Raw genomic sequence first — 72,089 nt, 5'->3', positions numbered from 1 at the left:
TAACCATTTCAAGGATTTAGGGATTTAACTCTGCTAAAAAAAAAAAAAAAAAACAAAAGCAAAAACAAAAAGAAAAGAAAAAAAAAAAAAGCTCTTTTTGTTAGTTTATGCAAAGTTAAATCCCGAAAGTCCTTGAAAACATTTCATACATTGCATTGCATCGCATAACAGGTATTCTAAAGGATCAGTGTTCTCACGATTTTCCTAGCAAACAGATTCCAACAGATTCCAGCAGATTCAAACAGATTGAACAATGGCTCTCGAACAAACTGTCAAAGATCTCCAGGCCCAGAATGCTCAATTCCAGGAAATGATGCTGAGCTTATCTAAGGGGCAGGAAGAACTGAAAGCTCTTTTGATGGAGAAGAAGAAGGACCAGAAACCTGTGGGTTACATCAACCCGGGGAGAAGGCTTAAGGGACAGGTTACAGGAGTCAAGATTAGAATTCCGAAGGATTCAGAAGAAGAGACCGAGAATGATTCGGAAGATGAGAATCCTAATCTCGTCAATTCTGAGGACGACGATGAAGATTATGAACATGAACAGTACTCTCCGAAGGATGATAAGTACAAGTTGCTGGAAGAACGTATGCTAGCTATGGAGGGGCAGAAAGTGCCCGGTCTGGATTTCGAAAACTTGGGTCTGGTCTCTGATGTGGTCATTCCCCGCAAATTCAAGGTTCCCATTTTCACTAAGTATGATGGTGCCTCTTGTCCTCAGATGCATCTAAGGGCTTATGTGAGAAAGATTCAGCCGCACACTACTGATAAGAAACTGTGGATCCATTTCTTCCAAGAGAGTCTGTCTGGCACACAGTTAGAGTGGTATTATCAGCTTGAGAGCTCTAACATCCGCACATGGACTGATTTAGCAACAGCTTTCTACAAGCACTACCAGTATAATTCTGAGTTAGCGCCTACTCGGCTACAGCTACAAAATATGACTATGGGCTCTAAAGAAAGTTTCAAAGAATATGCTCAAAAGTGGAGAGATTTGGCTGGCAGAGTCAAACCCCCTATGACTGATCGAGAGTTAGTGGACATGTTCATGGGTACACTGACTGGCCCATTCTACAGCCATCTACTGGGAAGTTCCTCGTCAGGTTTCACTGAACTTATCTTGACAGGTGAACGGGTTGAAAGCGGCATTCGAAGTGGAAAGATACAGGCAGCTACTTCTGCAAGCACCAAAAAGTCCTATCAGGGAAAGAATGAATCAAATGCTGTGTACAGTGAGAGGAAGCATAACAAGAAGAATCGTGACCATACTGTTGGGGCAGTTACAATTGCCGCACCGCCATCTCAGAACTTCCAACACAGACAAGACAGGTCGAGAAGACAGTTTACCAAGATCAATATGACTTTAACCCAAGCACTGCAGAGTATGTTAAAGGCCAATTTGATTACCCTCAGAGGCCCTCCTGCAAATCCCAACACTACTTCTCCTCGTTATAATCCCAACGCCAGGTGTGCCTATCACTCCGATAGCCCCGGGCATGATACGAATGATTGCTGGTTGTTGAAGAACAAGATTCAGGATATGATCGACGCTGGAGAAATTGAATTTGATCCTCCGGCGACCCCCAATGTCATCACAGCACCTATGCCTAATCATGACCAGAATGTTAATGTTGTGGACGACAATTCTCACGTTACTGACGTTGCTGATTTAGCATCTCCTCTCCTGATCGTTAAGAAGAATTTATTGCAAGCTGGTTTATTTCCAGGTTGTGCTGAAGATTGCGATCTCTGTGTACTCCGACCCAATGATTGTTTGAAGTTGAAGAACGGCATTCAACGGCTGATGGATGATCGTACAATTCTATTTGAAAGGGTTCCTAAGGTGGACAACTCTATTGAAGAGGTATCTGTGATTGCTAGGTCCAAAGCTCCAGTGAAGATTACCGCTACTAGAGTGCCTGTGAAGATTACCGCTGAGCCCAAAGTGGCTCCCCTGATTATTACCGCACCTGGCCCCGTGCCATATTCCTCCAGCAAAGCTATTCCGTGGAACTATGGAGGCGACGTTTACATCCATGGCATAAAGCAGTTGGTAGTTCTGCTAATCCTAATGATATTGTGGGGACTAGTAAAGTTACTCGAAGTGGAAGGATCTACTCCCCAGAAATCTCACCTCCCGCTCCCGAAATTCGAGGAAAAAGACCAGTCAATCCTCCTCAGTCAGAGACATCGGTCGAAGTTACTTCTGAAGATGTTGCCAAACAGGAAATGGAAGAGATGCTGAAAATCATCCGTAAGAGCGATTTTGATGTAGTGGAACAATTGGGGCATACTCCGTCTAAAATCTCAATGTTGTCCTTGTTATTATCCTCTGAATCCCATGCCAATGCATTGATGAAATTCTTGAAGACCGCTCATGTGCCTCAAGAAACATCCGTCGATCAATTCGAACATTATGTTGCTAATTTGACTGTTGACAATGGCCTAGGCTTTTCCGATGCTGACCTGACGCCAGCAGGAAAGAATCACAATAAAGCTCTGCATATCTCCATCGAGTGTGAGGGGATCACCCTGGCTCACGTGTTGATCGACAACGGCTCTTCCTTGAATGTGCTCCCGAAAGCTGTACTCGATAAATTTGACTACAAAGGCATTGAACTGAAACCTAGTGATGTTGTGGTGCGTGCTTACGATGGTGCGAAGAGTGTTGTCTATGGTGAAGTGGTTCTCCCTATCAAGATAGGACCTCAAGTCTTCAACACTACCTTTCACGTGATGGACATTCGTCCCGCCTACTCCTGCTTGTTGGGGCGCCCTTGGATCCATGGGGCAGGTGCGGTAGCTTCGTCGCTTCATCAAAAGCTGAAGTATCCAATAGCAGGCATGGTTGTCACTGTATGTGGAGAAGAAGAGTATATTGTCAGTAGTGTGCAAGCCTTCAAATACGTCGAGATGGATGGTGAATTCTTTGAGACTCCTTCTCAGTCATTTGAAGTGGTTCCTCCACCCAGTCCTGTCCTTAAGCCAACTCCCCTTGTGCCCAAGGTTGTTCGTGCTCCCCCTGTCATGATCTCTCTGAAAGATGCTCAAGCCGCGATTGAAAATGGTGATCGTGCTGGTTGGGGTCAACTGATCAATGTACCGTACAAGTCTGATAAAGCTGGCCTGGGGTTTAACTCTGGAAAGATAGTCAAAAATCAGATTAATGCTATGGAAGATGCTGATAGTGATTGCGACTTGGATAGCTGGATTTTCCCAACAATTGGTGACGGACTCAACAATTGGAAGACTGAAGACATTATCCCGATTTCCTTTAGTCAGGAGTAATTGTTATTGTTTATTCTAGAATTGCAAATTTTAATTTTCTTTTACAATCAAACTTCTTAAAGCATTGTGTCTATGCCCGAGGCACAATGGCTAATTTGTTAGGGGTTTGTCATTTTCATAAGCATATTCATATTCAATAGATCAATGGACTTTTTGCATTCAAATATTGCGCTCTTTATCTTTCCTGTCATTTTTCAAACAAGCTATGTTTCTTGCACACACTCACGTAACAATTTGCCGATCCATATCCACTCTGGATCCTGTTGGTAATGACTCTGCTACTGTTCATTATGACTTTGAAAATCCGATCTACCAAGCCGAGGATGGAAGCGAGGAAGATTGTGAAGTCCCTGGAGAACTTGCCCGACTACTGCGAGAAGAAAAGACTATACAGCCGCATGAGGAATCAATTGAAATTGTAAATCTGGGTACTGAAATAAACAAGAAAGAAGTCAGAGGTTTCTTGGGGCACTCGAATTACATTGCCCGATTCATTCCACACTTGACTGCTACCTGCAAACCCATCTTCAAATTACTGAGACAAAATCAAGAGATGGTATGGAATGATGAATGCCAAGAAGCTTATGACAAAATCAGGAAATATCGCCAAGAACCTCCAGTTCCGATGCCACCAGTTGAAGGAAGACCTTTAATTACGTATTTGACCGTGTTAGAAAATTCAATGAGGTGTGTTGGGGCAACATGACGAGTCTGGTCGAAAAGAGCATGCCATATACTGCCTTAGCAAAAGGTACCGACTGTGAAACAAGATACTCACAACCCGAGAAAGCTTGCTGTGCTTTGGCCTGGGCTGCTCGCCGACTAAGACAGTATATGTTGAATCATACCACCTTATTGACTTCTAAGATGGATTCTATCAAATACCTATTTGAGAAACCTGCTGTCTCCTGAAAGAGTTATCACTGACAATGGTACTAATTTGAACAACAAGATGATTACTGAACTCTGCACGCAGTTCAAAATAAAACACCATAACTCTTCTCCGTACCGGCCAAAGATGAACGGCGCCGTGGGGACTGCTAACAATATCAAGAAGGTCATGCAAGAAATGACAGTAACATACAAAGACTGGCATGAGATGTTACCCTTTACTCTTTACGGTTATCGCACTTCAGTGCGCACTACGACAGGGGCAACTCCGTTCTCTTTAGTCTATGGAATGGAAGCCATCTTACTAGTGGAAGTTCAGATTCCCTCTCTAAGAATCATGAAAGAGGCGGGCTTAGATGAAGATGAATGGATTCAGACTCGACTCGATCAGATAAATCTGATTGATGAGAAGAGACTTGCGGCTGTTTGTCATGGGCAGATATATCAGAAATGCATGACCCAGGCATTTAACAAAAGAGTTAAGAGACAGGTGTACCAACTTGGCGACTTGGTGATCAAGCGTATCATTCTACCACAAGGTGATCCCAGAGGCAAATGGACTCCCACATACGAAGGGCCATTTGTGGTTAAGAAGGTATTCTCTGGTGAAGCCATGATACTCGCTACTATGGATGGTGAAGACTTCCCACATCCCGTGAACGCGGACATAGTTAAAAAATACTACGCATAAAAGAGACCCGCTAGATCGACGTATCTAGGCAAAAGTAAGGGCATCCCGGCGAACCAAAAGGGTTCGGGCAAAAATTAGGGATATATAAAAAAAAAATGTACACCCGGCAAGTCGAAAACCTGAAAAGGCGGCTTGGGCAAAAAAGGGTATCCTGGTGGACTGAAAACCTGAAAAGGCGGTCCAGGCAAAAATTAGGGATTAAAGCGTATGACTATGTCCCGTTCTCAGTCAACTTTCATCCAAGTTCGAGGGACTGACCAAGCCAATCACTTCTATCCGACAGCAAGGGATGAGATGCTCGAAGACATAATGACAGTAGTAGGCTTAAAATCAATAGGACTTCTTCCACATAGCTTTCTCTTTGTTTTCGACAATTTCCTCTTACTAGGATTTCTGTCTCCTTGTACACAAATTGCCTGTTTATAGGCCTCCTTTCAAAATCAATACAACCCTCTTTCAAAAAAAAGATGCTTTTGTTTTTACTTTTCTGTTTTGGTTGCGTAAATGTCCATTGATTTAATTTGAATTAATATGTGCATTTGAATATGATAAATGTTTACCAAAATATATGCGTAGAATAGCAATAGCAATTACTACCCGACTTCAGGATCGAGGAGAAGGTCTAACCATGCTTCCAATGAATCCGCTACCAATTCTATTCCCCCAGCAAGTCTGTTATTCCTCAGAAGAAATTAGCAGTATTCCCCGGCACAGCCAGTTACTCCCCAACAGAGGTCGGCATCATCAGACAGATTGATCATCTCATCCATCCTCAGCCAAGATCTGTGGAATATTTCTACCATCAGACAGAAATCAAGCATCCCCAGCCGAGAAAGGGTCATCGACACAAATGTCTCAAATCAGTAGATGGGGATTTATTTTCCCCAGTAGAGTCCCCAAGCAGAACTTCTCATACGCATAACTCATTCATTACATCCTTTCACAGCATACGCATGCATACAACATTCACATTTATTTTAGCATAACACGAAACATCTCATGCATCATGACATAGCATGAAGCTAACTTTTTCTTTGCAGGTTAATTATCCTCCTGATATAGTCAAAGTAGAAGGTTCATTCAGACAGACACCTTTATCAATCACATTCAAGATTCAGATACATATTTCAAATACAGTTCATGGGAACATTCATTCTGACAACACTTCGATATCCTCCTAACGATGGCATCTCTAAGCCCATCCCAGACATTTATTGCAAGTACAACATATACAGGTTATCAGATACAGCCTAACGTACGGTTCATTCTGATTCAGCCCAACATATGACTTCTTCAGCAACTCCAATGCGGTCTAACGTACGACCCATTTGGACCTTCAAATCCTCAGATGCTGCCTAGCGTACGGTACATTCAGGGGTGTAGTCTAGCGTACGACTACTTTCTTTTTCAGATGCAGCCTAACGGACGACTCATTCTACAACTCGGATACGATCTAACGTACGATCCATTCTGAACTTCAACAACCCCAACGCGGTCTAACGTACGACCCGTTTGGATCTTACAACCCTCAGATGCTACCTAACGTACGGTACATTTCTGAAGTGTAGTCTGGCGTACGACTACCGCTTTCATCATCAGATGCGGCCTAACAGACGACTCATTCTGCGACGGTCTAACGTACGACCCGTTCGGATGTCCATCCCCTCAGATGCTACCTAACATACGGTACATTTCTGAAGTGTAGTCTAACGTACGACTACCCCTTTCGTCATCAGATTCAGCCTAACGTACGGCTCATTCTGCAACTCAGATACGATCTAGCGTATGGTCCATTCTGATCCTTTATCCCCAACAGCATATGACACACTCCGACTCCCCAGCGAAGTCGGCAGCCTAATGGATGACTCATTATACGGTCTAACGTACGACCCAGTGTGGCACCCATGTCTTCAAATTGGCCTAATATACGGCGCGATCTGAAGCTTTCGTCATCAAACCTCCCGGATGGCATCTTTAAGCCCATCTCCATCAAGACCAACTGTCGATTCTCAAGTGCAAATTTTTGGGGCATTCTAGTGTTCAATAATCTTCCACCTCCAGACCACGAATGGCATACACGCCATCCTAACTCTCTCGGTTCAAGAATATTGAACAGGGGCAGCTGTCATACCCCAAAAATTACCCATCATTTTTTCTAAAAAAAAAAAAAAAAAAAAAAAAAAAAAAAAAAAAAAAAAAAAAAAAAAAAAAAAATTTAATTAATTAATTAATTAATTAATTAAATAATTAAAATAAATAAATAAATAAAATATAACAAATTATTTTGGACTTGGGTCTCCCTCATTCCAAGCCCATTACCCACGAAATTAGTCTATAAATACTGAAGTTTCAGTAGGGGAGTGACACTTGGAGTTTACACTTGGAGTTACACTTTGGAGTTACACTGGGAGATTCACTGGAGAAAGAAGGAAGAGAAGCAAAACACTCTGAGGTTTCCTTGGAACAAAACCTTGAGGAAAAAGAAAGAGAGAGAACAAAGAAGGACGAATAGAAACTTTGGCATAGGAACCCTGCCTACCCGGAGAATTCAGAGTAAAGAAACCCTGAAGGCAGCCCATCTGCACCGAAGCCATCGCCGTCCAATTCCCGCTGCCTAACTTATTCCGATACTACAAGTGGTCAATCCCTTCAACCTTGAATTGGCAAACAGGTTTGCGTATCTCTATTGTTTATACTTTCAATTGGCCATATCTACATATATAATGTATCATGATTAAATGTTGATATATAATTTGCTTTCGTATGGGAATCTAAATATGCCTGAATACCCTGAATGTTTGATCATGTTATTCCTGTGATAAAATGCCATAAAATTCAAAGTTCCTAACGTGGGGCTGTTTTCAAATTCAAAATCCGTGGCCTATTCTGTTTTTTTTATGTTTTTATCATAGCCATGCATTATTCATCCTATCCTATTTATTGTTGTGATATTTCTCCGGTGTAATCTTCGATTGCACCCTGATTTGGTGTTCTGACATGTTTCTTTTTTTGAGTTTCGTAAAGGTTCACATATCCCAGGAAAAGGTTATTGGCTAGGTATTCCACTTTATTTGTGGGATACCCTTGTGGAGTTTCACCCTAAATTAATTTTTAATGTATTAATTTCTAATGTATTAATTTTTTAATATATTATTTTTAATAATTTTAATGTGGAGTTTCATCCTAATTATATAATTAATTGTAACACTTTGCCTTTGAATAAGTGATCTTGGACCTCTCTTTGTTGCCTTACGATTACGATATTACGGTCATGTCCCGCGAACGTGGGGATACCCTTAGCAAAGACCCTTCGGTTAAATCATCATAAAATAAATTATAGTCCCTCGGATGTTGCCTTCGAATATACAACTTTGTCCCTCGATGACCCTCCGATGTTGCCTACGGTTAAAAGATGATAGTCCCTTCGAATGCTAAGATATCCTCGTAACTGTTGCCTTCAATGACCTATCGATGACCCTACGATGACCCTTTTACATCCAAAGGATAAAACTACTTATTTCTCAATAATAAGGACAGTTTTACCCTCATAAGGATAGGAAATACTCATAAAGACCTTGGGTCGGTATAACTCTTAATTGCTGGCTCACAACCTAAAACATTTTTTCACACCTCACACCTTTCAAAATACCTTCAGAAAATCACCACTTGGTATACATTCATACTAGAATCATTACCGAGTTATATTTTTCTAAACAATTTTCAAAACTAAACGAGATAATCACTTTGTATACATTCATACAAGAATCATTACAAAGTTAAATTCTCTTTTCAAAACAATTTTTCTAAACAATTCACAAACACTTTTTTTTTAGACAAAAATAATATAAGTGATCAGCAATTAAGAGCCCATGGATAACCATGGATACAAAGGGTGCTAACACCTTCCCTTTGTATAATGTACCTCCCGAACCCAAAATCTAAATTAAGGTTTTTCCTGTTCTTTTCCACCTTTCCTTATTGGATAAAAGAAAAGTCGGTGGCGACTCTTGCTAACCGCGACATTGCGATTAAAACCACAAAAAAGTCCAGTTCACCGTATGACAACAGATACTACATAATCTTATCATTTTATCTGTGGAATCCATCTTTGTTCTTATACGTGTGATGTTTGGCCTTCCTTTCTTCTTTCTACGCATCTCGTCATTGTGGCAAACAATATCACCTTCATATGGAGGCCAATAATCCTCCATTGGTAGTACTGAGAAGCTTTGAGTATATACATTCATGATGGTGTTGGCCTTGTACACATCAGAAAATGGTTGTAAGCGTCTTGACGAGTATAAGCGCATGCTGCTATGACATGGGAGCAAGGTATGCGGAAGGCCTGGAATTTTCCACAATTGCACCAATTTCTGTTTAGTCTAACATCGTAGGCTAAATTTGGTCTCCCCTCGTTGTGGCCCATTGTTTCCTGGACGCTGAAATTTTGTCTATGACGGTCAAAGACTGTTACAGCATGTGTGCTAGCTTTGATGCTCTCCTCTTTCATGACCTTCATGCAACACTCACTGAATACTTTCCCGGACAATAACACTGTGTCATACCCCAAAATTTGCCCATTAATCGCGCAAAACATTTCTCGAAGCACTCCAACTTATTCTGCAAGGCACTGACCTTAAAGGAACAAAAGTCCAGCTCACAACAGACCCAATCCAGAAAAAGGCCCAAACTGGCATGCTCGCTAGGCGAGCAAATCCTTCGCTACAACGCTCGCCTAGCGAAGCTTGCGATATATCAGAATTTTCGGGCTTCATTCTGAGCCCATTAGGTCACCACAATCACTATAAATACCGACACTTCAGTCACGAAAATGGACAGAGGAAGACGGACCGAAACCCTGGCACAGAAACCCTGGCATAGAAACCCTGGAGACCAACTCAGAGAATTCTGAGTAAAGAAACCCTGAAGACCGCTCATCCGCACCAAGGTTGCCTCCGCCCAATTCGACCCGATTTGCCGATCCAAAGCTGCAATTCCATTGCAAACAGGTTTGCGCATCTCTACTGTTTTATGCTTTTAATCGGTAATCGCTACATACATAAGGCATCATGATTAAATTTTCGGATATGTAATTTGATTTCACATGTGAATTTAAATAAGCCTGAATATCCTGAATGTTTGTCCATGCTATTCCTGTAAATAAATGCCATAAAGTTCAGGGTGCCGGAATCATGCTGCTATCAAACTCAAAACCCGTAGCAGCTCGCTAGCATATCGCTAAGCGAGCCTGTAGCGAGCACCCGCTAAGCCTTCGCTAGGCGAAGCAGGAGCGAACGGGACAGTGGCTGTTTTGTTTCTTTTCTGTTCTGCCTTATGTTTATCTAATCAAGATTTATTATAATTCTGCATCATTTGGCCTGACTTTATGACTGTTGTTTTTATGTTGTGGTGCAATTTTCAATTGTACTTTATCTCGATGTTCTAACCCGTGTGCTGAATTGTGTAAAGGCTTACATATTCCCGAGGAAACGGCCGGCTAGGTATTCCACTTTATGTGTGGGATACCCTTATGGAGATGGATTCTGAATTACTTAATTTTAATGTGGAGATTCATCCTAAATTACCTAGCGGATTTTTAATGTATTGATTTCATCGATTTTAATGTGGACCTAATTACTTAATCGATTACGGCTATCTAATTGTAAAATACGGCTTATGAATATGTGATCTTGGACCTCTCTTTGTTGCTTTACGGTATTACGGTATTATGGTCATGTCCCGCGAATGTGGGGATACACTTAGCCAAGACCCTTCAATTAAATCATCATGTCCCTCTAAAATAAATCATAGCCCCTCGGATGTTGCCTTCGAATATATGATTTTGTCCCTCGATGACCCTTCGGTGTAGCCTACGGTTAAATGATGATAGTCCCTTCGAATGCTAAGGTATCCTTACAACCGTTGCTTTCAATGACCAATCGATGACCCTACGATGACCCTTTTACATCCAAAGGATAAAACTACTTATTTCTCAATAATAAGGACGGTTTTACCCTCACAAGGATAGGAAATGCCCATCAAGACCTTGGGTAGGTATAACTCTTAATTGCTTACTCACAATTTAAAAATACTTTTCACACTTCACAAATACTAGAAAATCACCACTTGGTATACATTCATACTAGAATCATTACTGAGTTATATTTTTCTAAACCATTTTCAAAACTAAACGAGATAACCACTTTGTATACATTCATACGAGAATCATTACAAAGTTAAATTCTCTTTTTCAAAACATTTTCTAAACAATTCACGAACACTTTTTCAGACAAGAAAAAATAATATAAGTGATCAAGCAATTAAGAGCCCATGGATAACCATGGATACAAAGGGTGCTAACACCTTCCCTTTGTATAATGTACCTCCCGAACCCAAAATCTAATTAAGGTCTTTCCTGTTCTTTTCCACCTTTCCTTATTGGATAAAAGAAAAGTCGGTGGCGACTCTTGCTATCCGCGACATTGCGATTAAAAGCAAAACACCCCAAGTCAGTTCACCGTATGACAGAACTGGCGACTCTGCTGGGGATCTTAAAGAGAGGTTACCTTAAAAACAAGATCACTTATTTAAATTGTCTGATTTACTTTTAAGGGATCGCTTGGGTATTTTATGCTTGAGTGAAAGATCTTACACCCGGATCTAGTGTACCTTAGGTAAGTAGCAATAGATCATCGCGACTATCCGGCGTATACTGGAATGGTTAAAATGATGGCTACGGTTAATGTGACACTTTGGATGTCCTGATGTTCCTCATGTTTACTTGAGGAAAAATTTGGCTTCCGCGTGGTGCCATCAAAACATTAACCAGACCTTTAGAACCCTAATTGACTCATCCTAGCCATTAGAAAGTAGTGAGATAACTGACTTCGGTTCCGACTGGGGTTGGTTGATACTCGATACTACACTCTTTGAGATTGGACTTTAGGGAAGCTTTGGTCAACCACTTGGTGTTGCACTGAAGTGGACTTAAAGGAAGGTCGATGATTTGAGATCCTTCTAGAACCCGGTTACTATTCCAGGACAGGTTGAACCAACCAAACTTCAGTGGGGAGGGTACTTACCTATGGAACTCACGCAAGCCTTAAAACCTAGGAATGATTGTTGTGTGACTTGCTTGTGCTTGTTGTTTACATAACATCATAACATCATAACATCATAACATCATAACATCATGACATTGTACTAACCATTTCAAGGACTTAGGGATTTAGCTTTGCTCTGTTAAACAGGTTATGGCTTCCAGGAAGACCATCCGGATCAATCTTGTAGCGATCTCTCCTCAACTCAAGGATTTAGTGTCAGAACTTCCTGATCAGACTCAGTTCATCAAGAAACATGGTTCTCTCCTCAATTTGGTTACCACTGGTTTCAGAGAGGATATGATGAGGGTCCTATTCCAGTTCTTCGATCCTAAACATCATTGCTTCACATTCCCAGATTATCAGTTGGTACCCACATTAGAAGAATTTTCCAGGCTGCTTGGGATACCTATTCTTGATCAAACACCTTTCAGTAGTTTAGAAAAGATTCCAAAGTCTGAAGAAGTTGCCGCAGCTTTGCACATGACAAAGTTAGACATCGAAACCAATTGGGTAACGAGAAGTGGAGTTAAGGGTTTACTTGCCAAGTTTCTGATAAATAAGGCCCGAGAATTCTTAAAGGTTATAAATGTCCATGCTTTCGAAGACGTTCTAGCATTACTGATCTATGGTTTGGTGTTATTTCCTAATCCAGACCAATTCGTAGATATGAATGCTATTAAGATATTCCTCACTCATAACCCTGTGCCTACCTTGCTGGGAGACATTTTGCATTCCCTTCACACTCGTACTATGAAAAGGCAGGGGACTCTCATGTGCTGCATACCTTTATTGTCTAGGTGGTTTATTTCACACCTTCCTCAATCAGTCTTGAAGAATGAGCAAAATCTGAAATGGTCTCAAAGGATAATGTCGCTCTCCCATTCAGACATCCGTTGGTGTCCTCATCTCAAAGAAAATGTTATCATCATTGACCGTTGTGGAGAATTCCCTAACGTACCACTCCTGGGGATGAGAGGAGGTATTACTTATAACCCAGCTTTAGCCCTACGCCAGTTTGGTTATGCTCGAAGAGACGGTCCACATGAAAGAATTATTCAAGGTACTGTGTTTGACTATGACACCGATTCCCAAGGCCTCCGTCAGAGATTTGTACGAGCCTGGGGCATGGTGAAAAGAAGCACTCTAGGACAGAAAAATTCTATTCCTATGGAACCTTATCTCAGATGGGTACGCGCCAGAGCTCGTGAGCTTGTCATGCCATATCTTGCAGTCGGACCACTAATTGTTGAACCAGAAGTTGAGGGAGGTACTCCTCAGATCATTCCTTATCCAGATATGCCTACCGATGTTGAAGAACTGAAGAGATCCTGGATCCAGTTGAGAGAGGAAAGGGATACTTTTGAGACTCAGTTCGTTGCAGAAAGGAAGAAAGTGTTAGAACTTACCAGTCAGCTTAATGAGGAACGAAGACTCAATGCATATCTTCGCCCAAAAAGAAGTCGCCCCTGGGAGACTTGAGCTTTCATTGTATTTTTATTATTTCCTTTTGTAATGAACATTGATTAAAAAAAATTATTAATAAAGGTTTCCCTCCTTTTGGTGGTTTACGCAAAGCTAAATTCCAGTAGTCCTTGAAAACATTTCATACATTGCATAGCATGACATAACATTGCATAACAGGTATCCCAAAAGATCAATATTCTCACGATCTTCCCTCTGAACAGAAAAATGGACCTTGAACAAAGTGTCAGAGATCTCCAAGCCCAGAATGCTCAATTCCAGGAGATGATGCTGAGCTTATCCAAAGGGCAGGAGGAACTGAAGGCTCTTTTGCTCGAAAAGAAGAAAGACAAGAAAGCTGTGAGTTACATTAACACGGGAAGAAGGCTTAAAAGACAGGCCGCGGGAGTCAAGTTTGGAATTCCGAATGGTCCAGAAGAGGAGACGGAGAATGATTCAGAGGAGGAGAATGTTGATTTCTCCAACCCTGAGGATGACGATGAAGATTATGAAGGTGAACAGTACTCTCCAAGAGATGATAAGTACAAGTTGCTGGAAGAACGTATGCTAGCCATGGAGGGTCAGAAGGCGCCCGACCTGGATTTCGAAAGTTTGGGTCTGGTCTCCGATGTGACCATTCCTCGCAAATTCAAGATCCCCACTTTCACTAAGTACAATGGTGCGTCTTGTCCTCAGATGCATCTGAGAGCTTATGTGAGAAAGATTCAGCCGCATACCACTGATAGGAAGTTATGGATCCATTTCTTCCAAGAGAGTCTGTCTGGCACACAGTTGGAATGGTATTATCAGCTCGAGAGCTCTGACATCCGCACCTGGACCGATTTAGCAACAGCCTTCTATAAACAGTACCAGTATAACTCTGAACTAGCGCCTACTCGGCTACAGTTGCAGAATATGACTATGGGATCCAAAGAAAGCTTTAAAGAATATGCTCAGAAATGGAGAGATTTGGCTGGCAGAGTCAAACCCCCTATGACTGACCAAGAATTAGTGGACATGTTCATGGGCACACTGACTGGCCCATTCTACAGCCTTCTACTGGGAAGTTCTTCATCAGGTTTCACTGAACTTATATTGACAGGTGAGCGTGTTGAAAGCGGCATCCGAAGTGGAAAGATACAGGCGGCTACCTCTGCAAGCACCAAAAGGTCCTATCAGGGGAGGAATGAATCAAATGCTGTGTACGGTCAAAAGGGTCGTAACAAGAAAAATCGTGACCATACCATTGGAGCGGTTACGATTGCAGCACCGCCATCTCAAAACTTCCAGCCCAAACAAGACAAGCCAAGAAGGCAGTTTACCAGGATCAATATGACCTCGGCACAGGCACTGCAGGGAATGCTAAAGGCAAATCTGATCACCCTCAGAGATCCTCCTACGAAACCCAACACTACTTCTTCTCGTTATAATCCCAATGCCAGGTGTGCATATCACTCCGATAGCCCCGGGCATGATACAAACGATTGTTGGTCGTTGAAGAACAAAATCCAGGATATGATCGACGCTGGGGAAATTGAATTTGAGCCTCCGGAGACTCATAATGTCATCACAGCGCCTATGCCTAATCATGACGAGGCTGTTAATGCTGTGGATGACAATTCTCACGTTTCTAATGTAGCTGACTTAGCATCTCCCCTCCTGATCATCAAGAAGAATTTATTGCAAGCTGGTTTATTTCCAGGTTGTGCTGAAAATTGCGATCGCTGTGTACTCCGACCCAACGAGTGCTTGAAGTTGAGGAATGGTATTCAACAGCTGATGGATGATCGCACAATTCTCTTCGAAAAGGTTCCTAAGGTGGAAAACCCTACTGAAGAAATAGCTGTGATTGCTAGGTCCAAAGTCCCAGTGAAGATTACCGCTACCAGAGCACCTGTGAAGATTACTACTGAGCCCAAGGTAGCTCCCCTAATCATCACTGCACCTGGCCCAGTACCGTATTCCTCCAGCAAAGCCATTCCGTGGAATTATGGAGGTGATGTTTATATCCATGGTGTAAAGCAAGTTGGTAATTCTGCTAATCCTAATGACATTGCTGGGACTAGTAAAGTTACTCGAAGTGGAAGGATCTTCTCTCCAGAAATCTCACCTCCCGCCCCTGAAACTCGAGGAAAGGAACCAGCGATCAACCCTGCCCAATCAAAGACACCGGTCGAAGTTACTGCTGAAGATGTTGCCAAGCAGGAAGTGGAGGAAATGCTGAAAATCATCCGTAAGAGTGATTTTGATGTGGTAGAACAGCTGGGGCATACCCCGTCTAAAATTTCGATGTTATCCTTGTTGTTATCGTCTGAATCTCATGACAATGCATTGATCAAATTCTTGAAGACCGCTCATGTACCTCAGGAGACGTCTGTCGATCAGTTCGAAAACTATGTTGCTAACTTGGCTGTTGACAATGGCTTAGGCTTTTCCGATGCTGATCTGACACCAGCAGGAAAGAATCATAACAAAGCTCTGCACATCTCCATTGAGTGTAAGGGGATCACCTTGGCTCATGTGTTGATTGATAATGGCTCTTCTTTGAATGTGCTACCGAAAGCTGTACTCGATAAGCTTGACTGTAAGAGCATCGAATTGAAACCTAGTGATACTGTGGTGCGCGCGTACGACGGTGCAAAAAGTGTTGTCCATGGTGAAGTGGTTCTCCCTATCAAGATAGGACCTCAAGTCTTCAACACTACCTTTCACGTGATGAACATCCGTCCTGCCTATTCATGCTTGCTGGGACGCCCTTGGATTCATGAGGCAAGTGCCGTAGCTTCATCTCTCCATCAAAAGCTGAAGTATCCAATGGAGGGTAAGATTGTCACGGTGTGTGGAGAAGAAGAGTACATTGTCAGTAGTGTGCAGGCCTTCAGATATGTTGAGATGGATGGCGAATTCTTTGAGACTCCTTCTCAGTCATTTGAAGTAGTTCCTCCGACTAATCCTGTCCTTAAGCCGACTTCCTGTGTGCCCAAGGTTATCCGTGCTCCTCCTGCCATGATTTCTCTGAAGGACGCTCAAGCCGTGGTTGAAAATGGTGGTCGTACTGGTTGGGGTCAACTGATCAACGTACCATACAAGTCTGACAAGTCTGGTCTGGGATTTAACCCTGAAAAGATGGTCAGAGATCAAATTAATGCTGTAGGAGATGCTGATAGCGATTGCGATCTGGATAGCTGGATTTTCCCAACAATTGGTGACGGACTCAATAATTGGAAGGCTGAAGACACTATCCCGATTTCCTTTAGTCAGGAGTAATTGTTATTGTCTGTTTTAGTGTTGCAATTTTTTTAATTTTTACAATTGAACTTCTTAAAGCATTGTGTCTATGCCCGGGGCACAATAGCTAATTTGTTAAGGGTTTTGTCATTTTCATAAGCATATTCACATTCAATAAATCAATGGACTTTTTGCATTCAAATGTTGCGCTCTTTATCTTTCCTGTCATCTTTCAAATAAGCTATGTTTTCTTACACACACTCACGTAACAATTTGCCGATCCATATCCACTCTGGATCTTGTTGGTAATAACTCTTCTACTGTTCATTATGACTTCGAAAATCCGATCTACCGAACCGACGATGGAAGTGAGGAAGATTGTGAAGTACCTGGAGAGCTTGCCAGACTACTGCAAGAAGAAAAGACTATTCAGCCGCATGGGGCATCGATCGAAATCGTAAATCTGGACCACGTCGCCCGATTTAGCTCCCATTTGACCGCTACTTGCAAATCCATCTCCAAATTACCTCCAGGAACCCCCGATCCTGATGCCACCAGTTGAAGGAAGACCTCTAATCATGTATTTGACCGTGTTAGAAAATTCAATAGGGTGTGTGTTGGGGCAGCATGACGAGTCTGGTCGAAAAGAGCATGCCATATACTACCTTAGCAAAAAGTTTACCGACTGTGAAACAAGGTACTCACTGCTCGAGAAAACTTGTTGTGCTTTGGCCTGGGCTGCTCGCCGACTAAGACAGTATATGTTGAATCATACCACTTTGTTGATTTCTAAGATGGATCCCATCAAATACATATTTGAGAAACCTGCCCTCTCCGGAAGAATAGCGAGATGGCAGATGATTTTAACAGAGTATGATATCCAGTATACTACCCAGAAAGCAATCAAAGGAAGCGTGCTAGCTGATCATTTGGCTCATCAAGCAGTGGATGATTACCAATCTATGAATTTTGAGTTCCCAGATGAGGATGTCATGCTTGTTACTGATTACGAAAAACCTGGACCAGATGAAGGACCCGAACTAGGATCCCGATGGACTATGGTTTTTGATGGATCTTCCAATGCGTTGGGTAATGGTGTTGGTGTTGTAATTATTTCTCCCAAGGGTTGCCATACGCCTTTCACTGCTAGACTATGTTTCGATTGTACCAATAATACGGCTGAGTATGAAGCGTGTATTTTGGGACTCAGAGCTGCTATAGACCTGCGAATCAAGTTTTTGAGCGTGTACGGAGACTCAGCTTTGGTAATCAGTCAGATCAAAGGAGAATGGGACACAAAACATCCGAATCTCGTCCCTTATCGAGAGCGGGTGTTGACATTAATCCCATACTTTGAAGAGATTACATTCGAACATATTCCACGAGAAGAGAATCAGTTGGCAGATGCATTGGCTACCATGTCATCTATGTTCAGAGTCAGATGGGATAATGAAGCTCCCAGGATCACCATTGAACGATTAGATGAACCATCATATTGTTATGAACTTAACGCTGCTGAAGTAGAAGAGAGACCTTGGTTCCACGAAGTGAAAAGATATTTAGAAACTCAGGAATACCCTGAAGGGGCATCCATAAATGACAGAAAGTTCATGAGGAAGTTCTCCGCTAAATTCTTTTTGAGTAAGGGAGTGTTATACAAACGTAATCATGATTCGACTCTGCTTTGCTGTGTGGATAAAAAGGAAGCAGAAAAGATTATGGAGGACATGCATGACGGTGTTTTTGGGACTCATTCTAGTGGACATACGATGGCCAAGAAGATTCTGAGATCAGGGTATTATTGGTCTACCATGGAAGCTGATTGCCACCATCACTCCAGGACTTGTCACAAGTGCCAGATCTATGCGGATAAAATACATGTGCCTCCTGCTCCATTGAACGTGTTGACAGCACCTTGGCCCTTTGCAATGTGGGGCATTGATATGATTGGAGAGATTAAACCTACTGCTTCCAATGGACATCGTTTCATCCTTGTTGCTATTGATTACTTTACGAAATGGGTAGAGGCAGCCTCATTCGCTTCTGTCACCAAGAATGTGGTGGCACGATTCATCAAGAATAATCTCATCTGTCGATACGGCATTCCGGAAAGAATTATCACTGACAATGGTACTAATTTGAACAACAAGATGATTACTGAACTCTGCACGCAGTTCAACATAAAACACCATAACTCTTCTCCGTACCGGCCAAAGATGAACGGCACCGTGGAATCTGCTAATAAGAATATCAAAAAGATTATACAAAAGATGACAGTAACGTACAAAGACTGGCATGAGACGTTACCCTTTGCTCTCCATGGTTATCGCACTTCAGCGCGCACTTCGACAGGGGCAACTCCTTTCTCTTTGGTCTACGGAATGGAAGTCGTCTTACCTGTGGAAGTTCAGATTCCCTCTCTAAGAATCATGAAAGAGGCAGGTTTAGACGAGGATGAATGGATTCAGAATCGACTCGATCAGATAAATTTGATTGATGAAAAGAGACTTGCGGCTGTTTGTCATGGGCAGATATATCAGAAGCGCATGACCCGGGCATTCAACAAAAAGGTCAAGAGACAGGTGTATCAAATCGGCGACTTAGTTATCAAGCGTATCATTCTACCACAAGGTGATCCCAGGGGCAAATGGACTCCCACATACGAAGGGCCATTTGTAGTTAAGAAGATATTCTCTGGTGGAGCCATGATACTCGCTACGATGGACGGCGAAGACTTCCCACATCCCGTGAACACAGACATAGTCAAAAAATACTACGCATAAAAGAGACCCGCTAGGTCGACGTACCTAGGCAAAAGTAAGGGCATCCCGACGAACCAAAAGGGTTCGGGCAAAAATTAGGGATAAACATATAAAGAATGTACACCCGGCAAGTCGAAAACTTGAAAAGGCGGCTTGGGCAAGGAAAAAAGTATCCTGGTGGACTGAAAACCTGAAAAGGCGGTCCAGGCAAAAATTAGGGATTAAAAGCGTATGACTATGTCCCGTTCTCAGACAGCTTCAAGGGACTGAACAAGCCAATCAATTCTATCCGACAACAGGAGATGAGACGCTTGAAGACATAATGACAGTAGTAGAATTAAAATCAGCAGGGCTTTTCCTTCATAGCTTTCTTTATATTCTCGACAATTTCCTCTTACTAGGATTTATGTCTCCATGTACACAAATTGCCTGTTTATAGGCCCTCTTTCAAAATCAATATAATTTTATTTCCGAAAAGATGCTTTTGTTTTACTTTTTCTGTTTTGTTTGCATAAACGTCCATTGATTTAATTTGAATTGATATGTGCATTTGAATATGATCGATGTGTACCAAAAATGCATGCATAAAACAAAAATAGCAATTACTACGAGACTTCAGGATCGAGGAGAAAGTCTAACCAGGCTTTCCAATGAATCCGTTACCAATTCTATTCCCCCGGCAAGCCTGTTATTCCCCAGAAGGAATTGGCGTTATTCCCCGGCAAGAGGTCAGAATCACCAGACAGGCTGATCATCTCATCCATCCCCAGCCAGGCTCTGTTGAATATTTTTGCCACCAGACAGAAACCAAGTACCCCCCAGCTAAGAAAGGATCACCGATACCAGTATCTCCAACCAGAAGACTGAGATTTATTTCCCCAATAGAGTCCTCGGGAAGAACTTTTTAGATGCATAATTCATTCTGTCATACGGTGAACTGACTTGGGGTGTTTTGCTTTTTATCGCAATGTCGCGGATAGCAAGAGTCGCCACTGACTTTTCTTTTATCCAATAAGGAAAGGTGGAAAAGAACAGGAAAGACCTCAATAGATTTTGGGTTCGGGAGGTACATTATACAAAGGGAAGGTGTTAGCACCCTTTGTATCCATGGTTATCCATGGGCTCTTAATTACTGGATCACTTATATTTTTGTCTGAAAAGTGTCGGTGAATTGCTTAAAAAATGTTTGAAAGAGAGTTTAACTTTGTAATGATTCTCGTATGAATGTATACAAAGTATTTATCTCATTTGACTTTGAAAATGGTTTAGAAAAATATAACTCGGTAATGATTCTAGTATGAATGTATACCAAGTGGTGATTTTCTAGGATTTGTAAAGTGTAAAGTGTGAGGGGTGGAAAATGTTTTAGGTTATGATCCAGTAATTGAGAGTTATACCTTCCTGAGGTCGTTATGGGCATTTCCTATCCTTATGAGAGTAAAACTGTCCTTACTATTGAGAAGTAAGTAATCTTACCCTTTGGATGTTTAAGGGTCACCGTAGGGTCATCGATAGGTCATTGAAGGCAACAGTTGTAAGGATACCTTAGCATTCGAAGGGACGATCATCATTTAACCGTAGGCTACACCGAAGGGTCATCGAGGGACAAAATCGTATTTTCGAAGGCAACATCCGAGGGACCATGATTTATTTTATGATGATTTAATCGAAGGGTCTTTGCTAAGTGTATCCCTACATTCGCGGGACATGACCGTTATACCGTAATACCGTAGGGCAGCAAAGAGAGGTCCAAGATCACTTATTTAAAGGCAATATTTTAAAGTCAATTAGGTAATTAGGACGAGCCTCCATATTAAAATCAATACATTAAAATTAATACATTAAAATTAATACATTAAAATTAACACATTAAAATTAATTAAGTAATTTAGGGTGAGTCTCCACAAGGGTATCCCACAAATAAAGTGGAAGACCTAACGACAATCTTTTCCTGGGACATGTGAACCTTGGCAAAATTCAGCAAACGGGTTAGAATACCAAATCGGGGTGTAATCGAAGATTACACCGCAAAAGAAAATACAGCAGCATGAATGTCAGGCAAAACAGTGCATAATTAACATAGAATAGATCAGATACGCATAGGACATAACAAACAAAATATTAGCGACTGTCCCGTTCGCCTCTGCCTCGCCTAGCGAGGGCCTAGCGAATACTCGCTACATGCTCGCTTAGCGATGTGCTAGCGAGCGGCTGCGGGTTTTGAATTTCAGAACAGTATGACTTCAACCTGCGGCATGGCTTATGGCATCCAACACATAATTATATGGTTCAGCATTCACAATATTCAGGCACACTTAAATTCACATGCAAAACCTCAAATATGTTTATGAATTCAATTATAATATCACATGCAAGTTAAGAACATAAAGCGGTATCACATGCAAATTAAGAAAATAAAGCGATAATAGTAATGCAAACCTGTTTGCAATCGAATTGCAACCTTGAATTGGCGAGCCGGATTGAGTTGGGCGGTGGTAGCTTCGGAGCGGCGGAGCGGCCTTCAGGGTTTCTAAAGTAGCCTCCAGGGTTTTTGTGCCAGGGTTTTCGTCTGTCTCCCTCGGTTTTTCGTCCTCCTTTTTCATTACTGAAGTGCTGGTATTTATAATGCCTTTTTTCATGACCTAATGGGCTCAGAACGAAGCCCGAAATTTTTTGTTGTCTGTCAGCCTCGCTAGGCGAGCTGGTAGCGAACGTTTGCTTCGCTAGGCGAGCGTGTAGCGAACGTTCGCTAGGCGAGCGTGTAGCGAACGTAACGTTCGCTAGGCGAGCGTGTAGCGAACAGGCCAGTTTGGGCCATTTTCTGGATTGGGCCATTCGTGAGCTGGGCCTTTGTCCCTTTAAGATCAGTGCCATAAAATGAGTCGGAATGCCCCTGAAAAATGTCTTGAACTATTGATGGGCAAATTTTGGGGTATGACACATTCATTACATCATTTCACAGCATACGCATGCATACATTGTTCGCATTTATTGTCGAAAGCATAAAACATCTCATGCATCATGACATGGCATGAAGCTAACTTTATTTTTCAGGTTAATTATCCTCCTAAGGATGGTATCTTTAAGCCCATCCCGACCATTTATTGCAAATACAGCACCTACAAATACGATCAGATACAGTCTAATGTACGGTTCATTCTGATTCAGCTCAACATATGACTCCTTCCACTCAGATACGATCTAACGGACGATCCATTCTGACCTTCAACTACTCAAATACGGTCTAATTTACGACCCAGTTGGACCTTTCATTTCTCAGAGACTACCTAGCGTACGGTACATTCTGACGTGTAGCCTAGCATACGACTACCCCTCTCAGATACGGCCTAATGGACGGCCCATTCTGCAACTCGGATACAGTCTAGCGTACGATCCAGTCTGGTACTTCATCCCCAGCGGAGTCACCGGCCTGATGGACAACTCATTCTGCTACTCAGATACGATCTAGCGTACGATCCATTCTGACCTTTACCTCTCCAGATGCAGCCTAAGGGATGGTTCACTCTGCTATTCAGATACGATCTAGTGTATGATCCATTCTGATCCCTTATCCCCAGCAACGTATAACACACTCCGACTCCCCAGCGAAGTCGACAGCCTAATGGATGACTCACTATACGGTCTAGTGTAACACCCTTCTAAATACCCCAAAATATTTAATTAAAATAATAACATATCAATCAGAGTAATTATGCCCCGAAGGGTGTCACACAATCATTTCACAACATTTATCAAAATATCCTGTCATGCTCATTTATTTAATCAAAATAAGACTCTTTTGCATAATTCGCAGCGGATACAAAACATCGACATTCAAAGCATGTACTACATTACATGTAAAGTTGATCAACAACTGAATTAAAACATATTCAAACATCCCCTCCCGATGTTACATCTACCAGAGCATGACCCACTAAGGACGACACTAGACTCCATAGCACTAGCTTCTACTCAACTCATTGCTCGTTACCTGAAAAATAGTTGTAAGGGTGAGTTCCTCAATCAATGTAATAAGCATTATAGGACAACATGTAATGCTAAGTAAATAACACATCAATTCACCCTAATCGGACTACGCACTCAGCAACGGCAATATCCATTCAAACATCATATTCAACAGTAACATATAGCATATGTATAATCTCAACCATACTCAACATCAACAACACAACACACAACACACATATAATACTGGAATACATCCATTCATATTATATGCCATACATTCATTATGCAATGAGACTCCACACATGCGGTACCGACTATTCTTGAACATACAGTTCAAGCTCACCGATCAAATCCAGATACGGCTACTAAGCTCACTAGTCCCACTCATTTGAGATCTAATGACTCACTCACTAATTCCTCACCATGGGAATTAGCTACAGCCCCGAAGGCTAGACTATGCACACTAATCATCTAGCATGCAAACATCAACAACAAATCCACAATGATTCACTCACTAATTCCTCACCATGGGAATTAGCTACAGCCCCAAAGGCTAGAATAAGCATGCTAATCACCTAGCAATGCAACAACAACAGCAACAATTCAAGAATAGACATAAGCTCACACTCTAAGCCATAAAACAGTCTATTCACAAATGCATACATAACTGATACATTCACAGCATCATGCTTATCATCACACATCATTAATACATTTTATCACAAAAGCATGTCACATCATGCCACATAATCAAATACAGTATTAGCACATTCTACTAATACCTATACTACTCAAAACAACGGGAAATGATCCCTGCTACATCATACATCAGCTAAGTACATCACTCAGCCTAAACAACCAAAAACTGCACAACAACAGCACAGAAAATCACCATTCTGCCCATACGCGTATTGCCTATGCCCATACGCGTATTGCCCACGCCTGACCAAATCCATACGCGTAATGCCCACGCCCATACGCGTATGCTACGCGTATCACATTCCCATACGCGTACCAACAGAGACCAAAACACGTTCAAAACATCATCTTCCTCATCCATACGCGTATTGCCTAGTGCCATACGCGTACCAGCCATCTCATACGCGTATTGCCTAGTGCCATACGCGTATGACCAGAAACCAGAACTCTCAGATCTGCAATGGCTTTCTCTGCTACGAGATCTATCCAATCCAACCTTCCACAGTCCAAATTACACAAAATAATCGTCCATATCATCTACACGAATCATATCCTATTCGTCTTCACCAATTCTAACATTATCCCTTCTAATTCCTACGAATTCCTTTCAATTATCATCCAATTTCATTCATCCAATATTTCACAAATTCATCATGCATCAATCTAATCAGAGGTAAAACAATGGTTATCACTACCCAGTACATATTATCATATAATACCCTTTAACCGATGATAAACCCCCCTTACCTGAGTTAATCCGGCACTTCCGTTAGCTTCAAGCTTTTCCTCTTCTCTTGCTCTGCCTCTTTGCCTTTTTCCACTTTCAGCCGCTTCTCTGTTCCTTTTCACGTGAAAACCCTTTTTACCACAAATGGGACTTTTGTTATTCCAACTTATTTTATTCCAATAAAATAATAACCCAATAATTATTATTCCAAAATAATGATAATAATCCAAACTTCCAATTATTCAATTAAATTAATAAATAAAATATTAATTTAAATTAAATAATTATCTTATTTTAATTGGGGTGTTACAACTCTCCCCCACTAAAAGAGTTTTCGTCCTCGAAAACATACCTTAAGCGAACAACTCAGGATAAGACTCCTTCATCTGGCTCTCAAGTTCCCAAGTCACATTGCCACCTGCTGGTCCTCCCCAAGCTACCTTCACCAAGGCAATCTCTTTACCCCGCAACTGCTTCAATTCTCGATCCTCAATCCTCATAGGTGATGTTTCCACAGTCAGGTTATCTCTCACCTGTACATCATCTATTTGGACTACATGCGACGGATCATGAATGTACCTCCTCAACTGAGACACATGAAAAACCTCATGCAAATTTGCAAGTGACGGCGGTAAAGCGACACGATAGGCTACCTCCCCTATCCTCTCCAAAATCTGATAAGGACCAATAAATCGAGGTGTCAACTTCTTCGACTTCAAGGCTCGACCAACCCCAGTTATCGGAGTAACGCGAAGAAACACATGATCTCCCTCTTGGAACTCAAGTGACTTCCTCCTCTTATCGTGATAACTCTTCTGACGACTCTGAGCAATTCTCATCTTCTCCTGAATCATCTTAATCTTTTCCGTAGTTTGTTGAACAATCTCCGGTCCAACCACAGCACTCTCACCGGACTCATACCAACATAAAGGTGTCCGACATCTCCTACCATACAAAGCTTCAAACGGTGCCATACCAATGCTCGAATGAAAACTATTGTTGTAGGTAAACTCAATCAAAGGCAAATAACAATCCCAAGCACCTCCCTTTTCCAAAACACAAGCTCTCAAGAGATCCTCTAATGACTGAATCGTCCTCTCAGTCTGACCATCAGTCTGCGGATGATATGCAGAACTCAATCTCAGCTTAGTTCCCAAAGCTCTCTGCAAACCTTCCCAAAATTTCGATGTAAATCTAGGATCTCTGTCCGAAACAATACTGGACGGAATACCATGCAAACTTACAATCTTCTCAATATACAACTCGGCTAATCTCTCTAACGGATAATCCATTCTGATCGGAATGAAATGAGTCGACTTCGTCAATCTGTCAACTATCACCCAAATAGCTTCAAAATTCTTATTTGTCCTCGGCAAACCAGAAACAAAATCCATACTGATACTATCCCACTTCCACTCTGGAATAGCCAACGGTTGCATTAGCCCAGACGGCTTCTGATGCTCAATCTTTGACTTCTGACAAGTCAAACAGGAATAAACAAAACTCGCAATTTCTTTCTTCATTCCCGGCCACCAAAATAACTTTTTCAAATCATGATACATCTTCGTAGCTCCAGGATGAATACTCAAACCACTACGATGTCCTTCTTCTAGAATACTCTTCTTAAGTTCGGTAACATCCGGAATACACACCCAATTACCAAATTTCAAAATGCCATTCTCGTCAACTCTGAATTCACCACCTTGACCTTGATTCACTAAAGTCAACTTATCAACCAAAAGCATATCGGATTTCTGACCCTCTCTGATCTCATCCAGAATACCACTTGTTAACTTCAGCATACCCAATTTAACACTATTGTGAGTACTCTCACACACCAAACTCAAGTCTCTAAACTGCTCAATCAAATCCAATTCTTTAACCATTAACATAGACATATGCAATGATTTCCGACTCAATGCATCAGCCACTACATTTGCTTTACCCGGATGGTAATTCAAACCAAAGTCATAATCCTTCAGAAATTCTAACCATCTCCTCTGTCTCATATTCAGCTCTTTCTGATCAAATAAATACTTTAAACTCTTATGGTCACTGAAAACCTCAAATCTTGATCCATACAAGTAATGCCTCCATAACTTCAGAACAAATACCACAGCTGCCAACTCTAAATCGTGTGTCGGATAGTTCCTCTCATGAACTCTTAGCTGTCTCGAAGCATAAGCTATAACCTGCTTATTCTGCATCAACACACCACCCAAACCCAACAATGAAGCATCACAGAAAACCTCAAATAGTTCTGACGGACTCGGTAATATCAAAATAGGAGCAGTAGTTAACCTTCTCTTTAACTCTTGGAAACCTTCTTCACATTTTGAGTCCCAAACAAATGCTTGCCCCTTTCTAGTCAACATCGTCAACGGTAACGCCAACTTAGAAAATCCCTCAATGAACTTCCTATAATAACCAGCCAAACCAAGAAAACTTCGAATCTCAGCAACAGACTTCGGAGCTTCCCACTTAGACACCGCTTCTATCTTAGAAGGATCAACAGCAACACCACCTCTTGAAATCACATGACCAAGAAAACTAACCTCTTCTAACCAAAATTCACACTTGGATAGTTTAGCAAATAACTTCTTTTCTCGTAGAACTCCTAAAACCACTCTCAATTGCTCAGCATGCTCTTCTTCAGATTTCGAATACACCAAAATGTCATCAATAAACACCACAACAAACTTATCTAGGTACGGATGGAAAATCCTATTCATATACTCCATAAATACTCCAGGCGCATTAGTCACACCAAAAGGCATTACAGAATACTCATAATGTCCATACCTCGTTCTGAAAGCAGTCTTCTGAATATCCTCAGCTTTCACACGTATCTGATGATATCCCGACCTCAAATCTATTTTGCTGAACACACTCGCACCAACCAACTGATCCATCAAATCATCAATCCTCGGCAAAGGATACCGATTCTTGATCGTCACTTTATTCAGTTGCCTGTAGTCCACACACAACCTCATAGTACCTTCTTTCTTCTTAACCAATAACACTGGTGCACCCCACGGTGACACACTCGGACGAATAAACTTCTTATCCAACAGATCTTCCAGCTGACTCTTCAATTCAGCTAACTCAACAGCAGACATACGGTACGGAGCCATCGATATCGGTCTAGTACCAGGTACCAAATCAATCGAGAACTCAACTTCACGCTCTGGCGGTAATTCATTCACTTCTTCTGGAAACACATCAGGAAAATCACACACCACGGCTAGATCACAAATCGCCAGTTTATCTTTAGCCTCCAAAGTCGCTAACAGCATAAACAACTCTGCCCCATCTGCCACTGCCTCATTCACCTGCCTTGCTGATAGAAACAAACTCTTTCCTTCCTCAATCTCAGGAAAGATCACAGTCTTATCAAAACAGTTGATAGAAACTCGGTTAAACACCAACCAGTTCATACCCAAGATAACGTCAATCTGCACTAGTGGAAGACACACAAGGTCTATCCCAAAATCTCTACCAAAAATACTCAAAGGACAATTCAAACAAACTGAAGTAGTAGTCACTGAACCCTTTGCAGGAGTATCAATCACCATACTACCATACATCTCAGATATCTCTAACTTAAGTTTCACAGCATAATCCAAAGATATAAAAGAATGAGTCGCACCTGTGTCAATAATAGCTACAAGAGGAAAGCCATTAATATAACACGTACCTCGGATCAAACGATCATCTGCAGAAGTCTCAGAACCCGATAAAGCAAAGACCTTGCCTCCTGACTGATTCTCTTTCTTCGGCTTAGGACACTGTGGACTGATATGACCCAACTCTCCACAGTTGAAACAAGTTACAGTCTTCAACCGACACTCTGCAGCCAAATGACCACCTTTTCCACACTTGAAACACTTCATCTCAGCACTGTTACACTCATGGACACGATGTCCAGCCCGACCACATCTATAACACTTAGCAGGGGCACTAGAGTCTCCCCCACTAGGCCTCTTCATCCCACTCTGTCTCTGAAAACCTTTGCCAGCTGCATACGGTTTTCCACGATCATTCTGATTCTTGCCTTTCCTATCAACCCTTTGCTGATAGCTCTCTGCTCTGGCTTTGGAATCCTGTTCAAAAATCCTGCAACAGTCAACCAAGTCAGAAAACACTCTGATCCGCTGATATCCAATAGCCTGCTTGATCTCAGGACGCAACCCGTTCTCAAACTTCACACATTTCGAAAATTCTCCAGCAGCCTCATTATAGGGAGTATAATACTTTGACAGCTCTGTGAACTTAGCAGCATACTCAGTAACAGACTTGTTACCCTGCTTCAATTCCAAGAACTCTATCTCTTTCTTTCCTCTGACATCCTCTGGAAAATACTTCCTCAGAAATCTCTCTCTGAACACAGCCCAAGTGATTTCAGCATTCCCAGCAGTTTCCAACTCAGTGCGGGTAGCAACCCACCAATCATCAGCTTCTTCTGACAGCATATGCGTACCGAACCTGACCTTCTGGTTATCGGCACACTCAGTCACTCGGAAGATCCTCTCAATCTCCTTCAACCACTTCTGAGCACCATCTGGATCGTATGCTCCCTTGAACATTGGAGGATTGTTCTTCTGGAACTCACTCAGTTGACGAGCAGCTCCCATTCCCACAACATTCGGATTTCCTCCAAGTACTCCAGCTAGCATACCCAGAGCCTCAGCAATCGCAGCATCATCTCTACCTCTTCCAGCCATCTCTATTCTGAAAACCCAAACAAACTAAAACAATGAGTACTGATAGGTTACACAACACCTATACCGTACAGGGGAAACAGAATAATTACGACTCGACTCGATCGACTATGCTCTGATACCACTAATGTAACACCCTTCTAAATACCCCAAAATATTTAATTAAAATAATAACATATCAATCAGAGTAATTATGCCCCGAAGGGTGTCACACAATCATTTCACAACATTTATCAAAATATCCTGTCATGCTCATTTATTTAATCAAAATAAGACTCTTTTGCATAATTCGCAGCGGATACAAAACATCGACATTCAAAGCATGTACTACATTACATGTAAAGTTGATCAACAACTGAATTAAAACATATTCAAACATCCCCTCCCGATGTTACATCTACCAGAGCATGACCCACTAAGGACGACACTAGACTCCATAGCACTAGCTTCTACTCAACTCATTGCTCGTTACCTGAAAAATAGTTGTAAGGGTGAGTTCCTCAATCAATGTAATAAGCATTATAGGACAACATGTAATGCTAAGTAAATAACACATCAATTCACCCTAATCGGACTACGCACTCAGCAACGGCAATATCCATTCAAACATCATATTCAACAGTAACATATAGCATATGTATAATCTCAACCATACTCAACATCAACAACACAACACACAACACACATATAATACTGGAATACATCCATTCATATTATATGCCATACATTCATTATGCAATGAGACTCCACACATGCGGTACCGACTATTCTTGAACATACAGTTCAAGCTCACCGATCAAATCCAGATACGGCTACTAAGCTCACTAGTCCCACTCATTTGAGATCTAATGACTCACTCACTAATTCCTCACCATGGGAATTAGCTACAGCCCCGAAGGCTAGACTATGCACACTAATCATCTAGCATGCAAACATCAACAACAAATCCACAATGATTCACTCACTAATTCCTCACCATGGGAATTAGCTACAGCCCCAAAGGCTAGAATAAGCATGCTAATCACCTAGCAATGCAACAACAACAGCAACAATTCAAGAATAGACATAAGCTCACACTCTAAGCCATAAAACAGTCTATTCACAAATGCATACATAACTGATACATTCACAGCATCATGCTTATCATCACACATCATTAATACATTTTATCACAAAAGCATGTCACATCATGCCACATAATCAAATACAGTATTAGCACATTCTACTAATACCTATACTACTCAAAACAACGGGAAATGATCCCTGCTACATCATACATCAGCTAAGTACATCACTCAGCCTAAACAACCAAAAACTGCACAACAACAGCACAGAAAATCACCATTCTGCCCATACGCGTATTGCCTATGCCCATACGCGTATTGCCCACGCCTGACCAAATCCATACGCGTAATGCCCACGCCCATACGCGTATGCTACGCGTATCACATTCCATACGCGTACCAACAGAGACCAAAACACGTTCAAAACATCATCTTCCTCATCCATACGCGTATTGCCTAGTGCCATACGCGTACCAGCCATCTCATACGCGTATTGCCTAGTGCCATACGCGTATGACCAGAAACCAGAACTCTCAGATCTGCAATGGCTTTCTCTGCTACGAGATCTATCCAATCCAACCTTCCACAGTCCAAATTACACAAAATAATCGTCCATATCATCTACACGAATCATATCCTATTCGTCTTCACCAATTCTAACATTATCCCTTCTAATTCCTACGAATTCCTTTCAATTATCATCCAATTTCATTCATCCAATATTTCACAAATTCATCATGCATCAATCTAATCAGAGGTAAAACAATGGTTATCACTACCCAGTACATATTATCATATAATACCCTTTAACCAATGATAAACCCCCCTTACCTGAGTTAATCCGGCACTTCCGTTAGCTTCAAGCTTTTCCTCTTCTCTTGCTCTGCCTCTTTGCCTTTTTCCACTTTCAGCCGCTTCTCTGTTCCTTTTCACGTGAAAACCCTTTTTACCACAAATGGGACTTTTGTTATTCCAACTTATTTTATTCCAATAAAATAATAACCCAATAATTATTATTCCAAAATAATGATAATAATCCAAACTTCCAATTATTCAATTAAATTAATAAATAAAATATTAATTTAAATTAAATAATTATCTTATTTTAATTGGGGTGTTACATCTAGCGTATGACCCGGTATGACACCCATGTTGTCAGATATCGTCTAACGTACGACACAATCTGAAGCTCTCGTCATCAAACTTCCTGGATGGCATCTTTAAGCCCATCTCCATCAAGACTAATTGACAAGTGCAAATTTTTGGTGCATTCTAGTGTTCAATAATCTTCCACCTCCAGACCACGAATGGCATACATGCCATCCTAACTCTCTCGGTTCAAGAATATCGAACAGGGGCAACTGTCATACCCTAAATTTTGCCCATTAATCGCGCAAAACATTTCTCGAAGCACTCCAACTTATTCTGCAAGGCACTGACCTTAAAGGAACAAAAGTCCAGCTCACAACAGACCCAATCCAGAAAAAGGCCCAAACTGGCATGCTCGCTAGGCGAGCAAATCCTTCGCCTAGTGAACCCTTCGCTACAACGCTCGCCTAGCGAAGCTTGCGATATATCAGAATTTTCGGGCTTCATTCTGAGCCCATTAGGTCACCACAATCACTATAAATACCGACACTTCAGTCACGAAAATGGACAGAGGAAGACGGACCGAAACCCTGGCACAGAAACCTTGGCATAGAAACCCTGGAGACCAACTCAGAGAATTCCGAGTAAAGAAACCCTGAAGGCCGCTCATCCGCACCAAGGTTGCCTCCGCCCAATTCGACCCGATTTGCCGATCCAAAGCTGCAATTCCATTGCAAACAGGTTTGCGCATCTCTACTGTTTTATGCTTTTAATCGGTAATCGCTACATACATAAGGCATCATGATTAAATTTTCGGATATGTAATTTGATTTCACATGTGAATTTAAATAAGCATGAATATCCTGAATGTTTGTCCATGCTATTCCTGTAATTAAATGCCATAAAGTTCAGGGTGCCGGAATCATGCTGCTATCAAACTCAAAACCCGTAGCAGCTCGCTAGCATATCGCTAAGCGAGCCTGTAGCGAGCACCCGCTAAGCCTTCGCTAGGCGAAGCAGGAGCGAACGGGACAGTGGCTGTTTTGTTTCTTTTCTGTTCTGCCTTATGTTTATCTAATCAAGATTTATTATAATTCTGCATCATTTGGCCTGACTTTATGACTGTTGTTTTTATGTTGTGGTGCAATTTTCAATTGTACTTTATCTCGATGTTCTAACCCGTGTGCTGAATTGTGTAAAGGCTTACATATTCCCGAGGAAACGGCCGGCTAGGTATTCCACTTTATGTGTGGGATACCCTTATGGAGATGGATTCTGAATTACTTAATTTTAATGTGGAGATTCATCCTAAATTACCTAGCGGATTTTTAATGTATTGATTTCATCGATTTTAATGTGGACCTAATTACTTAATCGATTACGGCTATCTAATTGTAAAATACGGCCTATGAATATGTGATCTTGGACCTCTCTTTGTTGCTTTACGGTATTACGGTATTATGGTCATGTCCCGCGAATGTGGGGATACACTTAGCCAAGACCCTTCAATTAAATCATCATGTCCCTCTAAAATAAATCATAGCCCCTCGGATGTTGCCTTCGAATATATGATTTTGTCCCTCGATGACCCTTCGGTGTAGCCTACGGTTAAATGATGATAGTCCCTTCGAATGCTAAGGTATCCTTACAACCGTTGCTTTCAATGACCAATCGATGACCCTACGATGACCCTTTTACATCCAAAGGATAAAACTACTTATTTCTCAATAATAAGGACGGTTTTACCCTCACAAGGATAGGAAATGCCCATCAAGACCTTGGGTAGGTATAACTCTTAATTGCTTACTCACAATTTAAAAATACTTTTCACACTTCACAAATACTAGAAAATCACCACTTGGTATACATTCATACTAGAATCATTACTGAGTTATATTTTTCTAAACCATTTTCAAAACTAAACGAGATAACCACTTTGTATACATTCATACGAGAATCATTACAAAGTTAAATTCTCTTTTTCAAAACATTTTCTAAACAATTCACGAACACTTTTTCAGACAAGAAAAAATAATATAAGTGATCAAGCAATTAAGAGCCCATGGATAACCATGGATACAAAGAGTGCTAACACCTTCCCTTTGTATAATGTACCTCCCGAACCCAAAATCTAATTAAGGTCTTTCCTGTTCTTTTCCACCTTTCCTTATTGGATAAAAGAAAAGTCGGTGGCGACTCTTGCTATCCGCGACATTGCGATTAAAAGCAAAACACCCCAAGTCAGTTCACCGTATGACACACTGCACTCCATCTTTCACCTCTGGTTGCGAACATAGAAGCCAACCTATAATAGGTTGATCTTACCAAGGCGGTTATCAGCAGATTTCGAATTCCTTTGAAAACCCCGTTCATGCATTCCACAATATTTGTTGTCATGTGGCCCCACCGACAACCTCTATCAAATGCCCTTGTCCACTACTCTACTGGTATGTTATTTATCCATCTCCCTGCGTCTTCATTAGACAGTTTAATTTCATCACGATAATATTGAAATGACGGTTGAGTTAAAGCATACCCAGCATTCACCACCTTCTTGCGAAGATTCTTATCTTTTATAGCACGCATGAAGTTTTGTGCAATGTGTCTGATACAATAGACATGTGTAGAAGGAGGATCATGCCATCCGTTGTCATGGTTGTTGTAGGCACTCTCAATGGCAGCATGTCTATCAGAAATCAAACAGAGATTGGCTTGTGGAGCCACATGCATTCTGAGATGTCGAAGAAAGAAACCCCATACACCAGCCGTTTCACCTTCAACTAGAGCAAAGGCAATGGGAAAGACATTGTTGTTGTCGTCTTGTGCAATCGCCATGAGCAAAGTACCCTTGTATTTTCTGTATAACCAAGTGCCATCAATTTGAATAATAGGTTTGCAAAATGCGAAACCTTTGATGCACGGGTCAAATGCCCAAAAGAGACGGTGAAATATTCTATTACCTGTAGCACAGGTTCCGTCTGGCATCATCGCTGGCACTGTCTCCATAATTGCCACAGTTCCTGGGACATATGTTTTTAGTGCCCATAAAAACCGTGGCAATTCCTTGAATGAATCCTCCCAGTTGTCGAAAACCTGTTCAACAGCCTTTGTCCTCGCAATCCAGGCTTTCTTGTAAGATGAAGTATAATTATATGTTGTTCTGATATGGGATATAATTATACTCACCTTCACTGATGGGTCTTTATTAAACAACGGCAGAATGTCTTGACATATCAAAGCTGCACTTAGCTTACGGTGATCTTGTACAACGTTAGTTGCAATGCAACTGTGCGGTGGGTCTATTGAAGCGATCTCCCAAGAGTCGTTTTTCTTCTTGTAAGACGCAGCCAAACAAAACTTACAAAGCATGTTACGACATTCGATAACATACCTTCTAGAATCAGTGCGTTTCACTATAAAGTCAGCAGAGTTGTTCATGTGGAATTTTTTGATTGCCAGAACACATTCTTCTTTGCTACGAAACATGTCTCCCACCTTTAATTCACCTTTTGATCTCGGATACGGATTATAGAAAACACTGTTGGATGTTTCATCGTCGTGAAGATCCATATTTGTCATATGTTGAGGCGGATTGTATACATGACTAGGAGGTATTGGTGGTGGTTGATCATCATCTTCATCGTCGTTGTTCAGCATGTGATCAACCTGTATCTCGGTCTCCTCTTCTTCTTCATCAACGACATCCACTTCTGCCTCTGCTTCTGGGTTGACGTCATCTGACCATTGTCGATCATCTTCACCAGATTCATCCTGACCGGTTAGTTGAGACTGTTGAGATGATATACATGGTTGAAGAGTAATGTACAACTAAATACAGTTGCAGCCTGAATGTTCATGACTAACAAACATGTATTCAACATCTTCATCGTCTCGTACCTTAAGGGTGAAATACTTGCATTGACCATTCTAAAAAAATATTGGATTTTGATATATGATCTTTGACACAATACCCGATCCTATAAAGGATTGTATTCTTTTTTTCAAATGCAAGAAGGTTGTATTTCTCTTGATTGTGATTCTAATGGTATCAGTGTTTCGAAAACAAAAACCATGTTGCTCAGACTCGTATGTTTCACTGTTGTAGTGAACGTTGACACTGTATAATGATGAAGATGACATTGTACAGATGAAAACTATTTTCTTACTGCAGATGAATGTGAGTGAAGTGTCTTGGATGTTGATAGTAAGACACTTAAATAGATGAGTGAAGTGTCTCACATGCTAGCTAGTTCGGAGTGACGTGTCGGACATGCAAGCTAGTCCGAAATGACGTGTCGGACATGCAAGATACTCTGAGATGATGTGTCAACCATGCAAGCCATCAAGAAGTGACTTGTTCAGCATGAAGGAGACAAGACAGCCACATGTCAGACATGCAGACACACACTCCAAATGGATTGGCGCCTCCACTTATTCCTTGCACATGGTCGCCAATTCAAGTGGAGACACCATGCATTCAGACCTCGAAACCAAGCAATCAGACTTAGGTCTTGCATGCATGTCCTTATGGAGGCGCCAATTTGAATGGCGACCCCTCTTAAAGGTTGTACATGGTCGCCAATTCAAATGGAGACACCATGCAAGCACAATTTTTCATGCTCCCATCCATTTGCCTATAAATACATCCACTCCATCAACACTTCTTCCACACAATCACTCTCACTACTTCTTCTACAATACTTCTTATACAATTTCATCTGCAATAACTTCTTGTAGTTTCATCTACACCAACCCCCCGACAAAATGTCTATCCTCACAATGGGCGAAGCACATAGAGGAACAGTTGCAAACATCGCAACATATTTAAGTTTTTTATTTTGTTAACTTTTTATCTTTCATCTTCACCAACCCCATTTTATTTTGACATACCAACTTAGTCAAGTTTTTTATTCTTTCTTTTATAGGATGTATCAAGGTTCCGAACTCGGGTACATGAATATGTCCATATGGACCCGATGATTCAACCTTATGTTGACCTCGCCGGTTTTGGTCATATTAGCAAGATTTTGTCTTGGTCCATAGATAACAAATTCATTCTAGCCTTATGCGAAAGATGGAGACCTGAGACACACACATTTTGGTTCCCAACCGGTGAGTGTACCGTGATGTTAGAAGACGTCTACATGCTTTTAGGACTACCCATTGAAGGTAAGGCTGTTAATGGTAAGACCAACTATGCAAATTCAATTTGCATGGAGCTCTTAGACACTGATTTGTTAGATGATAATGCTAGAGGTCAAGGTATACTACTCTCACGCCTTAAGTCGTACTATAATAGTTTATACTTAGATGAGCATTCTACCGAAGATGCTCGAATAATAAAAACTAGGTGTTATATTATGTTGTTAATTGGATCGTTTTTATTTCCCGAAGATAGTGGTTCTAGCATGCATATTATGTACTTACCTCTACTTAGACATGTAGATAGAATAGGAAGTTACAGTTGGGGATCTGCTTGTCTAGCCTATCTCTATAGCTCGTTGTGCAAAAACTCACACAAAGACACATCTACATTTTCTGGATGTGCTGTTTTGCTACAAGCATGGGGTTGGTCAAGACTACCGTCTCTAGCACCGGTCAATAACAACCCTTTCACTTTTCCATACGCACAAAAGTAAGTTGTTTAAATTGTTATATCTTTACTTACTTCCTTAAAGTTTATTACCTCAAACTATTTTTTTTTTACTTTTTGGTGTAGATGGTCGGCACGTGGTATGAGTTACAACAGATGTCCGAGACACTGTATTACTCAGTATCGCAACCTGTTGGATCACCTTCGACCGACAGACGTAAGCAAAATAACTTAATTATTTCGTTATATTTTGTTAATTTTTTCTACATTGATTATAATCCTATCTTCTTTCACATTTCAGTTTATTTGGCGTCCATACCTTAATTTGGATCATGACCATGAGGTCAACGCTGAAGACGCTGCCGTATGGACTGCATGCACACCGATAATACGGTTCACAACTGTGGAGATGCACAACACCGATCATGTGAAGCTGCAGTTCGGTATGGTCCAGAATATCCCAGATCCCCCAGCTAGCCTAGGAGAATGGCATCTGCGTAAAGTCAACGACCAATGGAACTTCAATCCATGGCAAACCTTCGCAAGATCGGAGTGTCGCAAATGGAAGCACCGTCATGACCATGTGTTAACTGACGCATTCATGCCAACTGAGGGAAAACCAAGTCGTACTTATATGGCTTGGTACAGATCAGTTGGTTTTCAGTTCATCGCCGAAGATATGTACCTATACGACCCACGCCATGCAACTTACACACAAGAAGGATCAACATCTAACCCCCAACAACATTCTAATCCCGATTACTCACAACCCTCTGTCCGTCAAACTTTTCGTTCCACAAACACACAAACATACAACCAAAACATGTCATTCACCCAACCCCAATACCAAGAGCATACCCCATACCACCACCAACAAATTGACCATCAACCTGAGACCCAACATCGCTTCGCGCCCACCCCATCACCCTACCAAAGTCGCCTTAGCCAAAACACCAACCGCCCCTCCTCCTACCGTAGCCAAGAAGCCCAAACATCACAAAACCAAAACATCCAACAACCCTATCTCTACCAAACACCCCAACAACCTTTCCAACCTTTCCTCGACGCATCATTCACACCCATGTCTCCCTTCAACCGTCCCGGTCGCCCATCCATAAGTCAACCACATCCCAACTTCTTTGGCATGGGTCATGAGCTCAGCTACGGCGGTACACCATCAATGCATACTGAAGACTATGCTGACTTGTCTGAATACCTCAACGGACCTTCTCCTGTAGTTGGTAGTGACGCTCCTGGCCCCTCAAATGATCAAACACAGGTGCAGAATCGTCAATGTGGGTTAGGGCCTAGGGTTAGGGTAGCTAGAGGATGTGGGACCGGAGGTCGGTTAGGTGATCTCGGTCATCACCATTAGGTTTCTTTGTGTAAACGGATAATTTTATTAATACCAAGTGGTCTTATATCAAATTTATCTATGACTTATACCCTAAAACACAAAAAATTGCATTTTAGGAGGAGTCTCCAATTGAATTGGCGACTCCTCTTAAAACCTACACATAGGTGTCAATTGGATTGGCTAAGGCACCTGCCCTAGCCAATCCAATTGGCGCCTCCATTTAAGTTTTAAGAGGAGTCTCCAATTCAATTAGCGACTCCTCCTAAAAGTGGGATATTTTGAGATTTTTTTTGAAACTAGGGGTATTTTGGAAATTTCCTTGAAAAAGTGGGTTATTTTGGTAAAAAAACAAAAAACTGCCTGATAAATATGATAAATTGTTGATATCACACAAAGAAAAAGAGAGATAAAATGAAATGTTGAATGAATATTTAAAATTAGGGTGTTCAAATATGATTAACCTTTAACAAATCCAGAGTTTATTATTAGTATTCTTTTGTAACATATGCTATTTTATTTTATTCAATTTTACAAGATATAATAGACCTTCAAATTTCAAATTGATGACAAAGAACTCAAATCACAAAACCATAACTTTCTCTATCAAGACATATAAAACAACCTCGACTTTCTCTATCAAAACATAGAGTACTAAACAATCATAACTTTCTCTATCAAGACATATAAAACAACCTCGACTTTCTCTATCAAAACATAGAGTACTCAAACAATCATAACTTTCTCTATTAAAACACAAAGTACTCAAACAGCACCGAAAACAAACCAAAACTGAGAAGGCTAAGATTTTACAAAAAGCTTCATGCATCAATAAATGAAAGCCAGTCGCCACTTGCCAGTGACAACAATAATAAGGCTAAGAAACAGTAACATATGGATAATTATAAAACAGGGAACATCCCTAATAAGAAAAGTTCTGATTGATGTTCTGCATCCAATTAAGTATGAAAAAGGTATGAAAAGATGAAAAAGGTATGAAAAGACTTATTTCCCACTATCAAAATTGCCAAAAGCAGCTGAAGAACTTCTAATGGGAAATCATTTCACAGTCAAGATTTTGATGATTGATGCAACACCCACACGATGGAGAGCCACCACAGAATCCCCGTTATTGCAGAGACCCTTTGCTTTGGCATACTGAATGGCAAAGTCTAGTGCCTCTTCTGTTGTTTCTGCGTGAGAAGCTCTTGCAGAACCTGCGCTTAGTACTGGAATCAATCCTCGGAATATCAAGCTATGCCTGGCAGGGCCCTCATCACTGCAGGACCAATCAAAGGTATCAGTCTTAATCTCAGGAACAACGACAGAAAGAATTGGCATGCCTGCCCTGTATTTAGCCACTAATTTTGCAGTACTCCCTCCTCTGGTTAAAACCAATATAACTGCTGCTTTAGCTGAGTTGGCCATTTTAACCGCAGAAGAAGCAAGACTCTCCAATGGGCTCATGGGTACTGGTGAGTGCTCCATTATCCTTTTAAATACATCTCCATAGTCAATGGTGCTCTCAGCTTCAACACATATTTTAGCCATAGTTCGAACAGCAAGTTCTGGATAAGCTCCAGCAGCAGTTTCACCACTAAGCATGACACAGTCTGTGCCATCCAGAACTGCATTGGCAACATCGGTAGCTTCAGCTCTGGTTGGACGGGGAGATTTGATCATTGACTCCAACATTTGGGTTGCAGTAACAACAGGTTTCCCTTGGATGTTGCACTTATAAATCATCACTTTCTGAGCAAGAAATATCTTCTCTATTGGAATTTCCATTCCAAGATCACCACGTGCCACCATAAATGCGTCTGAATTTGCAAGGATTTCATCAAAATTTGCAACTCCTTCTTGGTTCTCAACCTGCCACATTCATTTGAAGCAACAAAGAGAAAAAGTAACCAGAAATAAGTAATTAAATAAAATATGTACCAGAACTACATAACAAAAATCAGTAGGAACAGAAAAGACAGAATCTTTAAAGAACATCTTAAATTTTGTTAGATAACATTCAATAACACACATTAATATACATGCAATAAGCATCTCTATGATATCATGTCTGATTCATAACTCAAATTGTTTTTAAACCAGCTCAACAGTCATTTTTCATGAAATAAAATCAAAAACTCAGAAAACACCATACCTTTGACATGAGAAGTATGTTCTTAGCATGTTTCCCCAACAACTTCCGGACTTGCACCAGATCAGAACCTTTTCGAACAAAAGAAAGCGCAATCATATCAATGTTATTAGGAACTCCCCAGACCATGATATCTTCCTTGTCTTTCTCAGTCAAAGTCGGGAGATCCACTATGACTCCAGGCAGATTAACATTCTTTCTCTCGCCGAGAACGGCAGAGTTCTCACAGCGACATTTCACCAAACCCGCTTCTACATCACACGATAAAACTTTGAACGATATGGTACCATCAGCGCAGAGTACAACACTCCCGGGCTTCACATCTTGAGCCAACTTTTTGTAGCTCATACAGATTGTATTCGCATCTCCCTTTATGTCATAGTCAGTCGAAATGGTTATCTCTTGACCTTGTTTCAGTTGAACAGGCTTCCCATCCTTGAGAAATCCGGTTCGAATCTCCGGCCCCTACAAAAACATAAACAAACACAAACGATTCAAGATAGATAAGGAAATAATTTCACAATGTCATGTTTATTTCATTAATACAACAATATCAATTCAGCATTCAGTGCAAGATACATAACATAATATGCACAAATCATCTTTTTATGAATGAGATTGTTAAATCTAATTTAAATCTAAGAGATCGATATTATTAGGTCATTATTTCATACCTTAGTGTCGAGCATAACGGCGCAGAGGATACCGGTATTATTCATGGCGGTTCTGAGATTATCTAGGGTTTCCTGATGGTAATCGTAGGAGCCATGAGAGAAGTTGAAACGAGCGACGTTCATGCCTGCTAGAAGAAGCTTCTCGATCATGGGAACGGACCTGGATGCGGGACCTAGGGTACAGACGATCTTGGTTTTCGGTTTCTTCTCCGCCATCTGAGATCAACGAAGGATGTTGGTTTCTGTAAGGGATGCGAGAAGGGACGAAAATGTGTGACCTCTGTTTCGATTCAGCAATGTGATTGAAAACAACACTGACGCAGTCGTTTGTGGTTTAAATAGAGACATGAGTTAGTTAGGGGATATTATTTTAAAAATAGAATGGTCAAACTAATTTATTTATTTTCCTATAGCAAAACTAGTTACTACTTTTAAAAAACTAATTGCGATATTCAGTGGTGTTACTTTACTTATTAAAACATGAGTCAGTGATTACTGTGGGTGGTGGTATAAGAAAACCAAACCAAACACTTTGTTTTTTTTAGTTTAATTGAAATATCTTAAAGTGTAAAAGAATTTTACACTGTGATTAATACATTAATCACATACGTAAGATATTATCAAAAATTTGACTTTTATTTTAAAAATTTATAAAATAATACAAACAGATGATGATAATAAGTCGACGGTGTAATTTTTTTTTATAATAATTAATCTCTTGTTTTTTTATATTTCGTGATAAATTATTAATTACTAATCACTTTGTCCCATAAATAAACTATTTAGAATAAAATAATATCTTAAAATAATGATTATTTTAATTTTTAATATATATTTTTTAATTTTATCTTCTAATTAATATTATTTTATCATTTTTAATATATAATAAGGATATATACTTTAGTAGATATATAATTCTCTTTTTTATATATATATTTTTTTAATAAATGTGAAATGGTTAACTGGATCATTCAATATAGAACGGATGGAATAATATACTCGTTGTTTTCAAAATTTTAATTTAAATACACTCTAAATCCTCTAATAATTTAATTTTTTATCCGCATTTTAAAAATCAGTTTTTTTTCTCTCAACTTACCTATTAATTTAATTTTAATGTGATTGAAAGAACTTAATTAAAATTTTAATTATTAATTTATTCTTTAAAAAATTAATAAATTATCCTAATATGACATTAAAAATTAATTTTATATTTTAGTCATTGTAATCTCTGCAAAATTAAAGAAGGATCAATCAAATTTCAAAAAATATAAAATTAAGGAAAAAAACTGACTTTTTGAACTAAAAGTTTAAAAACATCAATTATAGGATCAAAGTATTCAAACTTTAAATTATTACTTTTAATAATAAATAAATAATATAAAAAACAAAATCTATTTTACATTATCAATCAATATTTCATCAAATTAATTTATAAATTTTAAATTAATAATATAACATCGATGAATTTCTATTAAGTAAAAACTAGTAAAGGACCTGTGCGTTCGTACGGGTCGTGCAAGTGCAACAATTTATTTTAAAAAAATTAAAATATAATATATATATATATATATATATATATATATATATATATATATATATATATATATATATATATATATATATATATATATGGTTGGATCAACGTACACAAATTTATTACATAAGAGTTTTTTTTAATGTAATGGATGTTAAATGATCAATAAATGGGTTCAAAAAATTTCCACAAATAACTTTTTTCAGTTTGGGACATAATAAAGTAAAACATTATTAATTTATAGTAATATAATTTGCTTAATTTTTTTTTATACTATATTAAGGAAATAATCAAAAAATATAATACAAAAATATTTTTACAATTTATTGATATATTGATATATAATAAACATTCCATTGTTAATGTTATGAATAAACATTCCATTTATCATTGAGATTTTGGACATAAGAAATAAAAATATATTCATTTAGTAATGGATGAAATTTTCCAATCTGTTACTAATTTGAGGTATGAAAGCGCAAATATTAACCTTCATAATAAATGATTATTTAACCAAAATACATAAACCATGTAAAAGAAATACCATAACCTCATTTGTTTTAAAATATAGTAATGAATACTACCAAATATTGAAATTAATTGCAATTGATACAGTAAGGTTTAATGCAACAAAATATATTGAAACAAAAGGTTCACAATTTTAGTTAAAATTGTGAGAAATAAGTCCAGCAACAAAAATGATTTAACTTCGTACAATTCTTTGGTCCTTAAAAAACTGGGTTTATACAAAACCTGCCCGCAACCTTTTAGGAAGTGATGATTCAAAACTTGCCCGCAACCTTAAAAAACTACAATAATAACTAATTTGATTTCAGGATATTGATTTCATTCTGGAATGATAAGATTGCAACAACAATAAAATAATGGTAATATTTTTTAGTAGTATAAATAGGTAATTTATTTTATCACATTTTTCACTCACATCTAGTCTAAATTTGACCAATTTATTTTATTTAATTTTAATTTTTGTGTGTACACATTTCATTTGAAAATGAACCTCAATCAACATAACACATGCTCCAATTTTATGCAAAATGATGGAAGTCCTCTTTGTATCCCAAATCAACAAAACACCCCATATTTTGGAAATCCACCTCTTATTCCAAATCCACACCATAATTCAAGATTTCAAAATTCTCTTTTTATCCCAAATCCATAAAATAATTCACCCATTGGAAATTACTCATATCATACATCACCTTACCCAATGAAAAACTCTCTTTTAATGTATTTTAATATATTTGAATCAATTTTTTAATTATATTTTATATAATATATAGTGGGATTTAGTGGGGCCCATTGTCTTAGCCCACTTTAATTATTTACAATCATTTTCTTGTACAACTAAATATATAAAGAATTGATATTCTTATTGATTTATTACAAATCATGCATAACATTAATTATCTTACGGCTGAATTATTTTAATACTCCACTGACCTAGCCAATAGAAAGGAGGCAGTGGACATAATTATTCATTTCAACCCCCAACTATATTTTGGTAAATAAATAATTTAAATATGTTGAGTTATAATACTATATATGATGACGTGAGATTGGTAAAAAGTATAGTTGCATGCTTAACTTAATCATTTCAAACAAACAATGTAGATTTTCCATTACCAATCAAAAGACAATTCACTGTATATGATAATTATACCTTGTTTTTTTTTATAAATCCTTAATTCAGTTGAATGCAAGATTCAAACATTGCTCCAACATTTCTGAACTACCTACAATTTTAACATATGTATTAGACTTTGAAAAAAATTGTAAAAAAATGTGTTTCTATGTGTTTTCTATAATTAGTTTTGAAGGATTTCATAATAAATTTTTATGTAATTGTTTTTTTAATTTCTAACACCATTAGGCATGCTGAAACCAAACATGACATGCAATAATCTATTTATAATTTAGTCGTATACACATATTTCATAAGATGACAACGTATTTTGTTATCAATCTAAAATACTTATTAACATTTGAAGATATGATACTCATATAAATTTTGTAGTTGAAAGAACACACAAAACACAATGTTCAACATAACAACATAGGATTTTGAATAATTTCACACACATGAATTAAATACTCATTATCATCCTTTAAACCATACATGAAATATAAATGTCAATTGTAATCCCACAAAATAAACACTTCAAAAAAGTAAGAACACATCCTACAACCAAAACATATCATGTTCTTAACAACTTCATACTTAAACTCATTCTGGTGCTAAAAAGTTCATAAAATATATTTCAATATCAAATTTCCGAAAATTCTAATTAAGAAGATGGTTCTATCTTTAATTTCTTGGATGGTTTGGTGCCTGATAATTGCGTAGCGCCAGACGCTTCAAAATCAACTTCTTCACCCTTGTCAGCAATTACAACATCCTTAGCCGGAGTCATTAGAATGATTGATTCTGGATCATTTTCACCAGATGCAGATAATGTTTGCTTGCAATATAAAAAATTAATTGTCAGATATAAAATGAATTATAATAATATAATATTTATCATAGAAAATTATTATGTTAACAAATGAAGATACTTACTGCGGAAGTTTCCAAATTTTCTTTGTTAGGGACCAACTTTTCATATTCAGTTTTAGACTGATTCTGCATATTGAAACATCGAATATTTATTATACTTGTTAAATGTTTAAATAATACATGAATTAAGTGAATATTATACGTCTTCTACTATGTAGTCATTTTCAATCTCTTTAACAAAGACTTCATCATCACAAAACTTCCAAACAGACGCTTGGGAAAACGTTGGCTGCACCTTAACTCTAAAAGTCATTCTCATTTTGAACAGCATTTCAAGCTCATCAGGATAAACCATTGGATCATCTTCTCCATTCTAATGGAAAAATAAAATATCAACCATGAGTGATAATCTGAACTTTACAACTCGATAAACTATTAACATTTTAACTTATGTATAACAATGTACCTCCACCATAGAGTTATGCATAAATTCAGCAGTCATTCCAAGTATAGCAGCACATTCGGAATCCCAGAATACAAATCGATATTTTGATTCACCATTGCTAACATATATCTCAATCTTGTACCTATAGTATTTCAAACGAAGAAAATAATATGATTAATAACAAATCCATTACCAAATTTATTTGCAATTCATCTAGATTATATGTACCTTGGTATAGGCTGTTCGACTTTTTGCCCACATGAACATTCATAAGCTTTTTCAGGATTAGGTGCCTTCGAAGAACACCTTGTGCAGCCATAATAAAACCATCCATACTTTGAGACAACAAATTTCAATGTGGTTGCTACAGTAACACATAAAGTTTCCTAAAAGCAAATAAAAAATGATATTAATTTCAAAAAGCAAACAATATAATTGTAATAGTAAAGATAAATTCGGCTCTATAGTATTCAACTTACATGTTTAATTTTGCAGAACTGACTTAAGGACATACATTTCGCATTATGAACAAACCTTTCTACTGGCGAATACTGAGAACCACCAAACCAATTAGAAAGAGATTTTGCAGATTGAGTAGACTTCTCTTTCTGTTCATTAGTAGGCAACCTATAGAAATAAGATTATTTTTGAAATTAAAAATTATGTATAATAATCTGAATATAAATAAATAAATAAAATCCATACTTAGACATAAAATCTTGAATTTCAGGGATGTCTTCATTTATCAATAATTTGGAACCACTCCATGCATTTGACACTGTAAATTGTATAATTAATATAAAAATTATTGAAATAAATTCAATTTTAGACTGATTCTGCACATTGAAACATCGAATATTTAAAGAAAAATTCATTGAAATAAAAAATCAATAATAAATCAAAAGTTGAAATAAATGCTAATGACACAACATATATTTAAAATTTTATTTGATATATTTTTATATAATAAATAAATTAGTAATAAGTAAATGAATAATCAAATAGAATATAATTTTAAGATGTTATTCTATATTTTTATTTACTGTAAACAGTTTTATTGCTTTTGATTTTAATACATTTTTATTATAATTCGGTATACAGAATGTACGTATTTACTATAATTATTCTGTTGAAAGGATAAAATATGTTAGTGCAAAGATAACAGCAGTATAAGATTCAATATGCCAGCGTGTTATTGCAAAATTACATCTATGTAAAATTCAATTAATAATAGATTGACATTGGAATGACCCTATATTATTGTTCATAATAAGTAACTGATTTTAATTTATAGAGTTTGGATCTCAATAAAATCAAATCAAATCAAATAATAAATATACTATTTAAATTTTAAAAATATTCTTATCATATATGGCGGGTAAATATCAATAATAATAATAATAACAATAATAATAATTAATTGGTAGGTAAATTAACAATAATATTAAATTACTCAATTAATATTAATCAACTATATTAAATAGTTATTTTTAATTTTAAAGTTATAATTTAATAACATATAATTATACAATTAAATATTCATTTTGTCATTTAAAGAAAATCAAGTAACGATAATATTTGGCAAAAAAACTACAATAATAATTAATTTGATTTCAGAATATTGATTTCATTTTGGAATGATAAGATTGCAACAACAATAAAATAACGGTAATATTTTTTAGTAGTATAAATAGAGTTTAGTACGAAATTACTTATAGGAACATGAAAGTAGCTGTATTATGGATTGTAATTAGGGTAATTAAGTAATTATGGTGGTAATTAACTTTTATATATTAAAAGTAGACTATAGGATTACTTGTCTTTTAACTTTGAAATATTTTGTCATATGCTTTCTCCTGTCATAGAGATGCTGCTTAAGATTCGATTCTATGCCAAATCATTTAATTGGTGGGACTACCTAAATCAAATTTGTATCTTACTTTTTTTTAAATCTTAGACTCGCTTTAGCTTTTCGAAAAATAAATTTAGCTTTGGGCTTTGTTGTAACCTTTTTTTTATAAACATAATTTTTATAATATTATAAATTTTTGTTAAAAATATTTTATTTTATTTTTAAATAAAAATTTAACTTAAAAGTTATTTAGAATATTTTTTTATAATATTTTAAATATTTAACTTAAGAGTAATACTTTAAGTAGTTAACTTAATAATATTTTTTTATTAAAATATTTTAATAAAAATTTATTTAAAATACTTTTTGAGTATTAAATTTTTTAAAAAATATTTAAAATTAAAGTTATTTTGAATAATTTTTAAAATTTATTTTTGAGATATATCTCTTTAAAATCCTTTAAGTGGTTTTCAATAAATTAAAATTATTAATAATTAATATTTATACAATTGATCGTCAAAATTACTCTTTGTTTTAATTTTCTTAAAAATAATTTTATAGTATTATATATTTTTGTTAAATGTGATTTAAATTATTTTTAATATGCTTTAAAAAAAATTAATTAATTTTTTTAATAAAAAATTATTTCAAAGAACTTTTTTTTTAAAATAACCGTTTTTCCCAACTTTATTTTTAAACTAACCGTCTTTCTCAACTATATAACAAACTGTCCATGTTTCAAACAAAAAATATTCGCAACGAAGAACATGTGTTAGATTATTTGGTGTCGATGAATGAGTGTTATATGCATGTGTCACTTTCATTGGTGCCTATGTGCATTTTTGTAGTGTTATAAGTGCAAAGGGTCTCACCTATGACGATGCCTTTATGTCGCCCCAGGAGAGGCGACAGATGAAGGTCGCTCAAAGTCAGGTATCGCCTCGCCTTGTAGTCTTCCTTCACCTTACGTGAGGTAAGACAGTTTCTGGGGCAGAGAGAAAGTCAAGGTCATTAACTGGCCCACAACTCCTTTAGAAATAGGGGTTCAACTGTGCATTATTGATTACGTGGGCGGTGGCCCTTTCGAGAAAACCCTAGGTCTTAGAGACCTATATAAATACATTTCCTCTCAAGAAAATATGGACATACTTTAAGTCATACACACTTTCGACAACTCAAAGAGCATCACGCTCGTTACTACCTTAACACACGATCAACCTAACCGCCCACCTACAAACACCACCGTATATGATATGGTCCCTTAAATAGTCTCAAACACCACTATAGAGGACTTCATGTTGTCGTGAGCAAGCTCTCACCACCAAAATATATTATACACCTACTAAGACCTCTAAGTCTTTATGCCCTTATAGGATAAACACGCACACTTGTATTTTTTGACCAGTACAGTGGCGCCCACTATGGGGCTCGGTAAAACTAACATGGGCCGCATCTTCATTCTAACCCTTTTATCTCCCAATTGACGATGATTGATAGAGTCCTACGTTACGAAGCAAACACCATCAGCGGGGGTATCTTTGGGAAAGGCAACTCTAGAGTCGTCCAAAGAAGATGTGTGAAGAAGGTGTTTACGATCAACGATATATTCCATGTCCTTCCCAGAGGCGCCCTAGAGAAAACAGGGGTTGACATCCTTTTCTTCGAGGATGATGTTGTAACACCCTTGGTTTATTTTAATATTTTAATTAAATATTATGATAATTATTTGTTGCGTGTGGTATGATTTATTTTGATTAATTGTGTTATATATCGTGATTTGAGTATTATAATTACTGAAATAGTTGAGTTGAGAACATGGGGTTTTAAAATTAAGATTATTTGAATTAATAGTTAATTTTAAGATATATAACAATGATAGGAATAATTGGAGTTTTAGGAATTAATTAAAATATTTTAATCAAATATTTATTTAATTAAAATATTTATCTAATTTGGAATATTTTAAAATAATTATTTACAATAACGTTTTATTCAATATTTTATTTAATTTAGAATAATTATTTATTGGGAATATTTTAATAAAAAGGGAAATTGATGTTTTAACGTTAAAATATCAATGTTAATATTTAGGGATGTGAGAGCAAGTAGAAGGTGAAGTATCCAAATGAGATTTGGGATTATATATTTTAAAATGAGTGTGATAGATAGGTCAAGATAGAAAAGGGGAGCTTTGGGAATGGAGAGGGAGAAACTTCAAGAATTTGTGAAAAAGCTTCGATTAAGGGGAAATTACTTACTGTAGGGTGAACATTTGGGCAGCAGAATGATGAAGGTTCCTTTACCCTCTCATCAACGCCAATGGTTTGTATTTTGTTAACCCTATTTTTTTTATTGATCGTTTATATGTGTTTTTTTTTGTATCTCTGTATTTTTACCCAAATGGAGTTTGCCTAACTCCTTTTTGATCATCGATCTATGGTAATATCAAAAGTGTTATATGTATATATGATTGTGAATTTGGTGCAACCTATGTTATACATGTGCGATGTTGATTGTTTTTAACATGGGTTGTTCTTACAATATGTGACCAAAAGGATAAGTCCTACTTGGTTACTATTTGGTGATGGATAAAGTATATCCATATTTGGGACAATCAAATAGGATTTGGAAAAGTCTGATTTGGTTGGGGTAGAAATCACTAATAATTTATGGACTATGTAAGATTATTTTTTTTTATAAAATATTTTGCGAAAATCGAGAAGTCGTGGAAATCGAGAAGTCGCAGAAATAGAAGATAATTTCTCACCCTCGATTATCTATCTCTTAATTCCTCTCTCCAACTTCATACTCTAATTTTCTCCATTGTTCACCAATCTTATGGTTTTAAGTAATAACAATATGAAATTTTTCATGCATAGATGAACTAAGATAAAATTTACTTTAAAAAATAAAGGTGGCATAAGATAAAAGTAATAAAGGTAATTTTTATTATGGATGTTCATGGGTACGGGTCAATCCGCAAATCCACCCACTCAACTCAATTCTTATTTTAACCCAAGTCAATCATGTACGAGTCCAACTCGAACCAACTGTCGCTACCGGGATTTCACGATAACGAAACCGGGATTAAAGAGATGCCAAAGAGAGGAAAAGTCAGAAGAGTCGCCACCGAATTTTATTTAGTTTACCTCTATCGGAGAGGAGAGGGGAAATAGTCGATAAAACCCTCGGAAAAGAGACGCGCACGGGAAGCGTTAAAAGAGAATAAGGAATCGGTCTCGCAACTGAGATTTGGGTTCGAAAGTCGGTTACGCAAGGGGAAGGTATTAGCACCCCTCACGTCCATGGTACTCCATGGGAACCATTTGGGTTGTTTTACATACATGAGATTTATCTATTATTGTTTTATTTTCAAAAGAATGTGTGAAAAGAAGGGGGTGTTTTTGTTATTATATTGCTTGCCAAGGATTGTGACCCTTGTGCCTACGTATCACTCATTCGGGGATGAGGAATCAGAGCTTCGTAATTCGGAGTAGAAAATGTTTGTGTGTTGGTTGATTTTACCTTTGAGAAAAGGGTTTTCGGATGATGCCCTAAGGCAAAAAAAGAGTTTGATGAGTTGTATTGTTTTTACCTTGAATAAGGGTTTTATGAAAGAATGTTTGTGATTATATTGTACTAAAGTCTATGGGTGGAGGTGATTATTCTAGACAACAAGCCAAGCGTCTTGCGTCCAAAATAATCAGAGTAAGGGTAGGAATGCTCCATTCTCACTCATTCTCCACCACTTAAGGCTTGTGGCGCACAATAATAATCGTAATTATTAAGTGTTTTGAATTTGATTATAAAAATACCACTTGATGTTGAATCAAGGGATTGTTTTATTTTGATTATGAAATTTGACTTATGCAACATGAATGCAAAGTAACCAACAAGAAATTAAAGAGTCTCATTGTAAGGTAGCCCAAGAGAAAGCCTTTTGTGTGCAAAAGTGACCTAAGCTAAACAAAGGATAATGGTCTTACAAACATGTCCCCCTAAGGTGGTGCCATGATGCCATTCTTACAACATGCATGTAAGTTACGGATAAAAATCCAAGTGTTTACAAAGTATCACAAAGAGTAAAGGAAGGCCTCCGAGCAAATGTCCTAAGATGAAATCCTCTAAGTCCAAGTTGATTAAGAGTGGAATGAATATTTTTGGTCTTTCCATTTTATCATGTTTTTGTTGTTTTTAATGTTTGATGACAATAAAATAAATAACAAGTAAATAAACATGCATGATGAGTTTGTACAATGATGATGATAATGAGTACTTGAATGTAAATTACAAGGTAATGACATGAAAGTAAATCACAAGATAAAGAATGATCATATCACAATGATAATGGTTAGTGAATGTAAATGACACATTAAGAGATAATTTATCATTGATGCAAAGTATTGAAGATGATTGAAAAATCAACTAACAATAGATTTGTAACAAAGAAAGTTATGCAACCCTAAGTGTGTGGTTAGTGAACAATAAAATAAATTGCAAGGAAGTAAAGTGCAATAATATAAATGTTAGAAGTTAGTAGTTAATGGTTAGTGGTTAGTAGAATAACAATAAGCAAATAGAATAACAATTTAATGTGAAGAGAATGGTTTCATCTATGTATCAAATGACTCAAACATGGTTGAAATAGAGGCAACCTATTAATGCCTCAAAGTATCATGAAGGATCTATTGATCAATCATTAATAGGTTTGAAACATTGAAGGTTTTATCAACTCTAAACAACCATAGTCATGATTTAATAGATCTCATCAACCAATAAATATAAATGATAACAAGAAACAAAGTTTGATTGAAAATGGTAGATAAAAAGTAGTAAGAAGAAAAAATCCCCAAAAGGGTGTAAACCCAACAAAAAAACACTTGTCTCAAAGTTGACTCAAAACTCTCTCAAAACACAACCCAAGAGTAAAAACCCATTTTCAAACACAAAGCAAAACCAAAAATGTCAATGAGTTTGAGTCCAAAATATTACCAAGATTGTGGTGTCAAAACTAGGTTGTTGTTGTGTTTGAGTTTGAGAGTGAAGCAAAAAGATTGGAAGAAGGTGACTATGGTTGTTGTGGTAGGAAAATGAAGAGAAGGAAGGTGTATGTTTATGTGGTGGTGGTGAATGATTATGTAAGTGAAGTTTAGAAGTTTGCTACTGTTGTTGTTGTATGGAAATGGTGGATTTTTACATGGTGGTTGGGTGGTTCAAAGAAGAAAAGAGGGTTTGGGTGAGTTAGGGTTTAGGTTGAAAAGAGGGAGCTTGAATGTGATTTGGACAGAGGTTTTGTGGCTTTTCAAGCTTGAAAAATGAGTGGGGGTAGTACTTTATTTATAGGGGAAGCAAAGGGGTTGAAGTGGGTGAACCAAAAGGTCCCTTGTGTAAAAAACATAGCTATTTTTGCTGTCTGCGCAGGTGTAATCGGTTACCCTGATTAGGGTAACCGGTTACGCAGTGCCAAAATGGTCAAAAAAGCAGGTTTTGGTATGGGTAATCGGTTACCCTAATTAGGGTAACCGGTTACCCAAATTTTTTAATTTTTTTTAGAAATAATGAATGTATGCATGTGCACTAGGGTCATGGATCAGATGAAAATTATATCGGAGTAGGGTGAATTTTGGGGTATGACAGCTGCCCCTATTTAATCTTCTCGAACTTGAATGTTTAGATAGCAACGACTTCCACACATCCAAGGTAAGAGAGGATTAAATAAATAAAAATATCCAAAAATTCACCCTACTGGGAATGAAATGAATGTGATATGAAGTGATGGGTATTTGTGAAGGTTGTTCATGGGATGGAAAATAAATTTGATATGAAATCATCTATTGAGGATAGTTTATGGTATTATGCGGGGAGGACATGGGTCAGCCGTATGATGGTTATGTCATGATGTGTATGATATGCAATGTATGTTATGGTGTATAACATAAGTATCTCTTCAACTTGAAAACAAAGAGAAAAGCTTCATGACAAAAGGTCAAGAAGAAAGATAAGAGGGAATATGACTTCGTTGGGGATAAGTTTCTTATGTAAAAGATAGTGAAAATCCCTAACAATGGCTCAGAAGATTTTAGTTCAGTGACGCTTCCTAGCAATAGTTGGAATACCTGAAATCTAAAGGTGTAGGTCCCTAGCAATGACTGGGGAGGTTTTAGTTCAGTGACGCTTCCTAGCAATGCCTGGAATACCTGAAATCTAAAGATGTAGATCCCTAGCAACGACTAAGGAGGTTTTAGTTCAGTGACGCTTCCTAGCAATAACTGGAATACCTGAAATCTAAAGGTGTAGATCCCTAGCAACGGTTGGGGAAATTTTAGTTCAGTGACGCTTCCTAGCAATGGCTGGAATACCTGAAATCTAAAGGTGTAAATCCTTAGCAACGATTAGGGAGATTTTAGTTCAGTGAGGCTTCCTAGCAATGGTTGGAATACCTGAAATCTAAAGGTGTAAGTCCTTAGCAACGGTTGGGGAGATTTGAATTTTGAAAGTTTCAATCCCTAGCAATGGCTGGGAAGGTTTGAATTTGAAAATGTAAATCCCAAGCAACGGCTGGTAAGGTTTGATTTTTGAAAGTGTCAATCCCTAGCAACGGCTGGGAAGGTTTGATTTTTGAAAGTGTGTAAAAGGCACATGAGTACTTGCAAAAGGCAGGTGAATAGATATGGTGGTTATCATACACAAGGTAGAGGAAAATACGGTAGGCACGAAAAACTCATTATATCCCTCAGGCACAACGGCGGGGATGAAAATTTCGAAATATGGCTACCACTTGGGACTTGCCAAACCTACATCAGGTGTTTTAAGACAAACGATAAGAGAATAGGTCAATCGTCCAATCTCTCATTTTTGCTTAACATGCAAAGTTGATAAAGGTAAACTCTCTCGTGCAAAAGGAAACAAAGAGGCTTGCAAAAAGGCAAAACAGGGGTTTCCCTTGCAAAAAGCAGAGGGGTCTCGCAAAAGGCGAGGTACTGAAAAAGGGCCAACAATATTTGCAAAAGGCAAATAAAAAGAGATATTTTGGGGATACCTGTTGGGGTTGTTCACGGGGATCCTTGCACTTTCGAGAAAGGCTTGAATCCAACTTATACTAAACATACCTACCCCAATATGAAGAGTATGTTATGATGCAATGTTATGCATGTAAAATGTCGATGTATGCAGAAAGTCGGTGTATGCTCGGGCTGCTGGGGTATGCAAATGCATGGTATATGGATTGTGCCAGGTATGGTTGGGCTTTAGTGGGACTTTCCGTTTCGGCAAGAAAAATTATACATGAAGTGATGCATGCAATGCATGTGGGACTGCAACTGGGTATTTGGATTTTTGTAGGGATTTTTGTTTCCAATGAGATATCATCATCAAAGGGTTGATGGAAAAGGGTGTCGTCATCAAAGGGTTGATGGAAAAGGGTGTCATCATCAAAGGGTTGATGGAAAAGGGGGGTCGTCATCAAAGGGTTGATGGAAAAGAGTTTGTCATCGTCAAATGGTTGACAGAAAGGTAATTTGTCTTCGTCAAAGGGTTGACGGAAAGGAGTTTGTCATCGTCAAAGGGTTGACGGAAAGGTAATTTGTCTTCATCAAAGGGTTGACGGAAAGGTAATTTGTCTTCGTCAAAGTGTTGACGGAAAGGTAATTTGTCTTCGTCAAAGGATTGACGGAAAGGTAAGTTGTCTTCGTCAAAGGGTTGACGGAAAGAAACTGTTGTAAAATGTCATCATCAGAGGGTTGATGGAAAAAAAGTTTGTCATCGTCAAAGGGTTGATAGAAAAATAATTTGTCATCGTCAAAGGGTTGACGGGAAAGAATTTGTCTTCGTCAAAGGGTTGACGGAAAAGAATTTGTCTTCATCAAAGAGTTGACGGAAAGGTAATTTGTCTTTGTCAAAGGGTTGACGGAAAGAAACTGTTGTAAAATGTCATCATTAGAGGGCTGATGGAAAAAGGTTTGTCATCGTCAAAGGGTTGACGGAAAGGTAATTTATCTTCGTTAAAGGGTTGACGGAAAAAAGTTTGTCATCGTCAAAGGGTTGACGAAAAGGTAATTTGTCTTCGTCAAAGGGTTGACAGAAAGGTAATTTGTCTTCGTCAAAGGGTTGACGGAAAGGTAATTTGTCTTCGTCAAAGGCTAGACAGAAAGGTAATTTGTCTTCGTCAAAGGGTTGAAGGAAAGGTAATTTGTCTTCGTCAAAGGGTTGACGGAAAGGTAATTTGTCTTCGTTAAAGGGTTGACGGAAAGAAACTGTTGTAAAATGTCGTCATCAGAGGGCTGATGGAAAAAAGTTTGTCATTGTCAGAGGGTTGACGGAAAGGTAATTTGTCTTCGTCAAAGGGTTGACGGAAAGGTAATTTGTCTTCGTCAAAGGGTTGACGGAAAGGTAATTTGTCTTCGTCAAAGGGTTGACGGAAAGGTAATTTGTCTTCATCAAAGGGTTGACGGAAAGGTAATTTGTCTTCGTCAAAGGGTTGACGGAAAGGTAATTTGTCTTCGTCAAAGGGTTGATGGAAAGAAACTGTTGTAAAATGTCGTCATCAGAGGGCTGATGGAAAAAAATTTGTCATCGTCAAAGGGTTGACGGAAAGGTAATTTGTCTTCGTCAAAGGGTTGACGGAAAGGTAATTTGTCTTCGTCAAAGGGTTGACGGAAAAGGTAATTTGTCTTCGTCAAAGGGTTGACGGAAAGGTAATTTGTCTTCGTTAAAGGGTTGACGGAAAGGTAATTTGTCTTCGTCAAAGGGTTGACGGAAAGGTAATTTGTCTTCGTCAAAGGGTTGACGTAAAGGTAAGTTGTCTTCATCAAAGGATTGACAAAAAGGTAATTTGTCTTCGTCAAAGGGTTGGCGGAAAGAAATTGTTGTAAAATGTCGTCATCAGAGGGATGATGGAAAAAAGTTTGTCATCGTCAAAGGGTTGACGGAAAGGTAATTTGTCTTCGTCAAAGGGTTGACGGAAAGGTGATTTGTCTTCGTCAGAGGGTTGATGGAAAGGTAATTTGTCTTCGTCAAAAGGTTGACGAAAGGGTAATTTGTCTTCGTCAAAGGGTTGACGGAAAAGTAATTTGTTTTCGTCAAAGGGTTGACGGAAAAGGGTTAAGGCAGGTTATGTCCTCATCAAAGGGTTGATGGAAAGGATTTATTATGTTATGTATGCATGTGGTGCATGTTAATGAGAATTTCTCATTTTTGTGAGAGAGCTTTTTGATATGCAACTTCCTTATTTTGAAAGAAGGTCATGTGTGTTTATTGTATGCAGTGCATGTGATAATGCAAGATGAATATTGATTGTATTTGGATTGATCTCCCTTTTGGGAGGTGAGACTTTCTGGGTACCAATGTTGATTGAATTTGAGTTTATGAAGATGCCAACGAAGGGGGCTTTTATTTCTAGTGATGGCTAATATGGAGTGGGCTTTCGATTTTGGAGATGCCAATAGCGATTGGGCTTTATGGTTAATGATAGAGATTTGTTTTGGGAGGTGCCAATAATGATTGGGCTTTATGGTTAATGATAGAGATTTGTTTTGGGAGGTGCCAATAGCGATTGGGCTTTATGGTTAATGATAGAGATTTTTTTTGGGAGGTGCCAATAACGATTGGGCTTTATAGAGATTTGTTTTGGGAGGTGCCAATAACAATTGGGCTTTACGATTTTTGGTTTGGACGGGATCAGGCTGGATCTGATGATGATTATATTTTTGGGTTTGCCAAGTAGGCTTTAATTTTGGAAGGTATCGAGCGTGGCTTGGCTTCATTATTCTTGTTGGTAAAGGCTTCATGTTATGCATCATGCATGATAGGTATGAGTGAAGCGACAAGGTTGGTGCATAGTGACTGATATAATGGTTTTGGATAATTCAACAAATGTCCTTGAGGTGGGTCAAGAATGGTTGGAACTGGGAAATATTTTTGCTTGGCTTCATGGCTCATTGTTGATAAACTATGGGATGATGTGTTTAGCATGACTTCCCGACATTTGCTTTGAACTGGGCCGATGTAGTGAGCTTGGTCTGGATATTCTGATGCCCCATGCTTGATTTGAGCAAGAAAATCCAAAATATAAGGACATGCTTCCTCTCAATGGCTAGTCTTGCCCCAATCTGTTAGGTATCTATATGAATTGTCATTGTTACAAGTTATGAAGCAAACCATGGGTAGAGTGATCTTGATCTGATATGCCCCAACGTCTTGGGTCTGCCTACCCCTATTTATCCATCTCTTGGAGTGTTTTGACTTTCTCATGCTTTTGAGGTGGTCTGCCCTGATACGAACCTTGAAGGGATTTTGCCCCTGACTGGTTGATCTTTGAGGGAATGCCCCTGGCCTTTGGAGAGATTTACCTAATCTCGACGTGGTTGTCCCAGACTGACTGAATCTTGGAGTGGCTTGCCCAACGGAGTTATCAGATGCCTTACCCCCTTGGTGGGATCAATCTAAGGGGATGACCTTTGCTCATCGGAGTCCTCATGAAATTTGCCTCTTTTGGGTGACCAAAACTTCTCGAGTCATGTTCATCGTGAAAACACTCTTGATGTCAATGCTCATTCACAAGTAAAACTATTTATGCTAATGTTATATTTATGTCAGTGTTAGAAACCCAAGTATGTCCACTGAAAATATGACATAGAGTGAATGGATCACTAGTTACAAAAGTCATACTGATACTTAGCAAAACAAATAGGAGTCAGTTTTGACACAAGCTCTAATGCAATATGCTTTCGAAATGGACCTTACTTCAATTAGGTCTTTTGAGGGTTGTAACGTGGGATGGTTCACGGTTTGAGAAACAAAGGTTTTATGGCTCAAAAATTTATTTAGCCCGCCCATTCTCCTTGATACCCTTCAGTCCTACGTTCAACTAGTTTGACACAAGCGTTCGTCTCTTAGAATGATGGGAGTGGTAGTAAGAGAACCCACAAGGTTTTGGGAGTGACAGTCACTTGCCTTCCTATTTTTGTGTTTGTAGTCACACGATTTTGTTTTTTATTCCTCTTCTGCTTTTTTTTTAGACTTCCCTAATTTTGCCTGGACTGGTTTTTTGCTTACAGTCCATCGGGATACCCTAATTTTGCCTAAGTCACTTGTTTTCAAGTTTCGACTTAGCGGGATTTCTCTCTCTTTTTTTTGGAGTTTTTTTTTGTGGAACAAATCGTGTGACGTTTGTTTATTTGGTTTGAAAGGATTTGTGATTGTCTCACTTTTTTTGTTGGCGAGGGACAACCATTGGATTTGTGATTTCGACCTCTCGTGAGGGAAAATATATGGTTGTCCTTTAGGAAAGGCACTCCCTAGGATGTGGTTGATTCTCAAATGGGACACTCCCTACTTTGTATTTTAGGAATTAAACGCGTGGTCAAATTAGCTGAAGACTACCTTGCCCCGGGTTTAAGATGTGAGGGTTTTTTGCTTTGAAGAAAACTCCTACTTCTAGGCTCAAAGGGGTTGACTAGGGATTATCATCCTTATACCTCCAGTGTTTGGGGATTTGAAGCAATGCCTTACATCATCAGCAAGGTGTTTATTCAAAAGCATACATGCAATGAGCTATTGTACCTTATATTCATCATCCTCCCTATAAGTTTCATTTTAAACAAGTTTTTAAGAGTGAATATTACAATGACAAGCAAGAAAGTTACACATGAAAACAAATGAATGATAACATAATTGCTGGCGTGATTAGCCTTGTTTCAACCGTAGATCGGTGTCATCATACTTGTAGGAACTTATGTATGATAGTCCCCAAGGAGGCTCTTGTTCAGCTTCTTGTTCCTCATCCATTAGCACTGGTTGTGGCATTGCAGAAGTGTCTTCATATGGCAGTATGAGGTTGCTTAGTATATCCAGTCCATTTGGTGTGAATATGATAGCCTTTGAATCAATCAGTTCCTGGACCTTATATTTGAAGGCCTTACAACTCTTGATCGAGTGTCCGGGTGCTCCCGAATGGAACTCACACCTAGCATTCTTGTCGTAGTTCAAGGGAAGGTGTGTTGGAGGAGGTCCTAGTACCCTTAACTTCACCAATGATTTGTTGAGCAAAAGAGGGAGAATTCGACCATACGACATGGGAATCAGGTCAAACTGTTTTTTCGACCTCTTTGATTTTTCCTGGCCTTCTTGAGCATAAGAGTTTTTTCTCCGACTTGAGTACCAATTCTGATTCCGCATTTGGTTCCTTGGAGCTAGCTGAGGAACAAACACTGGCTGTTGATTAAGAAACCTCGGCAGTTCGGGTTGGGGACAATATCCCTGAGGCAACTCATGATGTAAGGTGGAGCCGGACAAAGGCATAGGGGAGACTATTTCCATCCTGGAGGTTGGTGTGGGATTTCCTTCCTTTTTCAACAGTGTTTGCAAGATTTCCATAACCAAGCTCATCTGAGTCTTTAGTTGGTTGATCTCTTCCTTCAATGTAGCTTAGCCTTGTTGGAGTTCTTCCACAGTGACTTGAGACATGCTTCTAGTTCTTAGCATACGTCGGGAAATCAGCTAGCGGGTTAGAAATAGAAGGTGGTATAAGGTTTTGCTTATGAGATGCAAATGATGCATGAATGTGATGTTTGTTTATGAATGAATGATTGATTTATTATTTCCACAGGATTTTAGGCATGGGTTCATGGTTTTGGACCATTGTGACGAAGCATGGAGTTAATAATGACTGCTTAGTAAACCAAGGTTCTCGCTTTGTGTGATATAAGGATTTTGGAAAATTGGGTGTAAGACACTGCCCCTAGAGTCCTGGACTTCCTTGACTGTCATCCGCTTATGTCAATTTACTTGTCAGGCGACTGCTCCATCAAAGTCATCTACTCTAAGTGAGATCTTCGTATCGACCCTTACGAGGAAGGCACCTCGGTGGCCTATACTGCGTGACCATCGATCTAGGGTAACCATAGTTTTAAATGTTCTAAAAGGGGTCTTAGGGTCATTGACTCTAGTAAAAGAAAATATGTTTACGCCGAAAGCACGACGCTCATCAATCCCCTTAAGAGAATCTACCACTAAGTGAGGTTCTCGTACGACCCTAACGAGGAAGGCACCTCGCGAATCAATACTACTCAACCTCTCTTATCTCAAGCAAACTCTCAAACTCGGTGGAGAGTCTTTCACACAAGGTTTTCCTTTGCAATCATTATTGCTTCCAAAAAATTCTTCGTCACAGAGTCAGGGTTTCCGACCAATAGGTAAACAAATAAAATATGCACAGGTTAACAAAGAAAGCAATATATACAGAAAAATAGATAACAGATAAATCTCCACGTACGTAAAAGAGGAACAACCCAAACTAGGATAGACTTGCTTAGGGAAAATAACATCCCAGCAGAGTCGCCAGCTGTCGCTATCGGGATTTCACGATAACGAAACCGGGGCTAAAGAGATGCCAAAGAGAGGCAAAGTCAGAAGAGTCGCCACCGAATTTTATTTAGTTTACCTCTATTGGAGAGGAGAGGGGAAATAATCGATAAAACCCTCGAAAAAGAGACGCTAAAAGAGAATAAGGAATCGGTATCGCAACTGAGATTTGGGTTCGGAAGTCGGTTACGCAAGGGGAAGGTATTAACACCCCTCACGTCCATGGGAACCATTTGGGTTGTTTTACATACATGGGATTTATCTATTATTGTTTTATTTTCAAAAGAATGTGTGAAAAGAAGGGGGTGTTTTTGTTATTATAGTGCTCGCCAAGGATTGTGGCCCTTGTGCCTAAGTATCACTCATTCGGTGATGAGGAATCAGAGCTCCGTAGTTCGGAGTAGAAAATGTTTGTGTGTTGGTTGATTTTACCTTTGAGAAAAGGGTTTTCGGATGATGCCCTAAGGCAAAAAAAGAGTTTGATGAGTTGTATTGTTTTTACCTTGAATAAGGGTTTTATGAAAGAATGTTTGTGATTATATTGTACTAAAGTCTATGGGAGGAGGTGATTATTCTAGACAACAAGCCAAGCGTCTTGCGTCCAAAATAATCAGAGTAAGGGTAGGAATGCTCCATTCTCACTCATTCTCCACCACTTAAGGCTTGTGGCGCACAATAATAATCGTAATTATTAAGTGTTTTGAATTTGATTATAAAAATACCACTTGACGTTGAATCAAGGGTTTGTTTTATTTTGATTATGAAATTTGGCTTATGCAACATGAATGCAAAGTAACCAACAAGAAATTAAAGAGTCTCATTGTAAGGTAGCCCAAGAGAAAGCCTTTTGTGTGAAAAAGTGACCTAAGCTAAACAAAGGATAATGGTCTTACAAACATGTCCCCCTAAGGTGGTGCCATGTGTCGCATCCGCGAAAAACAACCGACGGGAAAAAAACAAAACAAACAGAGCCGCCACCGTGCGTTATTTATCCCAAAGAGGGAAAGGAAACGCTCGAAGTAAACCTGGAAAAGACATGGTCTCGCGATCAAAGAGAGATGGGATCGGGAGTCGGTTATGCGAAGGGAAGGTATTAGCACCCCTACGCATCCGTCGTACTCGACGGGATCCACGCTCAAAAGGATAGGAGAAAGGTTGCTAAACACTACTCAAAAGACTGCACACACACACTGGAACAAGACACAGGTGGGAGAAGAGGGGAACGGTCTCGCTAGGATATCGCATCCTATTCCTACGTATCTCATCTGGAATGAGAATCAGAGCTGTCGTAGTTCGGCTCACGCACGTCGAAACAAAACCCACACAGGAAACCGACTGCCAATCGCTGGACTTATGTCAGACTCCACACAAACAGGCAAACATGGAAACCGAATGCCAATCGCTGGACTTACATCAGACTCCGAACCAACAAACACACACAGGAAACCAACTGCCAATCGCTGGACTTACGTCAGACTCCACACAAACAAGAGGTTAACCGGACGCTGAGTCGTCAAAAGCAACAAAAGAAGTTGAACAAACAAGCTAACAGGGAGTCTGGTACTCGAGCCTGCTAACTATCAAGCAAACACACACAAAAAAGGAAAAGGGTGCCCGGAGAGATCTCGTACGATCTCCTGCCTACGTACCTCATCCGGTATGAGGATCAGGGCAACGTAGTTCCCCTTAACAGGGGAGAAACTTTCTCCTAACCAGAGACTGGGAAATGACAAACTAGAAGGGAGACTGACTCGAGCCTAATAGTTATCATGCAATCCACAATGGTCCTAGGTTGAGGTTTCTATCTAACTTGCACAGGCAGCAAGCTATCCTAAACAGCACAAGCAAAGTCATACAAACACAAGAGCAAGCACACACACTATATACAAACAGATGGGCTCACACAAGGTTAAGCTTTAGTCGAGGGGTCATGTCAACCTCAGCAAACAAGCCACTGTATCAGGGTGATGTTAGCTCTTAACCCTAACATTGAGAGTTAGGGTGAAGCAGATGAAATGGGAAGTGAGGGTAAGACCTCACAGCTCTTATCCCTGGCCTGGGAGAGCTTCAGACAAGTGAAAGTGTGGGAGTTCAGAAAGTTGGAACTCTTCTCCACATATGACTGACACAACATGATCTTGGGTTAATATCCACAATGCATCAACACAAGGCGTGTGAGCAATGTGGATGACACACTGAATAGCAGGAGATGGATTACACATCTCTTTTATCTGCCAATTGCCTCATAAGAGGACTTTTCCTGCTTGGCACAAAAATAAACATTCACAAGCATTGCCTCTTAAGGAGGGCTTCAGACAGGTGCCTGCCCATATAACAGGACAGGTCTTCCAGACTACATGAAGTCAGAGAAGTTATACCTCAGTGGTTAAGCAACCAAGCAAAAAGCAAAAGCAAGTTCAAAAGAACTTAAGCAACTTATGTACCTGTGGAAACATCAAACAAATCAGTATACAAGTCAAACAATCAGACAGACAGTCAATCACACAATCAGACAGATAAGCAAGCAATGCAACAGTGTGCAAGGCACAAGCCAATGGGCATAACACAAACAACTTGACATCAACCTACAAAACAACTCAAAGTTAGTCAACATCAACCAATTAATCTACTCAAGAGAGTGAATCAATCCCATCATAGCAATGTGCTTCTTAACCTGAAATCAAAGCTCAACTGTGAGTCGTTGTCATACCCCAAAATTTGCCCGTTAATATTGCAAGACATTTTTCAAGGCACTCCAACTCATTTTTCAAGACATTAATCTTAAAGGAACAAAGACCCAGCACACAGGTGGCCAAATCCAGAAAATGACTTAAACTGGCTTGCTCGCTAGGCGAGCAAAATCCTTCGCCTAGCGAAGCTTGCGAATACCAGAAATTTTGGGCTTCATTCTGAGCCCATTAGGTCACAAAAGCTATTATAAATACCAAGACCTCATTCAGAAAAAGGGGGAGACAGAAAGGATACGGACAGAAACCCTAACAGAAACAACCGAGCAAACCCTGGAGGTTAACCAAGAGAATTCAGAGCAACCCTAAAGGAAACCCTGAAGACAACTCATCTGCACAAAGGTGACCTCCGCCCAATTCAATCTGACGCCAACCCTAAGAGTGATCTGCCAATTCAACATTGCAATTCAATTGCAAACAGGTTTGCGTTACCACTACCGTTTTATGTTCCTAATTTACATGTGACATTATGATTAAATTTCTAAACGTATCTCAGGCTTTACACGTGGGTTTAAGTATACATGAAGGTGCAAAATAATATCTTGAATGTTTAACCATGTAATTGCTGTAATGGATGCCATAGGGTGTGGAGTTTCTGAAATCGTGCTGTCATCAAACTCAGAACCCGCAGCCGTTCGCTAGCACATCGCTAAGCGAATATATAGCGAGTGCTCGCTAAGCCTTCGTTAGGCGAGGCTGCAGCGAACATGACAGTCGCTGATTTTTTGCTGTTTTGATCCTTGCTCATCTGACATGTTTTATTCTAACCATGCATTGTTTACCTGACACTATTACTGTTGTGATTCCTTTGTTTGGTGCAACTCTTGATTGCACCCCATTTGGTATTCTGACCTGTTCGCTGAATTTTGTAAGGGTTCACATATTCCCGGAAAAGGTAGCTTGCTAGGTATTCCACTTTATTTGTGGGATACCCTTGTGGAGATTCATCCTAATTACCTAATTGATTATAATGTGGAGATTCATCCTAATTACCTAATTGATTATAAAATATTGCCTGTGAATATGTGATCTTGGCCCTCTCTTTGTTGCCTTACGGTATTACGGTATTACGGTCATGTCCCGCGAATATGGGGATACACTTAGCAAAGACCCTTCGGTTAGATCATCATGTCCCTATAAGATAAATCATAGTCCCTCGGCTGTTGCCTGCGAATATACGATTTTGTCCCTCGATGACCCTTCGTTGTAGCCTACGGTAAAATGATGATCGTCCCTTCGAATGCTAAGGTATCCTTACAAATGTTGCCTTCAATGACCAATCGATGACCCTACGATGTCCCTTTTACATCCAAAGGATAAAACTACCTGCTTCTCAATAGTAATGACAGTTTTACCCTCATAAGGATAGGAAATGCCCATAAAGACCTTGGGTAGGTATAACTCTTAAATGCTGACTCACAATTTTAAAATACTTTTCACACCTCACACTTTTCAAAATATCTATTAGAAAATCACTACTTGGTATACATTCGTACTAGAATCATTACCAAGTTATATTTTTCTAAACAACTTTCAAAATTAAACGAGATAAACACTTTGTATACATTCGTACAAGAATCATTACAAAGTTAAAATCTTTTTTTTAAAAATATTTTCTAAGCAGTTCACAAACACTTTTTCAGACAAGAAAAATAACATAAGTGATCAAGCAATTAAGAGCCCATGGATAACCATGGATACAAAGGGTGCTAACACCTTCCCTTTGTATAATGTACCTCCCGAACCCAAAATCTAATCAAGGTCTTTCCTGTTCTTTTCCGCCTTTCCTTATTGGATAAAAGAAAAGTCGGTGGCGACTCTTGCTATCCGCGACATTTGCTTTCCAAAGCAAAAACACACAAAGTCAGTTCACCGTATGACAGAACTGGCGACTCTGCTGGGGATAAAGGAAGAGAGGTTGCCTCAATAAAAAAAAACCAAGATCACTTATTTGAATTGTCTGATTTACTTTTAAGGGATTGCTTGGGTATTTTATGCTTGAGTGAAAGGTCCTACACCCGGATCTAGTGTACCTTAGGTAAGTAGCAAGAGATCATCGCGACTATCCGACGTATACTGGAATGGTTAAAATGATGGCTACGGTTAATGTGACACTTTGGATGTCCTGATGTTCCTCATGTTTACTTGAGGAGAAATTTGGCGTCTGCGTGGTGTCATCAAAGCATTAACCAGACCTTTAGAACCCTAATTGACTCATCTTGGCCATTAGAAAGTAGTGAGATAACTGACTTCGGTTCCGACTGGGGTTGGTTGAGACTCGATACTACACTCTTTGAGATTGGACTTTAGGGAAGCTTTGGTCAACCACTTGGTGTTGCACTGAAGTGGACTTAAGAGAAGGTCAATGATTGGAGATCCTTTTAGAACCCGGTTACTATTCTAGGACAGGTGAAACCAACCAAACTTCAGTGGGGAGGGTACTTACCTATGGAACTCATGCAAGCCTTAAAACTTAGGAATGATTGCAGTGTGACTTGTTTGTGTCTGTTGCTTACATAACTCACATAACATCATAACATCATGACAGTGTACTAACCATTTCAAGGACTTAGGGATTTAACTTTGCTCTGTTAAACAGGCTATGGCTCCCAGGAAGACCATCCGGATCAATCTTGTAGCGATCTCTCCTCAACTCAAGGATTTAGTGTCAGAACTGCCCGATCATGCTCAGTTCATCAAGAAACATGGTTCTCTCCTCAATTTAGTTACCACCGGTTTCAAAGAAGATATGATGAGAGTTCTATTCCAGTTCTTCGATCCTAAACATCATTGTTTCACCTTCCCATATTATCAGTTGGTACCCACATTAGAAGAATTTTCCAGGCTGCTTGGGATACCTATCCTTGATCAAACACCTTTCAGTGGTTTAGAAAAGATTCTGAAATCTGAAGAAGTTGCCGCGGCTTTACACATGACAAAGTCCGACATTGAAACTAATTGGGTAACAAGAAGTGGAGTTAAGGGTTTACTTGCCAAATTTCTGATGAATAAGGCCCGAGAATTCCTAAAAATTATGAATGTCCATGCTTTCGAAGATGTTCTAGCACTACTAATCTATGGTTTGGTGCTATTTCCTAATCCGGATCAATTCATAGACATGAATGCTGTTAGGATATTTCTCACTCATAACCCTGTGCCTACCTTGCTTGGAGACATTTTGCATTCCCTTCACACTCGTACTATGAAAAGGCAAGGGACTCTCATGTGCTGCGTACCTTTATTATCTAGGTGGTTTATTTCGCACCTTCCTCAATCAGTCTTGAAGAATGAGCAAAATTTGAAATGGTCTCAAAGGATAATGTCGCTCTCCCATTCAGACATCCATTGGTGTCCTCAACCCAAAGAAAATGTTATCATCATTGACCGTTGCGGAGAATTCTCTAACGTACCAATCCTAGGGATAAGAGGAGGTATTACTTATAATCCTGCTTTAGCCCTACGTCAGTTCGGTTGTGCTCGAAGAGATGGTCCACATGAAATAATTATTCAAGGCACTGTGTTTGACTATGACAACGATTCCCAAGGTCTCCGTCAAAGATTTGTACGAGCCTGGGACATGGTGAAAAGAAGCACTTTAGGAAAGAAAAACTCTATTCCTATGGAACCTTATCTCAGATGGGTACGCGCAAGAGCTCGTGAACTCGTCATGCCATATCTTGCAATCGGACCTCTGATTGTCGGACCGGAAGTTGAAGGAGGCGCACCTCAGATCATTCCTTATCCAGATATGCCTACCAATGTTGAAGAATTGAAGAAATCCTGGATCCAGTTGAGAGAGGAAAGGGATACTTTTGAAACTCAGTTCAGTGCAGAAAGGAAGAAAGTGTTAGAACTCACCAGCCAGCTTAATGAGGAACAAAGACTCAATGCATATCTTCGCCCAAAAAGAAGCCGTCCCTGGGAGACTTGATCTTTCATTGTATTTTTATTATTTCATTTTTGTAATGAACAGTGATTAAAGAAATTAGTAATAAAAGTTTCCCCCTTTTTGGTAGTTTACGCAAAGTTAAATTCCAAAAGTCCTTGAAAACATTTCATACATTGCATAGCATAACATAACATTGCATAACAGGTATTCTAAAAGGTCAATATTCTTACGGTCTTCCTTCTAAACAGAAAAAAGGCTCTCGAACAAACTGTCAAAGATCTCCAGGCTCAGAATGCTCAATTCCAGGAGATGATCTTGAACTTATCCAAGGGGCAGGATGAGCTGAAGGCTCTCTTGCTCGAGAAGAAGAAAGACAAGAAAGCTGTGAGTTACATCAACCCGGGAAGAAGACTTAAAGGACAGGCCGCAGGAGTCAAGATTAGAATTCCGAAAGATCAAGAAGAGGAGACAGAAAATGATTCGAAAGAGGAAAATGGTGACCCCTTCAACCCTGAGGACGACGATGAAGATTATGAAAATGAACAGTACTCTCCAAAAGATGATAAGTATAAGTTGCTGGAAGAACGCATGCTAGCTATGGAGGGTCAGAAGGCGCCCGGTCTGGATTTCGAAGGCTTAGGTCTGGTCTCTGATGTGGTCATTCCCCGCAAATTCAAGATCCCCGCTTTCAATAAGTATGATGGTGCGTCTTGCCCTCAGATGCATCTGAGAGCTTATGTGAGAAAGATTCAGCCGTATACCACTGATAGGAAGCTATGGATCCATTTCTTCCAAGAGAGTCTGTCTGGCACACAGTTAGAGTGGTATTATCAGCTCGAGAGCTCTAACATCCGCACCTGGGCTGATTTAGCGACAGCTTTCTACAAGCACTACCAGTATAATTCCGAATTAGCGCCTACTCGGCTACAATTGCAGAATATGACTATGGGCTCTAAAGAAGGCTTCAAAGAATATGCTCAAAAATGGAGAGACTTGGCTGGCAGAGTCAAACCCCCTATGACTGATCGGGAATTAGCGGACATGTTCATGGGCACACTGACTGGCCCATTCTACAGCCATCTATTGGGAAGTTCCTCATCGGGTTTCACTGAACTTATATTAACAGGTGAACGTGTCGAAAGTGGCATTCGAAGTGGAAAGATACAGGTGGCTACCTCTGCAAGCACCAAAAAGTTCTATCAGGGGAGGAACGAATCAAATGCTGTGTATGGTCAAAGGGGTCATAACAAGAAAAATCGTGACCATACTGTTGGAGCAGTTACGATTGCAGCACCGCCATCTCAAAACTTCCAACACAGACAAGACAGGCCCAGAAGACAGTTTACAAAGATCAATATGACTTTAGCACAGGCACTACAAGGTATGCTAAAGGCAAATTTAATCACCCTCAGAGATCCTCCCGCAAATCCCAACACTACTTCTCCTCGTTATAATCCCAATGCCAGGTGTGCATATCACTCCGATAGCCCCGGGCATGATACAAACGATTGTTGGTTGTTGAAGAATAAGATTCAGGATATGATCGACGCTGGGGAAATTGAATTTGATCCTCCGGAGACTTCTAATGTCATCACGGCTCCTATGCCTAACCATGACAAGACTGTTAACGCTGTGGATGACAATTCTCACATTTCTAATGTAGCTAACTTAGCATCTCCTCTCCTGATCATCAAGAAGGATTTATTACAAGCTGGGTTATTTCCAGGTTGTGCTGAAAATTGCGATCTTTGTATACTCCGACCCAATGATTGCTTGAAGTTGAGAAAGGGTATTCAACGGCTGATGGATGATCGTACAATTCTCTTTGAAAAGATTCCTAAGGTGGAAAACTCTATTGAAGAAATATCTGTGATTGCCAGATCCAAAGTTCCAGTGAAGATTACCGCTACTAGAGTGCCTGTGAAGATTACTGCTGAGCCAAAGGTAGCTCCCCTAATTATTACTGCACCTGGCCCAGTACCGTATTCCTCAAGCAAATCCATTCCGTGGAATTATGGAGGTGATGTCTACATCCACGGCATAAAGCAAGATGATAATTCTGCTGATCCTAATGACGTTGACATTGTTGGGACTAGTAAAATTACTCGAAGCGGAAGGATCTTTTCTCCAGAAATCTCACCTCCCATCCCTGAAACTCGAGGAAAGGAACCAATAATCAATCCTTCTCAGTCAAGGACACCAGTCGAAGTTACTACCGAAGATGTTGCCAAACAGGAGATGGAAGAAATGCTGAAAATCATCCGCAAAAGTGATTTTGATGTGGTAGAACAGTTGGGGCATACTCCGTCTAAAATTTCGATGTTATCCTTGCTGTTATCTTCTGAATCTCATGCCAATGCATTGATAAAATTCCTGAAGACCGCTCATATACCTCAGGAGACATCTGTCGATCAGTTCGAAAACTATGTTGCTAACCTGACTGTTGACAATGGCCTAGGCTTTTCCGATGCTGACCTGACACCAGCAGGAAAGAATCATAACAAAGCTCTGCACATCTCCATTGAGTGTAAGGGGATCACCTTGTCTCATGTGTTGATCGATAATGGCTCTTCTTTGAATGTGCTACCGAAGGCTGTGCTCGATAAACTTGACTGCAAAAGCATTGAACTGAAACCTAGTGACGTTGTGGTGCGTGCTTATGATGGTGCGAAGAGTACTGTCCATGGTGAACTGGTTCTCCCTATCAAGATAGGACCTCAAGTCTTCAACATTATCTTTCACGTAATGAACATTTGTCCTGCCTATTCCTGCTTGCTGGGACGCCCTTGGATTCATGGGGCAAGTGCTGTAGCTTCGTCCCTCCATCAAAAGCTGAGGTATCCAGTAGAGGGTAAGATTGTCACTGTGTGTGGAGAAGAAGAGTATATTGTCAGTAGTGTGCATACCTTCAGATACGTCGAGATGGATGGTGAATTCGTTGAGACTCCTTCTCAGTCATTTGAAGTGGTTCCTCCGACCAGTCCTGTCCTTAAGCCAACTTCCTGTGTGCCCAAGGTTATTCGTGCTCCTCCTGCTATGATTTCTCTGAAAGATGCTCAAGCCGTGGTTGAAGATGGTGGTCGTACTGGATGGGGTCAACTGATCAATGTACCGTACAAGTCTGATAGATTTGGCCTGGGGTTTAACTCTGAGAAGATAGTCAAAGATCAAATTAATGCTGTAGAAGATGCTGATAGCGATTGTGACTTGGATAGCTGGATTTTCCCAACAATTGGTGACGGACTCAATAATTGGAAGGCTGAAGACACTATCCCGATTTCCTTTAGTCAGGAGTAATTGTTATTGTCTATTTTAGTGTTGCAAACCTTTTAGTTTTTACAATTGAACTTCTTAAAGCATTGTGCCTATACCCGGGGCACAAATAACTAATTTGTTAAGGGTTTTGTCATTTTCATAAGCATATTCACATTCAATAAATCAATGGACTTTTTGCATTCAAATATTGCGCTCTTTATCTTTCCTGTCATCTTTTCAAACAAGCTATGCTTTCTTACACACACTCACGTAACAAATTGCAGATCCATATCCACTCTGGATCCTATTGATAATAATTCTGCTACTGTTCATTATGACTTTGAAAATCCGATCTACCAAGCCGAGGATGGAAGTGAGGAAGATTGTGAAGTACCTGGAGAGCTTGCCAGACTGTTACTGCAAGAGGAAAAGACTATACAGCCGCACGAGGAAACAATTGAGACTGTAAATCTGGGTACCAAAGTAGACAAGAAAGAAGTCAAAATAGGAGCCGGCTTGGAAAACAGTGTCAAAGAAAGGCTGATTCAGATGTTACATGACTATATAAAGATTTTTGCTTGGTCTTATGAAGACATGCCAGGACTGGATACTGATATAGTAGTGCATCGTTTGCCGATGAAGGAAGATTGTCGTCCTGTTAAGCAAAAGGTTCGTCGCATGCGTCCTGAAATGTCTGAGAAAATCAAAGCCGAGGTTATGAAACAATTCGATGCAGGTTTTCTGGCTGTTACTTCTTATCCTCAATGGGTTGCTAATGTGGTACCAGTGCCAAAGAAGGATGGTAAGGTGCGAATGTGTGTAGATTACAGAGACTTGAATAAAGCGAGTCCCAAAGATGACTTCCCACTTCCGCACATTGATGTTCTGGTGGATAACACCGCTCAACACAAGGTATTCTCATTCATGGATGGATTCTCGGGTTATAACCAGATTAAGATGGCACCTGAGGACATGGAGAAAACTACGTTTGTGACGCAATGAGGCACTTTCTGTTATAAAGTAA

The 72,089-nt window shown here is 39.2% G+C and overlaps 1 protein-coding gene across 1 annotated transcript; it reads right to left on the bottom strand.

Moving 5' to 3' along the window:
• Positions 1–39,363: 39,363 nt before the first annotated feature.
• Positions 39,364–41,808, bottom strand: LOC127107697 (pyruvate kinase, cytosolic isozyme). The gene is made up of 3 exons (XM_051045013.1): positions 41,467–41,808; positions 40,796–41,257; positions 39,364–40,512 (listed from the first exon to the last, which is right to left on the bottom strand). The coding sequence occupies exons 1-3, from the start codon at positions 41,680–41,682 to the stop codon at positions 39,700–39,702; spliced, it is 1,491 nt and encodes a 496-aa protein (XP_050900970.1). The 5' UTR covers positions 41,683–41,808; the 3' UTR covers positions 39,364–39,699.
• Positions 41,809–72,089: the final 30,281 nt, after the last annotated feature.

Source organism: Lathyrus oleraceus, chromosome 7 (genome assembly GCF_024323335.1).
Source record: "Lathyrus oleraceus cultivar Zhongwan6 chromosome 7, CAAS_Psat_ZW6_1.0, whole genome shotgun sequence".
NCBI classification, from domain to species: Eukaryota; Viridiplantae; Streptophyta; class Magnoliopsida; order Fabales; family Fabaceae; genus Lathyrus; species Lathyrus oleraceus.
The sequence above is the reverse complement of the archived record's forward strand: the minus strand, read 5'-3'. Positions and strand labels throughout refer to the sequence as shown.

Excerpts from the sequence above, each read along its gene's own strand:
- LOC127107697 (XM_051045013.1), bottom strand. The coding sequence starts at position 41,682 with ATGGCGGAGAAGAAACCGAAAACCAAGATCGTCTGTACCCTAGGTCCC. Across the intron at positions 41,258-41,466 it reads CCGTTATGCTCGACACTAAG|GGGCCGGAGATTCGAACCGG; the intron begins GTATGAAATAAT and ends ATGTTTTTGTAG. Across the intron at positions 40,513-40,795 it reads ACATACTTCTCATGTCAAAG|GTTGAGAACCAAGAAGGAGT; the intron begins GTATGGTGTTTT and ends TGAATGTGGCAG.